At 39.8% G+C, this 71,337-nt stretch overlaps 5 protein-coding genes across 10 annotated transcripts in view; 1 reads left to right on the plus strand and 4 right to left on the minus strand.

The window, feature by feature from the left end:
* Positions 1-3,654: 3,654 nt before the first annotated feature.
* Positions 3,655-7,974, minus strand: ppib (peptidylprolyl isomerase B (cyclophilin B)). The gene is made up of 5 exons (XM_034149212.1): positions 7,697-7,974; positions 6,522-6,635; positions 6,085-6,178; positions 5,386-5,570; positions 3,655-4,077 (listed from the first exon to the last, which is right to left on the minus strand). The coding sequence occupies exons 1-5, from the start codon at positions 7,829-7,831 to the stop codon at positions 3,955-3,957; spliced, it is 651 nt and encodes a 216-aa protein (XP_034005103.1). The 5' UTR covers positions 7,832-7,974; the 3' UTR covers positions 3,655-3,954.
* Positions 7,975-9,762: 1,788 nt separating this feature from the next.
* adpgk (ADP-dependent glucokinase) lies at positions 9,763-19,094 on the minus strand. 3 transcript variants are annotated; one of them, XM_034149203.1, is made up of 8 exons: positions 18,894-19,094; positions 17,452-17,679; positions 15,524-15,749; positions 15,379-15,441; positions 14,938-15,058; positions 14,658-14,854; positions 12,174-12,272; positions 9,763-11,828 (listed from the first exon to the last, which is right to left on the minus strand). In XM_034149203.1, the coding sequence occupies exons 2-8, from the start codon at positions 17,667-17,669 to the stop codon at positions 11,265-11,267; spliced, it is 1,488 nt and encodes a 495-aa protein (XP_034005094.1). In that variant the 5' UTR covers positions 17,670-17,679; positions 18,894-19,094; the 3' UTR covers positions 9,763-11,264. The 3 variants fall into 3 exon arrangements, with proteins under 3 accessions (XP_034005094.1, XP_034005095.1, XP_034005092.1); XM_034149204.1 differs by having other exon boundaries at positions 9,763-11,825; positions 17,452-17,682; positions 18,894-19,060; XM_034149201.1 differs by having other exon boundaries at positions 17,452-17,682; positions 18,894-19,060.
* Positions 19,095-23,295: 4,201 nt separating this feature from the next.
* On the minus strand, positions 23,296-33,207 carry snx22 (sorting nexin 22). The gene is made up of 7 exons (XM_034149065.1): positions 32,957-33,207; positions 30,452-30,535; positions 29,332-29,436; positions 27,843-27,937; positions 26,076-26,108; positions 24,241-24,308; positions 23,296-24,135 (listed from the first exon to the last, which is right to left on the minus strand). Exons 1-7 carry the CDS (start codon positions 33,041-33,043, stop codon positions 24,017-24,019), a joined length of 591 nt encoding a protein of 196 aa, XP_034004956.1. The 5' UTR covers positions 33,044-33,207; the 3' UTR covers positions 23,296-24,016.
* Positions 33,208-41,508: 8,301 nt separating this feature from the next.
* On the minus strand, positions 41,509-49,798 carry wdr78 (WD repeat domain 78). Its single transcript, XM_034149236.1, has 17 exons — positions 49,713-49,798; positions 49,387-49,564; positions 48,957-49,120; positions 48,648-48,754; positions 47,805-47,961; positions 47,581-47,720; positions 47,356-47,511; positions 47,019-47,204; positions 46,730-46,884; positions 46,207-46,293; positions 45,649-45,800; positions 45,392-45,552; positions 43,825-43,940; positions 43,607-43,705; positions 42,519-42,745; positions 42,262-42,409; positions 41,509-41,863 (listed from the first exon to the last, which is right to left on the minus strand). The coding sequence occupies exons 1-17, from the start codon at positions 49,748-49,750 to the stop codon at positions 41,819-41,821; spliced, it is 2,316 nt and encodes a 771-aa protein (XP_034005127.1). The 5' UTR covers positions 49,751-49,798; the 3' UTR covers positions 41,509-41,818.
* Positions 49,799-51,655: 1,857 nt separating this feature from the next.
* LOC117497201 (AP-3 complex subunit beta-2) overlaps positions 51,656-71,337 on the plus strand; it is a 45,523-nt gene continuing 25,841 nt past the window's right edge. For 3 of the 4 annotated variants that reach the window (XM_034149069.1, XM_034149070.1, XM_034149071.1), the window contains exons 1-6: positions 51,656-51,830; positions 68,999-69,074; positions 69,501-69,575; positions 69,819-69,914; positions 70,779-70,939; positions 71,330-71,337. The exon at positions 71,330-71,337 is cut by the window's right edge and continues 59 nt beyond it. In XM_034149069.1, coding sequence (XP_034004960.1) covers positions 51,718-51,830; positions 68,999-69,074; positions 69,501-69,575; positions 69,819-69,914; positions 70,779-70,939; positions 71,330-71,337 — 529 coding nt within the window. In that variant the 5' untranslated portion in view covers positions 51,656-51,717. Of the gene's footprint in view, positions 51,831-60,921; positions 61,313-68,998; positions 69,075-69,500; positions 69,576-69,818; positions 69,915-70,778; positions 70,940-71,329 lie in introns of those variants that run through there. The other variant, XM_034149068.1, reaches the window with a different exon arrangement.

The raw sequence follows: 71,337 nt of genomic DNA on the forward strand, positions 1-71,337 counted from the left end.
AAGGCCGATTCTTGACCGTGCAAGAATGCATCTTCTCATCCAATACAACATTATATTCTAAGGGGGTATTCCAGATATTAAATCAAAGCAGATGCGCCTGTTATTTATCATCTATATTCAGACTTTCAGAGAAAATATGGGTGCGTTGGTCCCTGGCAGGAGGGCAGGATGTGGACATTCAGTCCTCCAGTGTGACAGAAAACCTCCACGCTTGGTGTTGTGATTCTCTCCAGTGTTCTTTTAATCTCGGTCACAAAGCCTCTTGCAGGAAGCTATGCCAGATATGTCCGGCTTTTCAAGCAAAGCCAGTAACTGAAGAATAACACTGTTTCACCGGACAATCCCCAATCGCCACAAACAAGGCCAAACCGAACAACAGAGGGTTTAAGCAAGACCACGGTTGTGCCTACTCCAGGGAATTCTTTCCATATTTTCTTTCTGTTGAGTCACGGGACGCCTGAGTGAATCTGGGCAAAACAAGGACACCCGGGCAAAAACACAATTTCTGTATCTCGTCAAAAAAACGTATTTTTTTCTTGGCTGGATCAATAGGCATTTCCCCCTCAATTAATCAGTTTAAACTTCCATTACAAACTATTGTATTGAGGAATTTAAAGTTGTAAACCCTTTGAGGCTCAATAACAAGCTACATCACTCATCAGAGCCAACGTCGGTCATATAATTTAAGATCATGGTGGGATAATCTTTCCAAATGATGCTCTGATTATACTGTTCACACACTCCTCTTTAATTATGCAACTACATCTTAAAATAAAGATGGACTTTCCCAGGGTGTGTACCTGCAGTATTAAAGGATCTTAGCTTGTCAACAATCTTTATTCATTTGTGAGTCTGTTTTAGTTTCTGATTTCTGAGGCTGATTGTAATCTGGAGCATAATAATCATCTCCACCATACAGAGAAAGTATTTGTTGTATCACACATTTTCCGTTATCTAATGTTTTTTTTCTGTATGGAAGTCATTTTAAGGTGAATGATGTAACATCTTCATATACATGTGCATTTCACATTCAAATTGTTCAGAGCAACATGTGCTCCTAAAAAGAAAAAAGTGCTGAGGAGGGATTCACTTCGAGAAATGAAACTAGACTTCAGTCATGTCTCGGAATGCTGATCTGGGACCTGCTGTTCCCATGGCCTCTGGCTCTGACACTGCTTCTAAAAATGGCTTCATGAGAAGACATTACTTCATATGGCATTAATATGAATCATTGTTTGGGGCATACAAGAAGGAGGCTGTAACACATTGTAAATATTATTGGTGAGAGAGCCCCAAATGTACGTCTATTTTTATAATGTATTCCCACAGGACTCCACTCAAAGGCACTTAATGTTTTGTCATACAAAAATGAACTCATATACACTTTACTCTGGTAGTAATATGTCCTTGTATTATTGCAAAACAGGTGAATGCGCACTATAATCAATAATCTGCCGCCAATTGTGACTCATAAACAACATGCAGTGACGCAGAACATACCTTACAGATGTGTTTCTTCTGAAGCTCCAGATGGGAGTGGTTTTCCCACGAGCATCAGAAAGATTGGACAATAACAGGTAGGTGTTTAACTTCTATTTTTCTTTACACTGTCCTGGTGCAGTGAAACGGAACAATTGTCACAAAATCAAAAGCAGAAGCAAATACAGATGCCGACTTACATCCACAAACATGTTGATTGTACCACAGAAATGCACAATTCCTCATTTTTGCAGTACAATCTTGTGTGAAACCACAAAGACAGACTGCCTCTGTCCTGCAGCGAGCTGGGGTCTCCTGTGTGAGGGAGCCCTCTGCAGGTCACACAGACACACTTTAAAGTCATCTGTAAAAGTGAAGCTGAGTGCAGAGGTGCCACTGGTGTGTGAGAGAGTCACTCTGCAAAATAAGAATGAAATTAACATATTTAAATCATGAAGTTTATAGATGAATGTTTTAGTTTTAAGCAGTGATGAAAGAAGTACTCAACTCAACGGCTGTACACTTTTGAGGTACTTTTACTTGAGTACACTACATTTCAGAAGCAAATATTGCACTTTCTACTACCCTTAAATATAGTTTGTAACATAACGTAGTGTAATATATTCCACCAGCAGCAATATTAAAATGCTACTCACCTCTAAAGCATTATAGTATTCTGATAATATACATTCCTGCAAACCTAGTAACTTAACACAAAAAGTAATGACATTAGTGTTTGGTAGATGATTTCTATGTTGTAACAATACTTCTTGGCAATACATCGTATACCGTTGGAAAGCCTGTTTACTTACCTTTCCAACGGTTCCACATTTGTGAGGAACAAGCATTTGTGGGATGAGCAGCAGAGCTGAGTATGAGGGTTGCGCCCATGAAAAATGTGACAAATCTCCTCTGCCAATGCCAAACAGCAGCTCCGGTATCTTACGGCTTCCATGAGGCCTGCCATGACTGCCCTTCACTGTCAGGCCAACTTGCACTGGAACCTCAACATGTGGAGGAACATTATGTTCAGCGATGAGTCCAGTTTCTGCCTACGGCACATGGATCGTAGGGTCACAGTGTGGAGGAGACGCAGAGAACGCTTTGCTGATTGCTGCACCGATAGAGTAGGAGTGGAGAGGATGGCCTGCCTGCAGTCCTGACCTCAACCCCATTGAACCCCATTTTGGGATCAGCTTGGCCCTGCTGTCAGTGACCAACACAACCACGTTGGCTGACTTGGGAGACATGCTGGTTGAAGAATGGGATGCCATCCCACAACAGAGTGTGAGCAGGCTGGTGACAGCATGAGGAGGAGAGGCTTTTGTGGCTGTGTTTGGTTCCACACGCTACTGAGGCTGCTTGTTAAATTAATACATTGTTCATAAATAAATTGTTGCCAATATGTCTTTATTCATCAGACTTTAATCATCCAATCCACCAAACACCAAACTTGAGTCAGCAGCAAAAAAAGCTGTTTGGCATTGGCAGAGATTTGTCACATTTTTCATGGGCGCACCCCTCATACTCAGCTGCTCATCCCACAAAGGCTTGTTCTTCACAAATGTGGTACCATTGGAAAGGTAAGAAAACAGGCTTTCCAACGGTATAAGATGTATTGCCAAAAAGCATGGTTACAACATCTACCAAACACAAACGTCCTTACTTTTTGTGTTAAGTTAATAGGTTTGCTGGAATGTATATTATCAGAATAGTTTATAACAATATTACTTTATGAAAGGGAAAATTCTGCCCAATAAGAGCTTTAATACATTTGACTGATATACTTTAAACCTAACAAAGTCTTGGTTGAAGAACTGTTCTTACAGAAAAGTATTTTAACATCAAAATGAATAGAGTAAAAGATAATTGGCAATTTTTAATAAATGCCCTAAATGACTTTGCTTGTAGAGATGTATGCTGAAAGATGATGTATGTTTAATCAAAGCATATGATAATACATCCGAGTAAACAGCGCCCCCTAGGGTTCATAACAAGAATTGCCATAAAGTGTGTATGGATGTAAACAATGTGTGATTTGAGAATTTAAGGTGCACAATCCATATTTTCTGTTTAAACACAGCAAGGTATAACAGCAGTAATAACACATGTTCACAAGTACAGCCAAATGTGAATCTGCTGGTGATACCTGGAGGAGTAAAAAAATCCACTCTGCATTTTTAACAAAAATTGAAACCTTTATTTTAGATTTCATTTTTTTACAAAAACAACAACGAACAGTTGGTTGCACCTTGGAATGCTCGTTGGTAGATGGACCCAAAGTGGCGTCATGATTGTTCGATGCTCCTCCGGTGTTTTAAGACAGCAGCCACTGAAACAGAATCTCCCAGAATCCCCTTCTGCAGGACCACAGGGCTGTTGTGGTAATAAAACATGGTGGCCCGCACAATTTCCAATCTCCCCCCCCAAACCCCAAACCCCACCCCCCCAGTCCTGTTCTCCCTCAGTAGTGCTCTACTCCTTGGCAATAGCGAAGGGCTTCTCCACCTCAATAACGCCACAATCGTGGATCATGACATCTTTAAGAGGCTTATCCCGGCCGTCTGTCTTTGTGGCCTCGATCTTCTTCACCACATCCTGGAGGAATTAAACAAATACAAATTATTAGATTGATTCAGCACAGTCAAAACAGTTCATAAAATAGACAAAAGTTGACATCAGGGAACCATAAAGTAGCATTGTGATAATTCTTGGTAGCTTTTCCTTAGAATAAACATGTGTACAGTAATATCAGTTTATATACAATAGTTTAATTGTTGATTAGCTTGTAATGGCTGGCTCTAGTATCCAAAGCACCCTTAGTTAATCTCAGTGTTATGGAATACATTTTCAAGTTAGTAAAATGTACGTAATCAAAAACATTTCATTCTGCAGAAGGGTCCCATTCAGTGCTATATTGTTATACATTGGTTGTGTTGGTTTATTATCACTGCAGCATTTGTGCACACGCATAATTAGTATCTTGTAGCATGATGGATCTTATGTAACTTTGTTTTACTATGGGGGCAATTTAATCTGTTACATTTAGTTATATTTACTGTGCAACCATCAGGTTTTTATGTTAATTTGCACAGTATAAAAGGAGAATAACACATTTAAATACCACAGCACAAGTACCTCAAAGATATATTATTTTAGTAAATGAACGTTGTTGCTTTTCACCAGTTGGTTTTCTGATATCTATATTGAGATATTTAAAAAAAGCCACATCATGTGTGACCCAAACTTTACATTCCTGCTTGCCTTTCCCCTTCAGTTTGAATATTTACAAGACATTTATGTTCTCAATTCAAGTCTGAGCAACAGGTATATCAAAGCCTTTAAGTATAGGAGGAGACATTGGAGATTTTCCAGACAGATTGTGCAGTTATTTTGTTAAAAATAAACAAATGACCAAAAGCCAAAACAGGAACAGTAAACCCTGACATCTGGGAATGTTCAGGACCAAATTGATGCAGATTACAGTCTCCGATTTAGATGACACGATCATTTCTACTCATTTCGATGCAATTCTGTGTCACTTTGCACCATCTGCTACAGCATGAGTATATGAATATGCAATTATAAAAGTGGTCCAGATTCTTAAATAAAACATTTAAAGTGTTATTATAAGTGCAACTGCAAAATATAAAGTTTACAGAATCCCTTTACTCCCAGCAATGATTACAAAAAGTTACCTTAAAAATTCCTCTCTTGTAAATGGGTTAGCCAACTAAGCAAACTTCCCAAACCTCTTGAACTACAGCCATGCAAGCCTTCTAAGCTTAATACAAGTTGATTGGCTCCAAACCAGTTGATGAAAACTCAGCTAATTCCCATTGCTTTTCTGTAACCTTTCAAAGTTTGCTCAACAACTGACAGCTTGTTTTCTTCACTGACACTCACCATGCCCTCCAGGATTTTTCCAAAGACGACGTGTTTGCCGTCCAGCCACGGGGTCATGATGGTGGTGATGAAGAACTGAGAGCCGTTGGTGTCTTTGCCGGCGTTGGCCATGCTGAGCCAGCCGGCGGCGTAGTGCTTCAGCTTGAAGTTCTCATCGGGGAAACGGTCTCCATAGATACTCTTTCCTAGAATTACATTATTTTTTTAGCAACTTGTCGTTCTGCAAACATTCCCTCTCTGTACACATATTCACATCTCATTTGAATTGCTGCCAAAGGTTCATCTCTACTTTATCTGATGACATTTTATTACTCACAACACTGGGTCATTCTGAACAAGAGCATCTGCCAAAATGTCAAATAACCCCGACTCATGTGGTCACAATGGGCAAAGACAAATTGTGAAATACCTCTTGGCACAACGAGCTTTTTAAGTTTTAAATAATAAAATGCATTTCCCAATTAATAGTAAATGAATAAAACTCAGGATTTCATAGAAACAAAAAAGTTGCTAGAAAGTGCTCCTTTTCCTGAGTTTGCCACGTGGAATGTCTTTTTTCTAAAAGGTCATGAGACACCAAGAAAAATGTGTAAAATGCCTCGAGTCCTAAATGTTCAGGACAGCATATTTGACGAGTGGGATCTTGTAGAGACAACATCTAAATCCTGACCTAAATGCCAGTGTCGGTGGCCATCTTACCTCCAGTGCCGTCTCCTTTGGTGAAGTCTCCACCCTGGATCATAAACTCCTTGATGACTCGATGGAATTTGCTGCCTTTGTAACCGAATCCTTTCTGTTTAATTAGAACAAACACAATGTTAAGTTAAACAAAACTTACAAAAAGGGCTACCTGCTGCCAGTATTTGACATGAATGAGTGAAATTATTTGTTCAAAGTGTTTCTCCAGGACATGGGGGTTTACGGTTTGGGAAAGTAAAGAAGGATGTTGACTTAGAGGGAAACAAGTAAACATTGCAAATTATACCCCAAGACCCTTTCTGTGTCACACTACTGTGTAAAAAGAAGAAGGATGACTGCTTGAATTGTTCCCCCATTTAATTTGCAGTCAGTAGTGAAACTGGGGAGTCCAAGAGTGTCACACTTCGGGAACACATAACAAACTTAGATGCTCTCACCTCTCCTGTTGCCAAAGCGATGAAGTTGTCGGCTGTTTTGGGAACAGTTTTGCCAAAAACTCCGATGACAATTCTTCCAACTTCTTCATCTCCAACTTTCATGTCAAAGAACACCTAGAAAGTAAGTCAAAACATAAAGTTATTTTACACCCCATGGTCACATGTTAATGAGATTGACTCCATGCGATTCTATTCATGACCACTGCAATCGAGTTTTCCTTTGTTGGGGAGTCTGCCTGCAGCCAAACATAGTGATGGAATTATTGATAACAGCCAAAAGTGTTTTAAAGAGATATTCATTGTTTAAGGCAAGTTTCTCCGGGATATGGCACGGTTATAATGTGCCATTAAGATCAACGAAACGATTGTGTTTTTCACTTCAGTTCCGTTTTCCCCCCATCATAAATCAACATGCAAAAAAACACTAGTTTTGAATTAAAGTTTCAGAAAACCTACTTTATCTTGCAGAAGTAATCATTAGTTGTATTCTGACTCACTAACTCTTCACCTGAAGTTCAGAAAACAAGCACGGCAGCTTTTAAGAGGTATGCATTAATAAAGAAAATGTAATTTAGGCTTGTCAGTCTTTCTCTACAATAGTAGTTTGCATGTGAAGATGGGTCATTGTTAGTTTTGCACTGATGTAAATGTCAAACAAAATAGTGTGGACATTGCAAAGCGTCCTTATAACTGCAGACGTGGACAAACCTGCTGCACCCAGACACAATAGCATCTCTCTGAGACACAGAGGGCTAGCTACAGGGGAATAATCAATAGGTACAGCCTGAAACGGCAACTGCCTAAATGGCTGTAGGACATTAATATTGGTGCATTTGGAAAAACCAACAGTTAGGCCAAAATGCTAGCTACGACGGCTAGCTCCATTTAGATTAGCCAGGACTAAAGGAATGTCCTTTTCCACTCATTTGCTGTCTGCTAACCTGGTTTTATGCCATTGTATACGATTGTAAATTAGGTTGTGCATTACAATTAGCCTCATATTAGCCGCCTGTTAGTTAAACAAGACAAGGAGAAGCCGTTGGAGGCTAACTTTTCTGTGACGTGGCTTAACAGAATGCAGCTAGCTGTTAGCATGAAATGGTGAAGAACAGCTTTGATTTCTCTACATTATCGGGCTAGCAGTCGAGCTAACGGGCTAACAGGCTAACACCTACCTTCGCTGTTACTTTGGGGCCTTTCTTCTTCTCGTCCGCAGATGAGCCATTAGGGAAAGCGAGGAAAATCAGGGATCCCACAATGATCGTAATGGCCACAAGGAACTTCATCCTTCTCTCGCAGAGTCTAACCATCAACGAGAAAAAAAGCAGCCCGAGGACGGCCCTGTAAGTATTGCTACCTTTATATGAGTCGGGGTAAGGAGAGCGGTATCCGGGGTGGAGACTCTGCCAGGCGGCCGCTGCTGCTCCAGCTGCGCTTCCTCCACGACCACAGCGGGGGCGGGACTTCAGACACAGCAAGCCGACGCACAGGCCTCTGATTGGTTCATGTATCTGGCGTTTGAGCCAATCAGATGCATACGCGTTACAGCGCTCGGAGAGATTTCCCAGCATTCCTCAGCATCGAATTCAAATATAAAATATAAAACTTTGTAAAGTACACACTTTATTTTTCTTTCAATCTATCTAAAATCTGTCATTATTAAAGGCTACTTCTATATTTTTACATGATCACTTAAAAAAAAAAAATACTGCTACTTAGTTTTTTGTTATCATGGTGTACTTATCTGTTATTTGTTTTGACCTATTGTGTTTTTTATTATTAATAATATGTGCCTACTTTTTAATTTAATATGTAAGTGTATTCTTTTTACTTTATCTGCACTATTTTTATGCTGAAATAATACCTAAATGTCCCCACTTCGGGACAAATAAAGGAATCCTGATTCTAATAACTGAATTGTAATGATATTTAAAGCTAAAAAGTGATTAACTACAATAATATCAAATAAAACCAGATCAATTGTATTCTTCTGTAATCATACAAATTGTTTTATCACTTTTTTTGTATTTAAAGGTTTAAGAATTTGACTATGTTCTTTAATATACTCACATAAACTCAATCAAATCGGGTTAACTTTTGTTGTTTAACATTGATTTATACACATCTACTTCCGACCCATGGGACCTTATTTCGGAAAGATTATGTATTGAAGTCAATGGCGAGAGAAAACTTATCTTTCGATCCCGTTTGAATTGTGCCACGAATTACACATATGATGTTTGTCAATCTTAAAAAATTATTTCCATGTCAAAAAAGTCACAGTTTGTCGTAAAACTAGAAAGACTACAAATCCCAGAATCCCGGTCCTGCATGCTGGCTCTTACGGAACCGACTAACTCCCCTTGTGTGTATGTACAGCTCTCAACATGCCCAGACTTGTAGTGTTTTTCACCTCTTTTAATACTTTTCGCCTCATTCTGAAAGAAAGAAGTGAAATGTGACGGCCGTCTTGGTGTGTGGTGCGAGACGGGAGATGTAGTTCATTGAGCGGTTTCACACACAAAAAAGTGTTACTTCACAGTTTTACGACACATTTTTATTTTTTTGACTTGCAAAATTATAATTTAAATTGACAAACATCATATGTGTAATTCGTGGCACAATTCAAACGGGATCGAAAGATAATCTTTCTCTCCCCATCGACTGAAATAAGGTCCCATGGAGCTCCCCCGGAAAGGGAGGGACTTCGCCTCTCTACAATGCAGTGTATGCATTATGCTTTTTATATGCATTTATTTTTGCATTGGTGAGTACATGACATTTTTACATTTGAATGATTTTTCTGTCAAAAAGAAATTATGAAACATTTCTTAGCGATGAACATTTTAAAGAAGTTTGATTAAAACGAGACCGTTATGGGGTTAGGGTTAGAGTTAGGTGGTAATCTCAGGGACATGATAACCCTAGTTGAGGCCCTGGTGGAAAAACAAGAAGCAGCTGGCCCAACAGAACAATATTACTTTTCATTGTATATGTATCCTGTCACCTTAAGTTAACTTTATTAAACAATATGCACAGTAAAACCCTCTAGTGTCTATACAGAACCCAGTCTCACCACATTTCCAGATTAGCACATTTTTATCTTTTTTGTAGACGTTTTTATTTATTTAAAAACGATTGAACTTGCATGACATCCATGTAAGACTTTAACCAATAATAAGCACTAATGTGAAGTTCATCTTGGCATTGACTTGCACAGTAACCTACATCACCACAAAGAGGCCTCTCCATATATATTTTAATGACAAACTACATGGAAATGAAACATGATGACAGTTACAATTGTTAAAACATGAGACACAAATTATGAAATTAGTTAAGATGAAAAGATTGTACTTGCTAAAAATAAAGGGGCTGGGGTTCAGAGTACAGGTTACATTCACCTCTGCAAGCACTCCTGCCCCTTCGTACTAGTGCAAATAATCAACTCTGTTCAACAAAAAACCGCCCTTCTTCTTGTTGCTGTACGTTTGCATTAAGACTCCATTATTGCATGCCTTCAGCGGCCATGTGAGGTATACAAATACATTGTTCTTACGGCTATGCAATGTATACTAACATGAAGCAGGCGCTCCCAAGTAAGCTAAAAAAAACAACCAAACAACCCATGAAACAGCATAATGTACCGATAGGCCAGAAGCTCTTCTTGCTGTATGTAACAGTAAGATTTTCCAGCCAATCGTGTTACAGTTACATTTTACAAGTGAGAGAAGGTAACAACTGACAGAATGACCATGTACAAAAAAAACAGTAAAAAAATATACAAAGAAGTACAGTAACCAGGATAACATAATGGTGTACAGCTCATTTTGGAATTTAATTTCACCATCATCTGTGTTTTATCGCCATCAGAACCTTTTCAATTAATCATCCGGTGCATCTCATTGTAAACTGAGCTTTACTGCATAAAGAAGGATCCCCTTCAAAACCACACTTGCATTTTATAGTGTAGAATCTCCTTATTTGATCATATACAGACAATGCATCAGGAGTGTTAAAGCAACAGAGATTATAATAACTGTTACTATGCAGAGTTGAGAAACTTTAACATCTTAAACAACTGAGAAGACTAGTATTTATCTTTTAGTGACAAATAACAAAAAGGTCAAGTATGTCTTAACAGTCTAAACATTAATTACACGTAAGTAAGTCACCCATTGAGTTGAAGAAACACAGAACATCAAGATTTCCACCTAGATTCTACAATATACTAAGACGCTCATCAGTTTCCAGTCAAACAGAATTATTTATATGTGTGAGTTATAATATGTCAGCTGATGTGATGCTAAGTATGAAGTGGCTCTGAAATATGAATACGGTATTATTAGAACTTCTTAAACTCATATTTTTCTAAAGGCACAGCATACCTAAGATATGCAGGTCAGAGTAAATTAGGTGAGCCAACAGAACTCTTTGGAGTTTGTGAACATGGCTTTGAGTCGCGGCCGATGCATAGAGTCAGGTCGCCTCGCAGCCCAGACACTTCTGTGAAGCGCCGCCTCACTTTCTGTGTCTGCAGGAGGATTGGAGGAGGAGGAACAGAGGAGAGCTGGCTGGAGGAGTCATCAGGCAGGATTGAAATCTATCACCATCGATCACATCCTTAAACTCAGTGGAGATCCAGAGGGGAAGACACTGGTTCAGGAAACAGAAGCCTGAACAACCTTAGAAACTCCGACCTAACAATCTCAGACTTCAAGGAGTGTCAGATTGAAGCAAACCTCAGAAGGGCTGCTGGGCCTCGAACTCGGAGTAAACGAGTCCCTCTGCTGAGATGGCGTCCCCGAGCCCGACTGTCCTCAGAGGCTGTCGGCACACCAGCACGGCCGTCAGGTGGAAGGTGACGTTCCCTCTCCGCCACACGGTGACCGGCTGCTCTGGGATCAGGGACAGCTGCTCTCGGGGCTCAGCGTGTGAGCTGTAAAACTCCAGCGGGGCTTTCAGCTCCACCTTGCTGGGGTCCACAGCCTGGAGGCCACACGCCTGACTGCTGGCGACCCGCGCTCCGGCCATCACCGCGGACGCCTGGTTCCCCCAGTACCCGTCCACCGTGGCCAGGATGTGGTAGGCCAGCGTGTGGAAGTGAACGCGAGTCAGGTCCGCCTCGGAGGATGGTTCGATGCGGCCGTGCTGCTCCAGGATCCACAGGAGGATGTCGCTGACCCGTCCCACGTCTGGGATCCCTTTCCAGGCTACCATCTCAGCATGAGGCCCCTCTCCAGCCTGAGAGAGGAAGAGCAGCTCCTGCTCGTTCAGCCCGATGGAGCTGACAATGGGCATAACCTGCTAACGGGAAACACAGAAAAACATGAATTAAAAATACAGAACTTTCATCATAATGGTTCAGGTATTGTGTGATAATTTTGTTGATGAGGGGGAGTGATAATGTCTGTAATATGTTGATAATGGTTGCCCAATATGAACATCGATAGCATCAAGAAATGGTATGTCCTTTTGGTGTCCAAGGACGGCATGAATGATTAACCCTGATGTAGAACAGGTGCCGTTATGTAAGCATGTATGTCCTATTTATGTTATGTCTGTGAAAAAAATACAGCACTTGGATTATGAACCCACTTATCCTCTCGGGGAAGTTCACTACATGCAACATGACAGTTTCCGGACATGTACCTCCTGCATGATGCTGTTCATGTAGTCTTTGTCCGTCATGCTGGCCAGCTCCAGGTGGATGGGAATATCTCTGGGGATCTCAGATATGGCTAACACAGCCTGTGAAGAGAAAACAAGTAGAAGATCAGAAGAAGAACTAAAACAAAAGCGGGAACATTTAAAAAAGGCATGTTTGTGTATGATGCATGTTAACTTTGAAATGCCTTCAGCGCATTACAGCAAATCATAGCTTTTCAGTTAATTAATGTTTTATTTGTCATTTCTTTTTCACTTGTATAAGCTAAGAGTAAAATATGGGTAATCCGTAACCTCTATGTAATAACCAGACATCAACAGAAGCAGACATGGCGAATACAGTCGCTGGTTTATTTATGTCTGTAGGCCGTTGATATGAGTGTGGAATGAGCATATACAACGTTAGCTTAGCCTGGTCGACCCGATCTTCATTCAGAAAACAAGCATTTTAAAAGGTTTTTCGCCTGCCGTCTTGTCTGCAGACGTGTCAAGCATTAATTCATGGTTTTTACTAAGCGGTATCAGTATGTTGTTACTTCGGCATCATTTAGAAACGTGTATTACAATTTAATCACTGTAAAATATGTTCATTTTGTTGTAGTTGTAGCTCCCGAGCCAGCGCGTCTTGTTTCAGGGTTCTTACACCTTTTCCAAAGTCAAATTCAAGCACTTTTCAAGCATTTTCAAGGTGCATTTTCAAGCTTTTCAAGCATCTTACAGCTGTTGTAAATTACATATTTATATACACATACTTATACTCAAATGATTATTTCCCTACCTCACATTAAATCAGATGTTCTTTATGCTATAAACAACCAAATGTGTGTTTCATAATAGCATTCTACACGAGGATGAAAAATTAAAAATGTTAGAAAAGAAAACTATGTTTAATATTTCAAAATGAGTGACCCATCTGTACGTAGACTGGGCATCCCATATAACCTGGCTGAGCCAATATAAAACAATCAGCCAAATAACTTTTCAATATATTATTGATTACTATTTTTGAGGTACTTTTAGGTTGGCAGTAAACACAAGTCAGAGGTAAATGATGTACTTTGACTCCACTACATGTATTTAATACCTTTAGTTACTTTACAGATGTGGATGAATGATGTGAAATATAATCAAGTGTTAAATCAGACTTTAGTTCCACCTGGAGTAAATTCACAAGCTACTCTGCAGTATACAAAGTCATTCAAACTAGCTGCAACTTTACCAGCTTTGATAACACTTTAATGATCAATCATTATAAAACATATCATATACAATTATTAGGGATGCTCCGATCGCCAATTTTGGAGCCGATCGCCGGAATCAGTATCGGCCGATACCGATACCGCTCTCTTTTCCTCTCTCCCCCTCTCTCTCTCTCCTGACAGCCCGTCAGTATCTCCTGCAGCTCACTGATCCAGTAATGAGCGACCCGACAGTGAAGAATAAATATATTTATAACTAGTTTAGCTAGTTCCAGAGGTAGATAAAATAGCTAAGTGTGTTAGGTCTAACTCTTAATGTGTGTTCTGCTCCGCTCACCGGTCCGTCACAGCGGGTGGAGCTGCAGGATTTCTGCTTCACACACACGTTGCATACCGCTATTTTATTGTCATTTTCAGACACTTAAAATACTGCCAGACTAGTGAAGCCATTTTGGCGAGCTTGTTTTGCCGCGCACAGAGAAAAGTGTCATGTATTTTACATGCAACGATAGCCTAATCTAAAATGCTCTACTATGGCGTACCTTTCGTGTGGTGTGTGGCTCGTCAGCGCAGACTCTCGCATCGTTATTGTTGCACACTTTGCAGGAGGCTACTCTTGGGCTTCGCTTGACCCTCGTCTTAGCCATGGCTTGTATTTGTCTTCTGCTAGCCAACGCTCGTTGAAACGGCAACCTCCTGGCATACTGTCATCTATCACTCTCATCAGAATGCCCAGGTCACACGTAACAAAAACACTTGCCGGTCACGCGCATTGCGCGGGAAGGCCGGAGCGGAGCTGTTTTATGTAAAAGCGAAGCAATTAAGCGCGCTCCGACTTCTTTATTTTCTTTTAATCTAAAAAGCGAAGTAAAGCATTTACAATTTCAAGCACTTTATCCCAAATTCAAGCACCATTCCCAAAATTCAAGCACTTTTCAAACCTTGAAAACACCTCGTACAATTTCAAGCATTTTCAAGGATTTCCAGCACCCGTACGCACCCTGTTGTTTGAATGATGCGAGTAAACACAGCTGGCAGCCGCGGTGAAACTCGAGCGTTTAGAGCGATGCGATAGGAGCGATTAGAGCGAAGCGAATATTCGCATCGCGTCCGTTGTGAACGCAGCATAAGATTTATACAGCACATTGTGACTGGAAAGCATAACAAAACATGAATTTAGTAAATAGGAATCAGGACAATTGTAGAAACTTGCAAAAAAACACCAGCTCTGTTGATTGATAACAGTTAAGGACAGTTTTCGGCCACTGACCTCCTTCAGTCTATCCTCCCACAGCTCCCGGCCCTGCCCCTCCATCATGTGCAGCCCCGACAGCACCACCAGCTCCGGATCAAACTCCTCCAGACTCTCCACGAACGTCTCCAGGGAGCTCATCTCCCCGTTGGACACATCGTGAGAGAAGATGAAGCGGTTGGCTTGAGGTGCCTGTGTCGAACCCCACTGTTCACCTTGAGACAGAAAATCACTTTTATATTAACACATCTTAACAGACTTAAGGACTACTGTAGCTGCAGCTTGCTCTTCTCTTCACCTGCTTTATACTCCAGGATGAGGTGATACTCATCCGTCTCCTGTATGGAACCCGGGGGAACCATTATCTGCTCGTCCAGCATCTCGTGAAGTTTAGGACCAATCGGCCCACATAACAAAACCTGTCAAATACAAATATGAACAGTCATTTTAAGGTGGGGTTTTATTTACACTACAATACAACGTGACTCCCTGATTAAATAAAGTACTTATTTGGTCAAACTTGCTCGGACTTATGTGGTATTATGTTTTTGTAGTTTGTAGGATTGATATACTGAACCAAAAAAGCCAAGATAATGTCAAAGATATTTTTTAATTCCTGAAATTGATTTCAAAGACCAGCTTAAATATCCCATATTTTTTTTAACAGGGTTATATAATAGCTCATTAATGAAGCGAAAGAATAAGAGTTTACAACAGAAGTATGAACATGGTACTGTACCACGAGGTCAGGGTATGTGGCGAGCTTCTGAGCAATGAGGGCAGCGTTCCCTCCCACGTACAGCTGCAGGAAGACAAAAGGTTAACAGAAGATCATTTCAAACTTTATACAACAACAAGGAGTTAGCAGAGTAAATGATCCTTGCCTTGGCCCCGGGGTACTCTGCCGCTGCTCGTGCGATCCTCTGAAACACCTCGCTGTCGCTGAAGAAGCGCTCGGCTGCAGCTCCGCGCTCCATGTAATGGATGAAGGCTTCCTTCAGGTCCTCTTTGGAGTGCAACACCTCGTGATTCAGGCCGGAGCCGGGGTCCACAGCCAGAGCCTGCAGCAGCCCCACGCCGGAGACCACCACATCCACACAGGCATTCACCCTAACAACAGGAGAGAACCACATACAACAAGTTATTTGATAGTTAAACTTTTTAATGGTGTGTTTGAAGAGTAATCGGACTATATCACCAACATTGGAGGATTGAGCAGCTGTTTGAGGCCTAGAATAAAGTTGGTCTGGTGTCTGTATGTGTGTCAAAGTGTTTGTGCATAAATAGACAAACCCTTTAAAATCTAAAGAGGCCAAGGAATTTTAAAGACACAGGGAAATTATAACATGAAAAACCATTTCCTATGGTCTTACACTGAATCCCTGTGCGGTGTGTGTTTGAAATGAAACACTTTTTTATCCATTTCAAATTGTATTTAAATCCCTCATGTAATGATCTCCATCGACTAAGGCTGGGCAATGTAAAATATCACAATATCTTTTTGAGAATATACACCATACCAATGATGTCACAATATTGTTGGGTTGGCCATTAGTGCTTTCACAAAGTATTCACAGCTACACATATTTACAACTTTTACACTCATTTCAGAAGTTGCAGACAACATTTTGTTAGTGGTTCTAAAAAAGGGTTCAGAGACCTTTCACTAAACTTAGTTTCAGAATCTTGTTTTAATCATATGTTGACAATTAGCGGCATAATATAGTGAACCGTAGACGGACCACTTTTGGACAAAATGTACTTTCCATTAAAAGGCAGCTCATTGTGGAATAGCCTCCCAACTGAGATACGGGATTGTCCCACTCTCAATAGTTTCAAAGGTCAACTCAAAGAATGGTTGAGAAACAACCAGACGTGCAATCACCGCTAAATGCACTTTAACACAGGGGTATCTCCTCTCGCATTTTATGCATCTCTTGTATCATCTCTTGCACTTAATATGTCGTTGCTGCTATAGTGTACTGCATGTGGTAAATACTTGTGTGTGCTGCTCTTGCTCTTTTGCATATCATGTATTTATTTTTTGCTATGTTTACAAATGTCATGTTCTTATATGTTGTCTGTCAGGGACTACGGATGGAAATGAGCTCAAAGCTAAAATCCGGCATATTTACACTTGAAGCATTATTTGTCTAAAGTGTTCATTAATGTGCATTGTCCCTATTCAAATAAACAATTAAATTAAATGAAATAAATCGGAATTATGTTGGCCAGCATAATCGTGTCACAAAATGTTCATTTTCTAACTATTGTGATGCTATGAACTATTTATTGTGTAAATTGGAATGATCCACATGCAGGCTCCCGGGTCTATCTGTGTGCTTTCTTCCTGTATGTACCTGCCTGTGTACATGACATAAGCTGCTCATAACCAATTGCCCCTTGCGGGATTAATAAAGTTGTTAATTGATTGATTAATTTCAAGATTCAAGGCTTTTATTGTCATGTGTACATAGCTACAGTGTAGTTATGACAATGAAAATCTTAGGCCACAGGCTCCTCCAACAGTGCAACACAATAAAACAGATAATAGTGCAATCAATAAAATGAAATATCATATAATAGAAATAGTGCAGAAAAGTCTATATACAAGTAATTCGAATATTGATATAAGTTACAGCCAGATGAATGTTATGGGTGTTCTTTCAAAAGTTCAGGTGTTTAACAGTCTTATGGCCTGTGGGATGAAACTGTCCCTGAGTCTGGTGGTTTTAGTCCTGATTGATTGATTGATTGATTGATTGATTGATTGATTGATTGATATCACCCACAGTTCCCCCCTGTGACTCACCCTACAGCCACTCTGCTCCACTGCCGGGTGGGCAGAGTGATCAGCGTCTCCCAGGCGGAGGAGACCACCTGCTCCAGGCTCTTCTGGCTCTCCGGGGGGGTCTGGAAGTTCGGCAGGCCGATGTACTGCAGGATCTGCTCCGGCAGCTCCGAGCCGCCGTGGTAGAAATACCCGACAGCCAACGCCAGCAGGGCGGCCGCTGAAGCCTTCCTCCACATGATGCTCACGCTGCTGCAACACAACACAACCTGTCACCAACTATTAGGGATCAGAATGACTGATTTGATTCAAGATTCAAAGGTTTTATTGTCATATGCACAAAGCTACAGTGTAGAAATGGCAATGAAATTATTCTGACCTGAGCTCCTCTAACAATGCAACATATATAATAAAATACAAAATAAAAAGTAGTGCAAAAAGTCTATATACTATATTTGTTCTTGTGTGATGGAAATTTAGAGCTACTAATGGATGTAATTATATAGTCTTTTATTACAGCTTGCTTGAAACAATAATAAAGATAGAAAACAGAAATGTATAGATCACATTTAGATATGACTAAGTAAAAGTACTTATTGGAGTACAAGTACAAAAGCATTGGCAACAAAATCTTCCCATTTTGGAATCGTACCTACTATACTTCTGGATTATAATGAATGATGCTTTATTTTGCTACAAGAGTTGTAGCTGGTAAGGTTGAGCTTAATTATTTATAGATTATACATTATATATGGTATGTATACTTTACATATTGCTGCTGGGTGGCTCAGTCGTCGTGATAATGCATTATAATGTATAGTTCAAAAGATATTCTTAATCTGCAAGTACATTGAGTTCAAATAAATGAATAAAGTGAAGTACAATGGAGTAAACGTAGAAAGATGCAATGGATGTATTGTGAAGTATCTACAAAATAACACTACTTGAGTACTTATCTACTTTTCACAACTGCTTGCATGTATTTATTCGTTTAGGATAGACTAATATAAAATATTCTATATTTACATGACATAATGAAAGGAGCAATTCTGCAAGTACTTTCACTATTTAAAAGGATGTTAGTACTTCTTCCACCAGCAGCTACCCAGAAGGAGTGCCTTAACCACCCTAATGCTAATGATATGCATTGAGTGGTACTGCCCTTTAAAATACAAGTTAACTATGCAAGAATGTACTTTATGGTACTACAGCCTGCAGGGGTAAAGTTACTGCTAACGTGTACACAATATTTGTTAGCTCACATGCTAGCAGCAGCAACACAGTGAGTCTTTAGCTTCACTTAATCAAAGCTAATCTGTCAGTAGCAATTAGCCTAAAGCTAGGCTTAGCATGCAATCTAATTTAGAGTCGAGACAAGATACTTTTCTCTGCACACACTCAGCTTTAATAAGAGCCTTTTAGTTAAAAATAGAAGTAGCTTTGCAGTTGTTAGCAGCACGTACCGATAATATTGTGTAGGCTTCAAGTTCAGTTGCACGGGAAGAGGATACTGTGTCCTGGTGAGTCACATTAACAGGGTTTAATGTGCAGATTCCGCCGGTGCAGCGACAGAAACTGAAGAGGTCCAACGGTACGTGAAGGAGGAATGACTGACAACAGCTTCCGCCTCACGCTCTGCGCATGCGCATCAGCAGGGTACATCCACAGAACAGAGTGTGAAGAACACAGATGGTGAAGGAAAGAACAAACTTAAAAAAAAAAAAACGTTTTGAATTGTGCATGATAGAAATATCAGCCCATGAAATGTGACTCCAGTGGCTCTCATGTTTTCCTTGATTCATTATAATGCCCAAATATGTTCTGTTTTACCCAGCCAGCAGTGTATAGTGAAGAAACACACACATAAAGTCATGTATTATATATGATTTATTGGACACTTTGCATGATGAGTACTTTAAGTAGATGTTGATATTGATACTTAAAGTTTAAGCAAAACAACTTGGAAGGGTTGCACGATTTAAAGGGTATTTCACATTTTTTACAATCAATTTTGAAAATGTGCTTAATAATTGGTGGATGGAAACGCAGGAAAAAGTTCAGGCGTAAATCATGATTATTGATGGCTGGATTTTATTTATCTACTGTGTTACGCCCAGGTCTAGGGGAACCTAGGCGCAGCACAACATTTGGCATTTGGACAGCCAATCAGCTACCAGGCACCACCTGCTTACTCACACGCAGCCACAGACACAGGAGGAGGAAGAAATATCTGCACACAAATGACATAACGACCCAGGGTCGTAACAACTGTCATACATATGGCCTACTGAGTCTTACTTTCCCCAGTCAGTCACTTTTCTTTGGTATTTTTATATATATATTTGGTTACCTTATACATACTTGTGGGATATTTGCCATGCAAGGATGGTCTAATAAAATATGCTATTGGGTTGCATTTTGGGAAATGTAGAATGCAGTGTTTTAAGAGATTGACCCATCGAAAAGTTAGCATATCTTGGCCTCTGCTGCACCGTGAACGTTTCTTTGAAGAAAAATATGTCTCTCACAAGTCTCCTAAATGTATAAAAGTGCTGTGTGAAGAAGACGCCTTCATCACAGTTGGCATAGGGGCATGGTAAAAGGCACACTGAGGGAAACACATTAATAACTTTGCTGGACATTGGTCAAATAAAACCCAAGTCATTATTTGTTCAAGACAGCTTTATTTGAAGTCATACAATGCTGTGCCAAAGTAACCTGCTTACCCTCTCGTTCAAGGTTGTGAAGTCCAAACATTGTAACATGCTGGAGTACTCCCTTAAGTCTGGTGCATAATTCAGCCGAGCATTACCCTCCATTGCACTTGTTGAATTTGAATACATTTTAACATTTTACTTGTTACTAGCACCAGACATACTAATACTTGTAGTATAGACAATGACTCAGAATCAAGAATACACGAGTACGTTTTCACTCTAATCCTTTTATACATCCAGAGTGAACAAGTCCAACCAGATCTTAAATCTCACCAAACAGGAGGCATGGCAAAGCACCACTAAACCAAAACTAACTAACATAATGAAAGGCTTAAGCTCCTTTCTTCGTGCCTCGGGCAGATATTCGTTATTGTTCTGCTGCGTGTTGCTGCTTGTGAACTATTTCCCTCCAGGTTGAGGTGAGGCAGCTGAAAACTGACACCTTCTACACCAGCGCACTGCAATACATCTAAAACATCACAAACTTAAATCATCATTCACTATAAAAATAGTTTTAGGAAGATGCTTTCAGAAACCAAACCATTTCCCTATATTCTTAAGAGTTCTATGTCACTAAAAAGACACATGTTGGGGTTCTCAAGCAAAAATAACTTGAATTTTACTACACATTCAATATCTTTTTGTCTTCTTTTGCATTAAACTGATGTCTTGAAGGATGATTATAAATTACTTACACTTATACTTAAAGTGCACCTATCATGCTATTTTTAGGAAATAGCATAGGTCTCAGATATATAAAAAATAAATAAAAAACATGTCTATGATTATTTTCTAAGTTTTATGGAATTATTTACTTGTTTGTTTTTTGAGGTAATGAGTGGGGATGCAATATTATGTGATTATATGTTTATCAACTGCTTGTTTTATTTAATTGATGTATTATGCTTTTTATTTTAATGTAAAGAATAACGTATTTGTATTATTTATTAGTTTTGTTGTTTGGAAAAAATGAAACTTTGTAACATGTTGAAATGCTTAAAGGTCACCTATCATGCTATTTTTAGGCAATAGCATAGGTCTCAGATATATACAAATATATACAAAACATGTCTATGAAGTGTTTTGCTCAAAATACCAAACAGATCACCCATTCTAGCCATGCCTCATATCCCTCTATTTCACTTCCTGTTTCAAAAGTGCTGATTTGGGGTATAAAGCTTTAAAAAAAAAAATGATAATAAAAAGGAGGGGGCTGAGCTCATGCGGGACCCGGCAGCTACTGTCTAAACTAAATACTGCCGTGATGAAACGCCATATCATGGATTATCAAGGATTATTTCTGAAACAGTATGGAGCTCAAAGGCTTTCTCTCTTGCCGGTTATACCACAAGGTGAGTTCCTTTTTATTTCCTGCTTCTTCACACACATGCTCTGTACAGTACAGGTTAGCTCTGAGTGTTAGCGACGCTAATATAAACACAGACCATATTACGTCCAAAACAGTCGGACATTGTTTCTGATAGCAACTTTCTGATAGTGCCGTGGGTCCACATTTCCGATATTGCATCAGATCTTTGCAACAAGGTCAAACAGTTTTGGCTTTTTAACATGAGAGATTCCCGTTGCAATGCTTTTAGTCTCTTACTGGTATTAACTTGCAAAAGGCTCTGGGCAATCTTTTTCTCTGATTGTTGCTTATTTAATCATTCATATGTAATTCCATAGGGAAATACTTTAGTAAAGCATGACCTGGGGCCTCATTTATAAAGGGATATACGCTCAAAAAATGGCGTACGCCAGTTTCTACGCAATGTTTGCGATTTATAAAATACTAACTTGACGGGAAAATGTGCTGTCCTCCACGCAAACTCTAACCCATGCGTACGCACTAAGCACACAAACGGGAGAGACGAGAAACTGCGACACCGTTGGCAGAAGGAAGAATGGAGAGAAATATGTGGAAATAATACCATAAATAAAATGTTACCTCTCATTTATTAAATATGAAGAATTCATTTTCAAACATTGATTAAAGCCAATCTTTAAATGATTAAACAAACGCCAGTTTGAGACTCCTCAGTGCACACAAAAACATAACTTGGAGAAATAAATAAATACGGATATGTTATTTAAAACCACCTCGAATATGTTGTGTTAATGTTATGAAATGTTTTCTCATAAATTATGCGGTAAGCAGGAGGACAGAATTACGTCTAAACTGACGCCGTTTTGCATTTCTATAGGTTGTAGATACGAGCATGGTTTTATATACTATCACGTTTAATCGTGTTTTATGCCGTTTGCCAAGACTTGATAAGTCGCTCGTAAAACACAGGAGGTATGGAAACTAAGAACACCATATGTGGTAAATTGTACAGCTAATATAACACAATCCATTAGTTGTATTTCCTTTAACTGGTGGATTATGGATATATAGTTGCTGATCGACAGCTGGAACACAAACCACCAAATACAACAAAAATAATTCAGATCCAGTCGTCATGACTCCACTCCGGAGGGATTCCCCGATCATTTCTTACAGTTTCTCATCAAGGGGGTGTCTCCTGTCCCCGGGACAAACACACTGCCTGAGGAAGGTTATGTGTATTTTTTTTGTCATTAACTTTTTTCGGACCACTTATTTATTTATTTTGGTGACGATCCGACCTCCATGCTGCTACTCTGGTTCAAACTGCATCCACCAAACAATATGATTTATCTCGACCTCCCCACAATAACCAAAATCTGACACGGTGTGAGATGTCTTTTTTAGCTGTTCTATCGTAATTTCCTGCGATCTTCTTCATGCAGTCAGTCAAAATGAATGAATGAATGGGCGTTTCTTTGACTATGTATAGGCAAATATGGGCGTTACGAGCAAGTTACGAGTCGATTGTGATTTATAAAGGGAAACAGGCGTAGGGAGTGCCGTACGCACTTCCCTCGCCGGTACGCAATGTTTTGTGAATCGGAAAATGGCGGAAAATGTATGTACCTATTTTTGTGCTTTGTACTACGTAAGCAACCTTCCTACGTCAATCCTACGCAAGGCGTTATAAATGAGGCCCCTGGTTGCCTCACTAGTGTCCCCAAACTAAATAAATGTGTTTTGACGGATTCAAAGTCAAAACAGGAGTGTGTCCACATGTCTCGTGCCAGTTTTTCAAAATGAACAATATTCTACAGCTCAGGTTGAAATACAGAGACACAGGATGAGACGTGTCTGATTTTTTATTATAAATGTCAATTCAAACAACCTCATACAAAAGTACAAATAACTCCCCAACATTGTTTCAGTATCAAAGGCTCATTGTGATTGACCTAACACTAGAAAATAAAACTACGTTCAACGAATTCAAGTTACTACAAATGTACATGAATGTTAGGGACTTCTATACTCAAGTATCAACTGTGACAAAACAATATATAAAAAAAGACCTCTACTGTATCTCACGCCTGGATTTCAAGTAATTTCTACATTTCCACATTGCTCCTCTACTCTAAAATTAAACTAAGCTACAGTATGGCTTGAAAGAATAAAAGACACGTTTGCCTGTGGTCTCCTTTCACTCCCACATCTTCATACAAATATATTTGTGTGCTTATTTAACTGAATAAAAACATACTTAGTGACTCATTTTCAAGATGAATTTGGGATTTGGCTTCACTTTAGTGATATCAAAAGGCTAAGAAAAGGTTGAACAATACTACAGATAACGTAACGGAAATACAAAGCCTGAGTTTTGGGTTTAAATCCTACTGGATTTCAGACAAAATGATCCTCCATGTGACCCATTTCCCCTGTATCATGCACCAATGGCTTTTTAGTTGTCCTTCTTGCTAGTTGTGTGTATTTAACTGTATTGTCATCTACTCTGAAACATTAAACCTAACATTTAGCTATAGTTTCAGGCGTCTAAAGAAGCACTGGGGTCGGGCTCCGTGAGGACGGGGGCGGTGAAGCTGACTCGGACATCCCGAGGATATAAACCCTGCAGAACTCCGTCCACAACAACATCCGGAAGATCTGAAAACACAAGACAGAGCTCAGAGTTTATCCTGTGGAAAGATAGTTACAGAGGCTTTTAAACGCCAACAACAAAACACACTCTTCTTTAAACGTATTTCTTACCTGATGTGCGTTCAGAGAGATAAGGATCCTTATAGAATCCCAACACTCGCTGATTTGGTAACGGATAACTGAGGACACACAAGTTAAATATGATTGATTAGTCATTTGAAATGAGTCACAGAAAAAAGTTATTTAAAAATCAACATGTGTACACAAATAAAAACCTTTATCATGTGTATGTTAGAGCAGTGGTTCTCAACTGGTGGGTCGCAACCCAAAAGTGGGTCGCGGACCCGTTTCGAGTGGGTCGCAGATGTGTGAGTGAAGAAAAAAATAATTGAAAATAAATATATAGCCTATATATATAACTTTTATTTTGAAGGCCCGATGTTCCAAAGCTGTGCATGCAGTAGTAGGCGTTGGACTGGAAGTACCGGAGACCATAAACGGTTTTGAAAACTTCTGTCACGTAGTGATCATCTTCTCAATAAAACATCTTTGCTGATTTTTTTTCGAGTCTTCTGGCCAATCAGAATCAAGATTGTTGCCGGAAGTCCCCACGGAGAATAACTCTGCGGTAGAACTATTCTTTATACATCCATGGGTACAACTTCAGATACAAATGAACACATAATGAAATATGACCCCCGGTTTGATGATTGACAGGTTACAGAAAAATGGGGGCTATCTACCCTACCCACAATTCACACAGACTATCTCCTCTTTGCTCTTCTCACTGTGAGGAGCAGCAAATATTATTAATATGTTGGGTAGTAATAGATTTATTTATTTTCTTCTCAGAGTACCAGAATTTGTAGTTTACATGTTAGTATTTCTAAAAATCTCCTGGGGGAGACCCCCCTTCTGGGGTTGGGTTTTCAGCATGTCTGCCTTTTTATGTTATACAGTTCAGCTTTGATTCCATCATCTCATTAAACCTTTTTTTAAAGCATTCTTTAGTTCTGTGAAGGGGTATATGTACTGTACTTCACTTTAATTCATATTGTATGCTGAAAAGCGTATATATTACAGCACGATTTTTTGTTGAATAGATTTGAGTGGTTCAAATTTTGGGTCGCGATTTATTGACAAAGGAAAAAGTGGGTCCCGAGGCCTGACCAGTTGAGAGCACCATTTTTTATTTTTGGAATGTACCTGAAGTAGGTTGTTTGCTGATTGTTATAAAAAACACAACCAATAAAAAACACGTATTAATGCGTATATGCAGATTTTCTTTTACCATGGCCACTAGACAAATATGTCTCAGGTTTTTTTTCTCTTGTTTCGCATTCAACTTCGCATGTGCCAAATAACAGGGTTAATAAAAGGGTAAACAAGATGCAGTAGTTATTTCTGTTTTGCATCTCTCACTTGTCCCGATTGTGTTGATTTGGGGGGCAGTGAGTGGGTGTTTCTCAATGTCGAGGAAGGCTGCTCCAGAGCCACTATTTCAAGCATACTACGTCATCGAGTGCCGCCGACGGACTGTTCCTATGTCCAGCATACTTGGAATTCTACCGAGCCCGGGGTACTCCGTAGCGAGAAATTTCGAGGCTGCACATGAGTAGACTCCGCGGTCTTAAAATCCCCACAATGCTTTGCGCACGGACCAATTTGGACAAAAATCTGTGGCTGAAAATGTAAGGCGGGGCCTCTCATATGACGCACACCTGCACACTTGCTCGCCTGTTCCACTCTTTGTTTTCCGAATGCCAGGAAAGATTCTTGCCTCGCTTCTGAAGCAAGTGACTCGGAAGACATGTGCTACCAAGCAAGCGTACTCGACATTGAGAAACACCCAGTGTGTCATTACCCACCTAAAGTGGAGGCGGACCTGAGGATTCACCTACGCTCTGACACAGGATATAGAGGAAATACTAAAAAAGTAATCTTACCTGTAATCCTGACTGTCCAATTCGTCAAGTGATCTGAAATCAGAGCACATCATTTACAGATTTACTGCAAGGACACTCTCAAAATACAGGTTATTATACAACTCTAAAGAGTACTTTATCATACAGAGAATATTTGTTTTATAAAGAGAATCATTTTAATGTTTTTAGACTGTAAGTGTAAATATGCACATTGACATTTAATTTGATCTCGTTGCACTGTCATCGCTACTACCTCTGCTTTTACCACTCTTATTTATTTGGTTATTTGTGTCTATTTTTGACTGCAGTGAGAGAAAGACATTTCGTTGTACTTTGACACACACTCCCATTTACAGTCTGTATTGTTCTACATAATTAGTAGTTATGTTTTATACACTTATAAGTGCAGTGAAAACTAAAACTCAATCTCAGGATTTTAACTAGTGTACTGTAATATTTCTACTTATTTCTTCTTCCTTGATCAGATGATATTAAAGAGTCATTGATGCTCTCTACACCACAGTGAAATCTCTATAAAGTTGTTTTATGTTGCTGCATTGCCCCAATCCAAAAACAGAGGAGCTAAATAAAGAGACGTGTCATCCATCTTGCAGTGAGGGGACAGAGGACAAGGGACAGGGGACTCAGGACAGAGGATAGAGGGCAGAGGACAGAGGGCAGAGGACACAGGATAGAGGGCAGAGAACACAGGACAGAGGAGAGAGGGCAGAGGAGAGAGGGCAGAGGACAGGAAAGAGGGCAGAGGGCAGAGGACAGAGGAGAGAGGGCAGAGGACAGGGCAGAGGGCAGAGGGCAGAGGACAGAGGACACAGGACAGAGGATAGAGGGCAGAGGACACAGGACAGAGGAGAGAGGGCAGAGGAGAGAGGGCAGAGGGCAGAGGACAGAGGGCAGAGGACAGAGGAGAGAGGGCAGAGGACAGAGGGCAGAGGGCAGAGGACAGAGGGCAGAGGGCAGAGGACAGAGGACAGAGGACAGAGGGCAGAGGGCAGAGGGCAGAGGGCAGAGGAGAGAGGGCAGAGGGCAGAGGACAGAGGGCAGAGGACAGAGGAGAGAGGGCAGAGGACAGAGGGCAGAGGGCAGAGGACAGAGGGCAGAGGGCAGAGGACAGAGGACAGAGGACAGAGGGCAGAGGGCAGAGGGCAGAGGGCAGAGGAGAGAGGGCAGAGGGCAGAGGAGAGAGGGCAGAGGAGAGAGGGCAGAGGGCAGAGGACAGAGGAGAGAGGGCAGAGGACAGGGCAGAGGGCAGAGGGCAGGAAAGAGGGCAAAGGGCAGAGGACAGAGGAGAGAGGGCAGGAAAGAGGGCAGAGGGCAGAGGACAGAGGAGAGAGGGCAGAGGGCAGAGGGCAGAGGGCAGAGGAGAGAGGGCAGAGGAGAGAGGGCAGAGGAGAGAGGGCAGAGGACAGGAAAGAGGGCAGAGGGCAGAGGACAGAGGAGAGAGGGCAGAGGACAGGGCAGAGGGCAGAGGACAGAGGACAGAGGACACAGGACAGAGGATAGAGGGCAGAGGACACAGGACAGAGGAGAGAGGGCAGAGGAGAGAGGGCAGAGGACAGGAAAGAGGGCAGAGGACAGAGGAGAGAGGGCAAAGGGCAGAGGACAGAGGGCAGAGGGCAGAGGAGAGAGGGCAGAGGGCAGAGGGCAGAGGACAGGACAGAGAACAGGACAGAGGGCTGAGGACAGAGAACAGAGGTTGGATGACAGAGGACAGAGGACAGGGCAGAGGACACAGGACACAGGACAGAGGACAGAGGACAGAGGACTTACTCCATGCTGCTGACCTTCATCCCGGTGTGGAAGTGTTTCAGATGCAGGAAGTCCAGCAGCACCTGCGGCACGTCGTCGTTCTGATAGATGATGTCCTGCAGCAACGGAGAACAATACGACTTTTGAATATGAAATAGTAAATGTTGGTTTTCTGCAGCTACACTTTGGCACATTGCCTTGGCAGAGTGACATGGCATAATATAAACAGCAAGATGATGAATTCATCAGGTGGCACATGAGAATATTCGGAGATGCTCTAGTACATTTCTCGTTTGATCTCAATGTTGAAAATCTCTGGTTTAAGTCAATCAGATAAAAAAAGGCTTGAACTAGAACAACATGTAGATCACACATTACACCCCTTTGTATTCATTTCAGGAGGAGTTGAATACATCTACCTCTGACTACTGAGAATCAGACACATTCATTTGACTCATGTACAGTTACATTTAGCAGGCTTCTCGCTATGCAGTTTAAAGGGGACCTATCATGCAAAATGCACTTGTGTACGTCTTTTATACATGAATATGTGTCCCCGGTGTTCCAGGGAACTCACCAAGTGTCAGAAAACACAACCCTCTCTATTTTCCTCCATACCCAAATCTCTAAAAAAGGGGCTGCAACGGATCTGATAAAAACTGATCCAGATTTGAACACTGTCCTGACGTCAGGACGGTGGCGCTACGGCTATTGGGCCAACTCCACCAATCAGGAGGAGACAGCCACGGCCATTGCCGTTCGAAAGCACTGGAGACGTTGTAGTACATATGCCAGGCCTGTAGATGGTGCTGTTCTCACTGAATCAGCCCTTGCAAAAACAGAGCTAACATTTTTCAAAATGAGGCATGGCTAAAATGCATGATCTGTTTGGTATTTTGAAAAAAAAAAAAGTATAAATATGCCTTATATAGGTATGGTCCTACACTATATTATTCAAATATAGCATGATAGGTCCACTTTAAGATATTAACAAATAAATAAAACTAGTTATGAAAACAGTAATAAAAACAGTAATAGCCATAAAGCAAATACAACAATAAAAGGCACTAGTTACATTTAAAGTCAGTTTAAAGGCTAAAAGCTCAAATCGAAAAAGTTGATCGTACTTTTACTGCTGTCGCTCCTCAACTCTTAAAGAGCCAATTCGAAGACTCAAGTCTCAGAAAGTCAAATCTTTAAATTCTTACAGAAGCATCTATTATTTTCTCTTTGTGGTTATTCACTTATTTCACCTGGTTTGTATAATGTTTCATCTGGTTACAGTTATCTCCTTTTTTCGTGTTCCTTTGAAGCAACTTCTGTTTTGAAAGGGGCTATACAATCTACATTAAATTCAGTTTTGTCAATTGCTTCAAAGTTCCCCGTCAGTTACACAGTATTACTTATTAAAAAATATATTCTTGCACAAGAGCAGTACACAGACTTGCTCTTAAATGACATTGTCGGCGCATTTCTACATACGAGTTGCTGCAGAAGTCCCTCTTGTTACCTGGATGTAATCCTCCAGCTCGTGCCTCCTCTGCTCCAGAGGCTTGGTCCTCAGATGGGGGTTCCTCTTGCTCGGGAGGTCTGGAGTGTGGATGATCTTCCTGAGCTGCAGGACACACAACATACAACTTAAACTTTCAAATAAACTGTGATCAACAGCACATGATGGCTGGAATTAATAGGTACTAATGTTAAGGTTTAAATAACAACCTTTTTTACAACAAGAAGCACTTTATTGAATGGTTCCCCTCTTTTGCACGTGTAAGTGTGTGAGCAGGATTCTTATCTTGGCGTTTGTTTCACACTATTCAACTGATGTTAAGCTGGCTATCAAAACACTTAGAAATGAACCAATAAGGTATGAAGCATCTATATGAAGCTCACCGCAAGTTCTTTCAGGAATACTGGGTTTATATATACATTCACTCCGCAGCTGCATATAATCAGCTCATCACGGGCGTTGTCTATAACCTATTACATTCACCTCATTCTCAGCAGCCAATCACTGTGCTGCAGCCAAACTTTAAAATGGTTCTCCTCTCTCCTGCAGTCAGCTGTGATTTCAGGTTTTCATGCTGCCGCCCGCCTCCTCCCCATCCACCTCCTTTCATCATATCCAGTGCCAGGAGAGCTAATCCAAAGACCTCATCACACCTCCTCTTCATCCCATCTCCTCATCAAATCCAGATCTTCAGCATCATCACCAGTGTCTAGACCCCGGGGGGGTTCCCTATATGCTCACGGCTGCATTTCCCCTTTAGATATACGATTTCAGGATCGGGGTCTAATCGCCAAAGACTTAACATTTATCATATGACATGTGTCAATAAATGTTCTTTAAACAAAATGAAGTCTCTCCTGATTGAACTAAAACGATTACAATAATACAACAATTTCAACACATTTAGAGAGCTGTCATCTTCTTGTCCAACTCATGTGGTTTTAAACAACAATACACATCTTTTTAGAAAGGCAAGAGACCACCAGTGAAGCCTCCTTACCCTCCTATTATCGGTCACAAATAACATATCATCAATTAGCATAACACGCAGTGCCTACTATAGGAAACAGTAATTCAGTAACATTATATTAATTAGGACTGCGGCTATAAAGCGACATACCTTTCTGTGGAGAGTCTGGAATTCGCTGCTTCTTCTGAGCACATAATGTTTCCTCCCATTGAACAACACTTCGACTCGGAAAAGCTGTAAACAGAAGACACAAGGAGACACGTAAAGGATTTATTCACAATCTTTCATTTAGTAAATGTAATGTTTGGAGACGGGAACTATGTCAAAAATGATCAACCCAATATATGTTTTGCTTCTTCATCAACATCAAATTCATTCAAGTGTGCATCACAATACACCATCATCACTTCTCCACCAGGAGGAGGCACAGAGCTTCAATTACATTTCTCTTCCACCATTAATACAACACTTAAATACATGTCATGTACACTGTAGGCCAAGATGTAAACTACTATTAATCATGTCTATCTGTAAACAAATACATTCCTTTATGAACTTTTAAATACAAAGACCTGAGTGACACATTTAGTTAAAAAACTGTTCTGCAAACATACCAAAGAAATACACAGTATGAAAACACATAATCTGTACACTGTATCTGAAATATTTAGACAATTCTTTAAAGAAAACTCTCTTGATTAATATCTGAATGTTGACATTCATCTTAACTGTCCTTGCAGTAGACACTGGGTGTAAACTGTAAACCACAGGAGTAACTTACGCTGTCTTCTCTTACAGATGAATACATTAGAGGGCAACCAAACATCAGCAAATAAGAAATAATAATAAGAGCATTGTGCAGCTGGAGAGAAATTGAATGCTTAAAGATGTGTGTTGAACAAACTGCAGGACGACCTTTGTGGAGTTAGTACTTACTTTTTCAGTAATGTAAACAAACAGAAACAAAGTCTGACGTCTTGAGTCTGAGATGATCAAACTGAGCAGAGGTCAGTTCAGCACACTGCAGTACATTCCCCAGGCTAGTGTCAATGTTTGCCCACTATTTTAAAATGTATGTGTGAATGCAATTTATTACACATTCATATCGTGGTGTCAGATGTGTGTGTGTGTGTGTGTGTGTGTGTATGTGGCACAGTGGGTTGTGCATATGGGTTGTGCACAGGTTCAAACCCCACTGCAGTCAGCATGTCGTTGTGTCCCTGGGCAAGACACTTCACCCCAAATTGCTTCTGTGGGGATTGTCCACAGTATTGAGTATGTAAGTTGCTTTGGATAAAAGCTTCTAACAAGTAACATGTAATGTGTGTGTGTGTGTGTGTGTGTGTGTGTGTGTGTGTAGCAGTATAATGTCACCAAAGTTTTACAGCTGTCTGCACTGTTTGAAAAAGGAACCAAATAACTTCTACTTTTAAGTAGAAAAGTACTGTTCTAGTTTTCTCACGTAATGTTTTACGTACAAAATATTTCAGAGGAACATATTGTACTTTTTAGCTCTGTTTTAAGATCACATTTATAATGTCACACAAAACAAATGGTGACATTATAAAATAGGAGGGTTTGTTATAAATTCCCCTACCAAAGCTTTATATAAAAGTTCAAATGATCAACAAACCGCAGCTTACTTACTGCTATGTTGACGCATCGATAATAAGATCCATATAAGAGCAACACAGACCATTGTGCATAGTGAGTGCTTTTACTTTTATTTAAAGTATATATTTTGATGCCAATGCACAATGTGTATAGTGTAGTATTTTATTGTAACACAGTAAAGGATGGTGAGGTGGAAAAAGCACTCAGATCTTTTTAAATTGAGTGTTTACACACTTTACATTATTAAGTAATTCAGTATTCTTATAAACATGGGCTCAAAGCACCAACAATAAAATCATTCTTATGCAGAATAATGTATAATATGGATTATAAGTATTGACCCATTCTTGTTAATTAATTGTAATTAACCAAGTTGAAACCATCTTTATACTAATACAACATCTTTTAGCAGTTCATTTGTAGTTTGCAGTCACTTTAAGTAACCAAGTCACAGTGGAATATCAAGTACAATATCTTCCTTAGAATTAAAGTAGAAGATTTTAAATGCTTATGTGCACGTAGACCAAAACTGTACTTACAGTAAGTACAGTGATTGAGAAAATATATACTTACCTTTTTCACCACCTTCTTTTAAGGCATATTCAAATGCACAACTCGATCACTTGGTTTTATTTAGTGTTTTTACTATGGATGTGTACTTTTAGATTTGTACTTTTATTAACGTGCCTCTTTCTTTAATATGTTATATTTTTTAAATGTATTTTTTCCTTTTATCTGCTATCCTCTTGGCTGTAACGATGTAAATGTCCTGATTTCGGATTAATACATTATTTCTGATTCTAACTTTGATTATTTAAGCAGTTAGTGTGTTTCCCCTCTGGGAGAAATGGGAGGAAACGTGACGTCACTCTCACTCTTCCTCTTCCTGCAACACCTGGCTCACCTGGCGTCGCACTTCACCTTTAATACACAACTACAAAGCCAAAATAGCACCGCAACAAAGTGATAATGGTGGATAACAACGTGTTTGACGCTGCTGAAAAGAGCGAAATCAAGGTAAAAGTCAAGCTGCGTGCTCACCTTTCTGGATTTCCCCGCCTCATCCACTTCCCTCTCCATGGAGGGGATCGATACTTCAATCATCGGGAATTCCTCCTGCCAAACCATCGGAATGATCAGCTGTTTGCGGGTCACTTCCTGCAACTGAAAGGTAACTCCACTCGGTTTTTCCGCGACAGGAACAGAACAAATAAACTCTCAGCCTGTCTGTCTGCCTGCCTGCCTGTGTGTGTGGTGTGTCTCTCCAGTGTTCTTCCTGTGCTCCACCTCCACACTAATTGGACACACACAACCAGAGGGTGCGTTCAGGGACGTTAAAGGTGCAGTCCGACATTTAGGAACAGAGTCCCTGCTGCTGTCTGAAATAAAAAAAGGGAAGTTTACATGGACAACACAGGACTGGAGTTTACTGTGACGTTCAGTGGGGGCAAGCAGTGGGCAAATTCAACTTGTAGTCAGTGGTATCATTTCATACATTTGTACAAGCTTGCTGTAGTTATACCTTACCTGAGTATTTTAACTTACACTACTTTATACTTCAAATAGACTACATTTTAGAAGCAAATATTGTGAAAAAGGAACAAACTAACTTTATACTTTCTTCTTCTTCTTTATACATCCAACTACAGAAAAACCTCTCAGAAATAAATAAACATATTTAGCAACAAACACAAATAATGCTTTATGTATTAGAAAAGTACTGTAAGTACAGTTTTTCTTATACTCCACCTTAGCTGAGTATTTTAACTTTATGCTACGATATACTTCTTATCGAATACCTTTTGGAAGCCAATATTGTACTTTTTATTCTGCTGCATTTATTTCAAAGCTTTAGTTACCTTACAGATTCACATTATTCACTAACACAACTTATAAATGAACATTTACCTCCCGGCAAGACCAAGTGCTACCGAGGTGTCCCTGAGCAAGGCACGGTCCGTTCCCTACACTGCTCCCCGGGCGCCGTTCATAATGGCAGCCCACTGCTCCTAACACTATGGGTCAAATGCAGAGAAACCATTTCGTTACATAGTTTTTTAATTGTATTTAACCTTTATTTAACCAGATAAAAAGCATTGAGATAAGATCTCATTTTCAATGCTGACCTGGCCAAGAAGGCAGCAACGTTACACATAACACATAACACAAACATGTAAAATACAGAGAACACAACTATGAAAACAAAAAAACAAAACGAAAAGCAGCCACTACATTGTGCACATTTAGGACAGTAAGAAAGGTACACTACTTATTACTGCAAGAGCAGCTGGTGGTGAGGACCTCAGACAACTTCAAATTAAAACAGGCTATAGGGACAAGTGCCGTCAGTTTGAGGCGTGATTGAAGGTCATTCCAAGACCAAGGACCATAATAAAAAAGACTCCTTTTTCCAGCCTCAGTCCGCACAGCAGGTACCTGGAACCGTATCCAGGCGCTGGATCTGAGGTTGTAAGAGTCACAAACTGGGGCAAATCTGGCACAGATGTACAGTGGAAGCTTACCTAAAATGGCTTTATACATTAATAAAAACCAATGCTGCATCCTACGCATAGTAAGTGAGGACCATCCAGTTAGGCTATATTTGCAATGATGAGTCCTATAGGGTGCATTTGATATATATCGCAGTGCAGCATGGTAGAGTGGGTCAAGTTTGGCCAAAACAGTGGGACAGGCAAATCTATAAATGGTATCACCGTAGTCCAGCTGGGACAGGAATAAGCCAGAGACCAACCTTTTACGGGAAGAAATTGAAAAACAACATTTAAGTCTGAAAAGGAAGCCAAGAGTGAATTTCAATTTCTTAGTTAGAACTTCAATGTGATCAATGTTCAGTACTATGTAATGACAATAAAAGTGCAAAACAAACTAAACATATTGACATACATATACAGTAGGTACAATTCCCAGCGGCAGTTTATAAAGTAGAATTAGCTCCACCTTTACCAGCTGTGATGAACACATTATTGCATTAATAATCATAATGCAGTAGTTTTTTATTTATATTCTAAAATGGGCCATAAGGGATGACAAGTATTATTACTTTTGGTACTAGTATATAAAGTGTGTTTGATATTGTTTTATACTGCCAATAGTTTTGTACTTTACTTGAGGTAAGATCTTAAATGCTGGACTTTTATATTATAGTAGTATATTTACAATTGACTATTGCTACGTAAAATATCTGGGTACTTATTCCACCACAGATTTGAATAAAGTATGTAGTTGCAGATTTATAGCAGACAGAATACAGTTGACAAAGAACCACCAACGGAGAATCCCATTTGAAAGCTTGAATAAATGTAGTAATTTACTGTCTTTCCCTTTAGTGATTCAAATGTAAATGATTATTTTGATACCATTGATTGATTGATTGATTGATTGATTGATACATTTTATTTTCGAACAAGTAAAATAAATAATTACAAAAAACAAAGAAATGTTGCAGTGCATAGTCATGTAAAAGAAAACAAAACAAAGTGACATTTACAACAACAACAACAACAGCATTAGCAACATAAACAGTCCCACATCTAGTGTTCGAAAAGGAGTGAGAAGAAGTATAACTTATTTAATCTCACCCCCTTGCCCCTAAATTATTTATTTATAATCTATAATCTATAATCTATAAATAATAATAATTATCATTATTAATCTGCTTTACTTGTTTATTGACATATACACATATATATACACACGCACACGCACACGCACACACACACACACACACACACACACACACACACACACACACACACACACACACACACACACACACACACACACACACACACACACACACACACACACACACACACACACACACACACACACACACACACACATATACACATATACACATATACACACATATATACACATACGCATATACATAGATACATACAGTCAGACACCCTCCCCATCCCTGTACCTGGAGAAAATAATTTCTCTGTATTTCCTCTTGACCTGGTTAATGTCTGGACATCGCTTTAGCTCCACATTCACACTGTTCCAATGTCTCACTCCACAGGCTGAGATACAAAATGTTCTTCTGGTTGTACGGACCCTATGAATTTCGAATTTAAATGGTCTCCTTGAACTATATCCCCCCACTTGTTGAGTGAATACTTTTTGGATGTTTCCTGGTAAAACGTCATTTTTTGCCTTAAACATGATTTGTGCCGTTTTGGAATTCTACCAGGTCTTTACATTTCAACAATTTTGACTGCAGGAATAATGCGTTAGTGTGATCAAGATATTTGGCATTGTGAATGATTCGTATGGCTTTTTTTTGTAAAATAGATACTGAATGTATTGAACTTTTGTAGTTATTGCCCCAGGTTTCAGCACAGTAAGTCAGACATGGTAAGACTAGTGAACCATTTGGCCACTTTAGCATAGAGAGCCGAAGTCCCTCCCTTTCCGGGGGAGCTCCATGGGACCTTATTTCGGAAAAAGTATGTATTGAAGTCAATGGGGAGAGAAAGATTATCTTTCGATCCCGTTTGAATTGTGCCACGAATTACACATATGATGTTTGTCAATTTAAAAGATAATTTTGCAAGTCAAAAAAATACAAATGTGTCGTAAAAATGTGAAGTAACACTTTTTTTTGTGTGAAACCGCTCAATGAACTACATCTCCCGTCTCGCACCACACACCAAGACGGCTGTCACGTTGGCACATTTCACTTCTTTCTTTCAGAATGAGGCGAAAAGTATTAAAAGAGGTGAAAATCACTCCAAGTCTGGGCATGTTGAGAGCTGTGCATACACACAAGGGGAGTTAGTCGGGTCCGTAAGAGCCAGCATGCAGGACCGGGATTCTGGGATTTGTAGTCTTTCTAGTTGCATATTTTTCATAGTCTTATATTTCAACAGTTTTACGACAAACTGTGACTTTTTTGACATGGAAATAATTTTTTAAGATTGACAAACATCATATGTGTAATTCCTCGTGGCACAATTCAAACGGGATCGAAAGATAATCTTTCTCTCCCCATTGACTTCAATACATAATTTTTCCGAAATAAGGTCCCATGGGTTGGAAGTAGATGGGCGGGACTTCGCCTCTCTATAGAGTAGTGAACATGAAAAAAGCAAATGTATTTTCATCATCTGATCTCTGACATTGTGTACAGTGGAAGTTTGTGAAGAGAATTTAAAGAGGAAACACCTGATCCCAGGTCAGGAGACAATCCTTATTTTAAGAGAGTTCCTGCAGAAAAAAACAGCTACACAATCAAAAATACAAATGCACATGCCTGCCGATGATCTATCTTACTTATCTACTGATACAGAAATGGATAACAAAGCAAGTGAACTAGTAAATAGACATCATTTTCTCAGAAAACTGTAAAAAAAAATAACGTGCGCAGATCGTTTTTGGGTCATTTTGAGGAAAGACTTTCTGTCATTCGCAATTTCTATTTGGTGCCATTTATATAACACTATTAACAGCGGTATCAGAGGTGTGTCAACTGTATTTTTAGACAAAGCTCAAGGCAATTGGGGTTAAAACGTACAGCCTTCAGAGAGCAACCATGTCATATTTCACTTTCAAATCCAGGTTCACTTCCCACTGAGTGAGAGAGCTCATTGGATATAAAAAGGGATGTAAACCCAGACCACACAACACAAGACTTCAGACATAATACTCACATCCTCTAAGGCCCACTGCTCGAAATCCAAACTTTATTTTGATAGGAAATAAGGCAAGACTTTTTAATATTTAATCAGGAACGGTAATAGCAACTGCAGATAACAACAACTGCTTTTTAACTATAGTTTTAAAGTCTAAGCCAAAATATCTGTAATGTAATTTTGCTTAGTAGCAATTCTATTTAAAGATATCTACATTTCCTTTCTTACAATTCAAACAAATTATTGATATTAAAAACTCAGACTAATGGAAATGTTAATTGTATATATCTGTAGTTTAATTACAAGTTCCTACTTTAACTTAATTACAGATATCTTTAATTGGGTTCAGTCCAAGTTGACATATCCGTTCACAATTGCTATGTTCCCTCTTTAAATAGCATGTGCAGCTCATTTTCCACGTGCTGATCTAAACCAGAATCACATGCTGTCTGTGACCGTCATCACGGGATTGATATCTTCCTATCCGTGTTGTTGCTCACTGTTTTAATTATAAACAGACGGAAGAGCTTACTTCAGCAGCTCTACGTGAGGATAAGTGACCTTTTAGTCATACATCACACTGCCTGCTGGGTACAAATATAACAGAGATTTCGTCATCAGCGTGTTTTACTACGACTCATGAGAATCCTTGGTGAACACGCATTGTGACAAATCCTCAGTCAGCAGATACAGGAGGTACACATTAACAAAAAGGAAGTTAGTCGGTTTTGTAGCTGTGAGATACACTTTAACCTTGAGCATAACTTTTGAACATAATGTGATTTGTTTTAAGAATGTTTCCCTTTCACTTTGAATCAAAGACACTGGCCCAGTCAAAAATAATCCAGTGTTATTGGGTAAACCTGCGTTAAGCGTTTTCAATCATAGGGCATGTATTAGTTGATTAAAGGAGACTTTGAAGTTGTTTTTTTACACGCTATAAAAGATTTTTGATGTGAGGTTGCCACAAACTTTATCTAGAGCAGGGGTCTCAAACTCAAGGCCCGGGGGCCAAATCCGGCCCGCTACTTCATTTTATGTGGCCCCGCAAGAGCTTGCAAAAAATATAATACGTTTATTATACGGTTACATGCCACTTTACAGAAGCAGGTTGTCCATAAACTACATGTCCCACAATGCATCTCGTTTTGTGACATGCGCACTGAAGAGACTTGCAATTATTTGCCCTGGACTTCTGCTTTCAGACGTAGTTAATTACTAAGTTATTATCCTATCCGATAATAATCCAATTCAAAGGCAATAATGTAATATAATACATTATTTTATATATATATATTATATATTTATATAGTTACAACCGGCCCTTTGAGTGCAACCTTTATGCGGATGTGGCCCGCAATGAAATTGAGTTTGACACCCCTGATCTAGAGTATCGTGTGCCTTGTGTAGAAATGTATTGTGGTCATATTGGCTTAGTAAGGTTAGAAACATCTTCATTCAAAGGAATAATTCAACAATGTTTAGGAATGCATTCAATCATTTCCCAGCTGAGAGAGTAGGAGATTGATGCCACCCTCACATCGATCTGTTCATTAAATGTTACCCTACAGCCAGGAGATGATTAGCTTAGCTTAGCATACAGATACAGTTGTAACACATAACTTTTACACTTTACTTATAAACAAAACAATATATAATATGATAATCAATGAGCTTAAAGATGATGCAAGGTATGTGTCTATTACATGTGGACAAAGCCAAGGCTAGCCATTTCCCCCTGACTTTAACTCTCACCGTCAGTCTCCCCCTTAACTGCAGTCATCTGGGACATTTTGTCAAACTAGAAAAACCACAGGTGCAAACAATGGTTGAGTCATTTTCAAGTGTCTGTGAGAGAGCAGAGCAGTGAGGCAGAACGACAATACCTACACAAAGCAAACAGGGTAAAGTCTGAATCTTGTTAATCATTTTGCAACCAAATGTATCCCGTGACAGTCAGTAAGAGCGAGTGATAGACTTATATAATAAAAGGTAATATAATAAAGTTTCCATTTCTCACATTCAGAAAAATGTAATAGTTTTAAAAACTATATGTAAGATGTTAAAGGTCCCATGTCTTGGCCATTTCTACTGATCATAATTCCATTGTTGAGTTATACTAAAATAAATGTATATTGTGCAATTTTCCAAACTCACATTGGTTTCTCATACAGCATCTCTGTATAGTATGTGTATTCACTCTCTGTCCTAAACGGCTTGTTGGAGCTCCTTCCCCCCCCCTCCCTGTGAGCCCAGTGGCCATCTGCGAGACAGCGAAACCCAGCCCGAAACACACACACACTCGCAGCCTGGCTGGGAGTTTGTGTGTGTGCCCAGGCTGAGTTTCGCGGTGTCTCGCTGTCTCGCCGACCCCACACCAGTGAGCCAGCTCACACTGTCCCGCTCCTCACAGCAGTGAGCTTCGCAACGTCCCGCCGAGTGTGTGTGTGTGTGTGTGTGTGTGTGTGTGTGTGTGTGTGTGTGTGTGTGTGTGTGTGTGTGTGTGTGTGTGAGGAAGTCCGCGGATTGGTCCAAACTTAACGACTCCGCGTTACGTTACGTCACTATACCCAAGAAGTACACAATGGAAAAATGGAGAAATGTCCAACGAGGCGTTCTGGGGCAGCAGAGACAGGTCTTTTCTGTGTTAGGGTTTTACTCGCTACAGGGTGTACTTTGAGGGTTTGTGACTCTGCAGACCGTTTACATGCATAAAAAGCTACATAACACACAAGGGGACGGGTAATAACCAGAAAAGCATGACATGGGACCTTTAAGTTTTGGGAAAGTCTATAACTTAATCTTGTTAACAACATGGACACATTTACTGCAATTGTCTTTATGTTTGGCTGATCTCAACATGATTTGAAATGAGTTAATCTTGTGCAACTTCAGTGTGTAAATCAGATAACTTGAAATGACAAGGACAAAAGTTTACTATTACACATTGTGTTTTGGTATTTGTATCCCCCCTCCTGAAACTCACGTTGAGGCAAGTCGGCACAACTTCCCGCGCTGCAGTTTGTCATTTATAGAAATACCAGCCGGTCTGGGGAGCGTGATGCAATGTGTCCGAGCCAGTGAGCAAATGAAAGAGAGCACTGTGATCCAGAATAATTGCATTAGTGGACGCATTCTTGAGTACTGCTACTGCATGTCAACTGTGTTGTTTACTGATAAAAAAATGACTTGTAGTAGTTCCTGCAAATATAAAACTCCTCATGCAGAACAATTCAATAAAAAAACATTGTAAATAATGGATAAATATTAGTTTCTGGTCACCTAAAATATAACGTTTTTCCCCTGGATCGCATTCCTGATGTTCAACTCCATATTCTTGGTTTATGATTTCCTAAAGCTTAAAAATCACGTATAATCAAGTTTAAATTATGTTTTTATTTGCTTTTCATACATTTTAGAATTGTTATTTTAAGATATGTACTGAATCAATTACAATATGTTTGGTGAGTGAGTGTGAGAGTGTTAAACAAAAGGCATCTATGTCCAGAGGTGCCATTACTGTAGCATCAAATAGAAGAGTATGATGCACACAACTCTCACTGACGCAATGCATTTCAGATTAAAATATATCTTGCTTTTCAAATCCATAAGAGTGATCTGCCACTAGGGGTCTCTCTAGATCTTCAAATAAGGTCCCGAAGTATTTCATCATCACAAATCGTAAATATCAAGTGTTCAGATCTCAAGTGAGCCTAAAGCCATTTTTTTTGTGGTGTAGAACAAAACAAAAATATATTTTTTACATTATTCCATCTAAATTCAACTTTTTTTCACTCCGTAAATAAGTTTTGCACCTTTTATATGACCATGACTTGGTCTCTAAGGTAACCAACTTTACTACCATGATACATTATGCAAGGTTTATATTTCACTTCAATTTATTAATTTCAAAATAATATTTGAGGACCACTTTAAGAATCCCTAAAATATGTCTCTACAGATCTTTTTCAAAAACATTTGTATTTTATTTTCCATCAGCTGAAATGGCATTTTATAGATTGTTATCCTTTGCATTTGTTTTGTTGATAAAGATATGACAATGTATAGATATTGAATTAAACATGTATTTTATACCTTTCTAGACTTTCCTTCAATTTACAAAATATATTATAAATAAACTAACAAAATAGCATTAAATAGTATAACACAAATGTTCTGCTAGTGTTACAATTATACTGTTTGATAATATAAATATGGCAGTTTAAGAGCCCACTTTCTAAAGCTACCTGGAAACCACAAAGCTAATGGTGTCTTCCAAACTTTCCACCTGAAAGAAAAAGCACAACAGATATTTGTAACTGTTAACAGTGTATTAAATGGTGTACACACTATTGTGATTTTATAAGCAGTAATCCTCTCATCACTCATATATATATATTTGTATACATGTGGTAGAAAATGGATCTTGAATCTGATCTTTGTCACTCTAATGGCAAACCCAAAGCCTATTTATCAGACGAAATAACATTTTTTAAATAAAATGTTAGCACTCATCTAAGTCATCTAAAAATGATTTTTGTTTGACTTTCTCAGTAATTGTCCCACATCCTCATGTGACCACCTTGTGTTAAAAAGCTTTAATGTCATCCTCATAAAAAGAAGATTAATGAATAAACTCATGTGGTCTGCATAGGCTACATGTAGACCAGTCAACCTCAGATGTACCTGCTTGTCTCTTCCCACACCGAGGTTCTTTAGCTGGTAGACGGTCACTTCCCCCTCAGTGTCCCCCACCAACACGCAGTCTGTCCCTGAGGCGAACAGCAGGGACGTCACAGCCACGGCAGCACGGTGCACGACGGTTGGGAGCATGCTGAAAAGAAATGCTCGTATTTAGTGGACACAGGATTATGTCTGGCTCATGTTTCAAATCAGAAACATAAGAGTAAAGAGCTCTCAGATTATCGGTCAGTCTGACTCACATGTTCAAATTCAAGTCCCAGATCTCCACCATCTCGCCGTTAATGGCTGCAAATACGGTGGAGGAGTTTGGGGACCACCTGACGGTGGACACGGCCCTCTGGGTGGATTTGAAGCTCATCACCGGGTCGGAGCAGTCCTGCTTCCACAGCTGGATGGTCCAATCAGAGGAGCAGCTGAGGAACACATCAGGACTGAAAGGAGACCACTCAACATGGTTCACAGGGCACTGAGGGAGAGACACAAGATATAATGAGTGAATAAACTGAAATAACCAGTTTATATAGATAGCAATTTTTCAATTAAACTATTAAATTAAATTGAAGTAAATGTGTAGCAGACAGAATTACTGAAGTCTAACAAGGTATGGAATGTTTGTTGTTATTGTTACTACAAATAATTCAGGGTTTTGTGAAGTTTCTAACAGCAAAGGATTATTTTTGGTAACTAAAATATGACTTTAGATAGAATTGTAAAACTCTCTCTCTCCGATACAAAACATTTATTTTATTTTGACTTGCTTAAAAACATATAGAATATCCATACAGTGATATTACTTGTTGTGAGTCCAGACCATAATGAGTAGGTGCTGGACAGCAGCACATATCAAAGATGGAACAACAATTATGAACACCAGATCGTCATGTTACTACATCTATATATTTATACAATATTAGAGTAGGGTTGTGCGATTATGGCAAAAATCATAATCACGATTATTCTGGTCAATAATTGATATCACGATTATTCAAAACGATTATCCATTTACTTTGAAAACATCCATTTATTTAAAAAAAAAATTGATTACCCTGAACTTTAAGTATAATTCAACTGAAAAACCAATAAAAATAAATAAAAATAATTACATTTAAAAAAATAATTAAAAAATATAATCATTTTATTTTGATTACGTTGTTTTCGTAATCGTTGCAAGCCAAAATCGTAATCGGGATTAAAATACGATTAATTGCACAGCCCTATGTTAGAGTATACATTATTTATTTATAGTTATTAAATATAACTTATATGTACGTAATTGTATTATTCCTGCTTTTGCATCGTTATGTCTCTTGCACTACTTTAGACTTACAAAGTGTTTTTTGTAAGTGTGGAGGACGTTCTGACTGTTGGAGACGGAGCACTTGTGGATGAGGCACTCCGATGTGCCGGCCAGGTAGATACTGGAGTCCTGCAGGACAACAGCAAACCAGGAGAAATGTGTGATGTTTTGAATGCAGAAAATCAGAACCAGAACAAGAGATAGTCTTGAATTGACTGTGTGTAATCGTGAAGACAGGACCAACTCACTTTGGGATGGAAGTCCACGCAGAAACCAGGAGTCATGGCTGAAATAATGCGTTCTGTCTTCTTCTTGTTTTCCGCAGCTTTCTTCAACTTCTGACTCTTCTTTAGCTTCATCAGGTCTTAGAACACAGGTTTTTTTTTAAATATAAATATATTTACATGTTGTTGGTGTGATTTATTTTAAGATAATCTATACCAAACAAGGATTTTTTGTATGTAGAATATTGTTTGTAGGCCGAAACTTCTCCGCAGCACCATAATAATAATAATAACTTTAATTTATATAGAGAGGCGAAGTCCCTCCCTTTCCGGTGGACCTCCCTGGGACCTTATTTCGGAAAAATTATGTATTGAAGTCAGTGGCGAGAGAAAGATTATCTTTCGATCCCGTTTGAATTGTGCCACGAATTACACATATGATGTTTGTCAATTTAAAAGATAATTTTGCAAGTCAAAAAAATAAAAATGTGTTGTAAAACTGTGAAGTAACACTTTTTTTGTGTGAAACCGCTCAATGAACTACATCTCCCGTCTCGCACCACACACCAAGATGGCCGTCACGTTGGCACATTTCACTTCTTTCTTTCAGAATGAGGCGAAAAGTATTAAAAGAGGTGAAAATCACTCCAAGTCTGGGCATGTTGAGAGCTGTACATACACACAAGGGGAGTTAGTCGGTTCCGTAAGAGCCAGCATGCGGGACCGGGATTCTGGGATTTGTAGTCTTTCTAGTTGCGTATTTTTCATAGTCTTATATTTCAACAGTTTTACGACAAACTGTGACTTTTTTAAGATTGACAAACATCATATGTGTAATTCGTGGCACAATTCAAACGGGATCGAAAGATAATCTTTCTCTCCCCATTGACTTCAATACATACTTTTTCCGAAATAAGGTCCCATGGGTCGGAAGTAGATGGGCGGGACTTCGCCTCTCTATACCGCCTTTCATTAACCCAAGGTTGCTTAACAAGAAACATATAAGGACAAGACATAAAACAGGGGGCAGAAATGGTTACATTGCAAGTGGGGGAAAACGTGAGTTATTGTTGGAAGGCTTTGTTGAACAGATGATTTTTCAGGGTAATGGATAAGGCTTCACTTCTTAGACATTTTCATATACTGTATGTTGCCTTGGGATATTGCACAGGGGATCACATTTCAATGAACTGTGCAGCCCTAATAAGCACCACTTCAGAACAACAACTTTGACCTGTAAACTATTACAATGAGATCATTCTCACAGCATATTGTGTGTATAATAACTGTCATAAAACTAAATATAGTGATATTTGGTCTTTCCAACTGCTTTGAAGTTCTGAAATGGTAAATTAATTTGCCAACATTCCCTTAACACTTGTTGGATGGGATATAATATACAATAAAGTAAGGTCAACTGATATAATGCATACTGAGCTTAGTTGTTTTTCTGCTTTTCAACCTTAAAGCTAAAGTGTGCATGTTTGCCAATCGGCTATGTCAGCATTTACCTCTGAATCTACAATGTTTACTCTTCGATGTTATCAGCATACGTGTTTTTAAACCATTTCCCTGCTGCAGACTACAGTACCTATGCAGTCGAGACCATTGCTGGAGAGGAGCCACTTGGTGACCCTGCCATCTGCCGACACAGCAACCAGAGCCTCCACCCTGTCCTCGCCTGAGAGCGCCATCTCCTGTTTGGACCAGCGGACCTGCCACACTGGGTGCAGGTGCTTTTTGTGACATTCACTATAGAACAGAAATATAAAGCAAGCTAAAAAGAAAAGGGCTTTGGTCCAATATAATGTATTTCCAAACACACCAACGTGTCCAGACATTTCTCACCTGCTGTCGGTGATACATGTGACGTTCCTCCTCTGGACATTGTAGATGGCTAAAGTGCCGTCTAACATCCCCACAGCCAGCTGGCCGGGGTTATTGGCAGAGAAATCCAGAGACGTCACACAACACTTACACTGGAAGACTCGCTCCGGCCACTGCACAGGAGACACATTCAGTTATACAGCTCATTGTGTTGGGCGTATTATGCACTCTTTGCACTCATTTTGAGTCTCTTTGTGATTGTTTTGTCCCCTTTTATAGTCACTGTGAGTCTCTTTGTGGTTGTTTTGAGTCTCTTTGTGGTTGTTTTGTCCCCTTTTATAGTCACTGTGAGTCTCTTTGTGGTTGTTTTGTCCCCTTTTATAGTCACTGTGAGTCTCTTTGTGGTTGTTTTGTCCCCTTTTATAGTCACTGTGAGTCTCTTTGTGTGTTTTTTTTGTGCCTGGTAGGCCCGTTCAGTAATCCATCAATGTTAAAAATATATGATGTAAGTTGAACTACAGGTTGAGATAAGGCTCTGAAAAATGTTGAGTGAAAGGGCAAAATAAATGATAACCATACCGTGGGGTTTTTGAGGGACCAGCAGCAGATCAGACCTGGCGTCTGGGCCTCGGGGTCACAGTCACCGTATCCCACTGCCAGAATATCCTGACGCAGAGCACAAACACAGATTTGAGTAAATAAACTTTACTGGCACAAAAAAAAAGTCATCCAACAAAGACATGAACACTCTCCTAGAAGTGTTAGTTGCACATATATTATAAATATGTTCTATTTAGTGTCTGGGCACCTATTGTAAAGCTTTTGATCGTTTGTTGGGGTGTCCCATTTCACATATCTCCATTACGTTTTATAATTCTACCTGTACTTTTAAACTGTTTGTGAACAAAAATGAATATATTTTGGTAATCATTCATTGGGCTTTAAACTTACCAGAAATGTCTTCACAGTTTAGACTGCAGATATATTATATTACTATTATTAAAACGTGTCTTAATTGTTGACTGTGCAGAGTGAATGCAGAGTGAAGCTAAGACACAGAAAGAAAGTGAACCCAGAACGACATGGTCTCTGTTGTGTGAACCTGGTTGTCCTTGTTCCAGGCCATGCAGGTGATGTTGTGTCCTCTGGTGAGTTCACAGCTGAAAGCCCAGAGACGCTCAAGAGTTGGAGATGAAGAGCTCCCCTCACCCCCGTCGCTCTGTTCCTCTATCCCAGGCTTCACTGTGCTGTCAGGGTCTAACACAACAAACAGTGCATACAGTATTTATTCAAATACACTCACAAGAAACAGAAAGGACAAAGGACCAGATGTGAAGTACTGCACTTGAATGCACCAACAGTTTGTGAAAGCATTGATAACCTGAGTTTACCTTCTAGTATGGGCAGCTGTCTGTAAGCAGCCAGCCTGGGTTGAAAGACGTTTGTCAAGACGATCCTCTCCATCACTAATAAGCTTTTTTCAAACGTCTCTGACAACAGGATCAGCTGTGAGTTAGCCTCCGTGTTTGAACTGTTCTCGCTCATTTCCAATTCTAACGCTGAGCTAACTGTGCTGCCTGAGGAAATGAAATAGGGGGAAGTTATTGTTATTCCAAAACTAGTCTAAATAAACATTTCGAATGTATTCATTATTCGACTTGTCGGTCCCAAGCCTTTGCTGGAACAAAATACAACAAAAATTGTCAACGTTCTCCGAGGCATTGTTACCTGTGCAGACTGTGCTGCTGCTGCTCTTCTCTGATCTCTTCTCTTGACCTTTGATGGTGTTCACAGCTGTTTCTGTGTTGTCTGCCTTTTCGTTTTTTTGGGTTTCATTTTGGACGCAGAAAGAGTCATAGATGTCCCAGATAGAAGCCATCGTGCCTGTGGACATAAGAGATTATTAAGTAGCTGACTTTTTGAGCTGATTTTTTAAGGATAACTCAGTCTTACCTTCATCTATCATCTCAATCTTGTCAGTCTGGATCCGTATCTTTTTTGTTGTCCCATTGGATGTCTGCATCGATCGTTCCACATACTTATCGTTACCCATTCTGTTCCTGCAGAGCTCAGCATATTGGGTGTTTTTTTCTCTGTAAAAACAAGGAGAAAATCAGCAGCTTGTTACAACTAAAGAAGAGTAGTTAAAGACATGAAGGGCCACATACTGCACTCACTTCATAGCTTCTGCATCATCAGCGTCCTCTGACATGAAGGTGCAGGGGATTTCCAGCAGTGAAATGATTTCTGTCTCAGAGAGGCAGACGTAAACTTCCTCATCCAACATCTCCTCGGTCACAACGTGTTTGACATTGTCTCCTTTCCTAGGCACATCTGGCAGGGAAAGATAGAAAAAAGAAGATAAAAAATGATGAATAAATAATGAAAATACATGTATAACATACCACAAGAGATTATTTGCTGGACAAATATAATTCCATCTCTATATGTTGAAAGTTTAGTTTACAGTATAACATTTTACTTCTGTGTTGTGAAGAAATGCTTATACTACACATGTTAAAGATAATGCGTGTGGTGCAGTGGGTTGTGCGTTGGTGTTCGGATCAGGGGGTCACAGGTTCAAACCCCACTGCAGTCAGCATGTCGTTGTGTCCCTGGGCAAGACACTTCACCCCAAATTGCTCCTGTGGGGTATGTAAGTCGCTTTGGATAAAAGTGTCTAACAAGTGACATGTAATGTAATGCAAATAATGGTGAATATACAAATCACCATGGGGATGATAACTAACAAAATGACAGCATATACTGTATTTTAAAGGTGTTTTATGCAGCTTTCCCCCCCCCAAAAAAAACACATGTAAAAATAATCCAGTACCGCAGGGTAATGCAGAGGTGTAGGTGTGTTTAATTTTGTGAAACGATGACAACAAAAATATTATTTCTCTGATTCACCGCTTTTTTCTTGTAAGCATCACTCCCTCCACTTTGAATTTGGTGTGTTTACAAACAGAAACCAGCAATGCTATCCATCTACAATACCTTGAAAAGAGAATACTCACCGCTTGTAGCGGGAGGGTTTATTGGTATGTCCCGTTTATAATAACAATCCTCAGTCAGTGACGCTGAGGTAGACTGGCTAGAAGGAAGGGTGCTACTCCAAATTGAGCTGCAAAACAATGTAATTAATTAGAACATTTCTATAGATTGAGTGCAATAACAAGCTCAACAAGAAAAACGCCATCACTTTCCCCTTTATCAATACATCTGTTTACAAAAGACTTTTGAGAAGTTAACAGAGTTGTGCCATAAACAAATAGGTTGCACAGCCTCCACTCTTCCACTCTCACTCAACTTCCCACACATGGTACCTGAAAGCATGCACACTGAAGCTTGAAGTGGATTTAAAATGGTCCGATCCTGAGCTGGAAAAGATTTCGTCCAGGATGATTCTGTCTGGTTTGGCCTTCATGTCTCCTGGCTCTGCTTCATTCACTTGCTGAGGAGCGACGTCATGGCCATGATCGTCCAACACCTGCAAAGGAACCACAGCCAGAATCTGTTATGGTTTACTCTATTATCGAAAACCCTCAACAAGTGGTTTTTTGGAAAGATATACAGAAATGTATTTTCAGGAAAATTGGGCATTATGTAACAATTGCTGGGAAATACATTATAACTACAACTGAATGTGTTAATATTTTACAAATTTAAAAAAAGGAGGTCCCTACCAAATTATATTTTACCATTGAGACAGGAAGTCATAATTTAAGCAATACATCTGTCCTGTTTAAATCTCACCTTTACTCTCCTGGGGGCTTCCTCGGTGGTCTTCTCCAGGGTCCTGTGTCTCCTGTTGCTGCCACCGGCCATGATGGAACTTCTTCGGCTGTGTGAACCAGTGAAGCTCAACATGTGTCTTGAGCCTTGGCTGACAGGATGAAGTCCTGAGACTAACTTATGCATTGCTCGAGAAGATCTGGGAGAAAGTTAACACATCAACATAACAGGTTAGCATAGCCACCACCACTAGCTTAGTACATGTAGCTAAAAGCTAAGTGTTTAACCTGAGTTTAAACTAGCTAGCTTACACTGTGTGTTAAAAAAAACACCACCTGTGAACTTACGCGTTGGGCAACAGACTACTTTTCTTTTTTGTTTCCATAGTGCTTCTTTTAGTTTGTGTGAAAAACAAGTCTGCCTCTTTTATTAACTTAAAGGCTAGCTAACCGCGTATATTTTCGACCAATCTGTTAGCTCAAGCTTCCTTTGCTTTATGTTGCTATGGAAACATGACGACACTGCTGCCTGCACTGTCAGTTGGTCAGTAAGATTGAGGTTGGCTTCACATAGGTTGTTTTTATCATGTATATCCGTTTTTCACTCAACAGCAATGTTTTTTAATGTGAAACTGGCTGAGTTTGAGTTATACATACTGCTGTATACAGACAATCAGGAACTTTTGGAGCGTTGAAATATGCACATTTGTTTATTAAAGTTATCACAACTTCCGCACACATGCTCACTTCAGCGTTAATGAAGCGCTACTTTGTACATTTCAACACCTAAGATACTTTTACTAAAGTGCTGTATTTCTACATTCAGAATTGAAGTTCTTGAACATATTTGATAGCTGTAGCTAAACTTTACCAACGGTGACGTTACAGTAATATAGGATCTACTTGAATGCGTCACTAATTATAATCCAGCAAAGTATTGTGATTCCTAAATGGACAATTCTGCATAATGATAACTCAAAGTGAGCCTTATTTTGATTATAATGTTTAGAACAAGTCCTGATTGAGTTCTTGTAACAAAGTATTTCTAAACTACTTTATAGCATTGCTATGTTTGAAATACCTGAATTCCATCACTATGTGAGCATTAAATCACTTACATGCACTTTAAATACTGTATACAAATATTGTGAGGAACTGGCCTTCCAATTGAAATGTACTATTAGTATAAGATTCTTGTTAATGCATGGTAAAGCAGATTAAGGAATATCGCATGAAGCCCATTGTCCACTAGGTGGCATTAAAAGAGTGAGATACAGCTATAAGGACCACTGCAGTTTACCTGTACTACTATTGCAGTTATATTGCTACATCTGCAACAGCTTCTGCTGCCTGTGTTTCAGATATTTGACTAACTTGCCACAACTGAAACTAGTTATCAGTAACTTTAATCTTTAAACAAACTAGTAAAAGGTAAAACAGTTCCCTCTTAAATTGAATGAAGTAGAAGTATAAAGAAGCTAAACATGAACATTCTTACAGTACTTTAAAAAAGAATATTATTTGGGTCGCTATTATTCTCCACAAAGTGGTACATGTAGTCTTTCTCACGTCCACACCAAAAATAACAATCAAATCAATGCAATTTTTTTAATAGGCAACACAAAAATGTTGACTTGTATTATTCATTTAATTAATTGGGACACTACTATACAGATTCAAGGCTTTTATTGTCATTCGTACATAGCTACAGTGTCGATATGTCAATGAAAATCTTAGGTCACAGGCTCCTCCAACGGTGCAACATAATAAAACAGACAAAAATAGTTAAAATAGTGCAAGTAATACAAATGAAATAGAATAGAAATAGTGCAAGGTGAGTCTACAAGTAATTGGAATATGATATATAAGATAAATCATTTGTAAGTTGCGGACAGATGAATGTTATGGATGTCCTTTCAAAAGTTTACCATGTAATTTGCTCATAGGGTCTCAAAATACCATAATATTAGATGAAATGTTATTGTGTTAGATGTACATTAGTGTAATATTATGAACAGTGTAGTTTTTTTCTCATTTAATTTATACTGAAATCTATATTGTATATTGTTCAATGTTTTAGTTTATAATACTAAGTCTCTTTTATATTTTTTTGAAAAATGCATAGTCAATACACCTAGATATTCTGAATTAAAAAAAAGGTCAAACACTTCCGGGTTTAAGGACTACAATACTGTAATAAATCACGTGATCTGTGCATCAATTCTCCCCCTCCTCTTTCCCCCATCATCCCCCTCTGCAGCGAGCATCTCCCGGATCCCGGCCGAGTGTCAGTGCGCCTTTAAGAGCCCTATATCCCACTGTCCTCTGCACTAAACCTCCATCAGAGAGAAAAATGTCGGCCAGCTCCGCTTTCAACGATGAGAAGGGAGGCTCGTCCAGCGTCGGGGAGCCGGAATATGGACACGACCCGGCGAGCGGAGGGATCTTCTCCTCCGACTACAAAAGGTACAGAGCCACCTGGTGCAGCTTGACGCGGATTTAATTTTGTCGTGTTGTTGGGGGGGGGGGTACCGGTGCAGCTAATCGCGGGGGAGGTGCAGGGTGTGGGTGGTGTCCTGTACGTTAAAATGCATTTTTTATTGCAATATAAAACCCTCTCCAAGTGAACTTTGTTTGCTATTAGGCCCGTGATTTAAAATCGGTGTTTTTTTTCTGGTTAGTGAAGCTCTCACCGTGATTTCTTCGCCAGAGCAGAAGCGTCAAATGACAACCCAGCTCTGGTGTTGACTTTCAATACATGTGCATTCACTGGTGTGTCTTTAAAAGCGTTTACAGGTTTAGAGTTTGTATTTATTTGATGTTTTGTGAGGTGATATCTTATGAAAGGCCTGTCAGACTGGGTGCCAGGCCTCAGATCAGCACCACCCCTGCTGGACAGCGCGCAGAGCGGCAGCACAGCGTCACATTATACACATACACCCTATAGTAAATATAAAGACATACACCTCGTTTATTATGACCTGGAATAGGTTTTTAGTATCAGTCATGAGTAAGCAATAACATATAAGACCTTATTTAGTAATGATTCTATAAATAAATAAACATATGCATATACATGTGTTTGTGTGAGGATGGAGGAAATAATGGGGCTTGTGTCCTTGTTGTTATGCAGTTTTTCTGCCATGAGTACAAGCATACAAATACTAATATATATAATATGAATAATAATATTAAGTGTGTAAACTAAGGATTATGGTCATTATTCAATTAATATGCAGAATTGTTTAATTGTTTGGCCTATAGATGTCACAACATTTAAAAGTTCCCAAAGCCAAAGATTAGGCATACACTTTTATTGGTTTGTTTAGTCCAAAAAAAATAAGAATACTTTTGAACGCTCATATAGTGATCAATACTTAGGAGTTTAACACATACAGTATGATATTTCCACAATAAGATGGTATTCTCCTTGTTGATTTGTTGTTCTTTTCTTAACCCAAAGACGTTCAGTTTACTACCAAACAAGAAGGGAAAGTGTCCCTCGGTTTATCCATTTAGAAAACTTTAATCTCAATAAAAATGATAATCCAGTGATAAGACTGAAGTAAGTTTATTATAACATCAAACAGGAAGCCTGGTTATTCTCTCTCAATCTGAAACCCTCTTTTTGAAACTGTTAAACCTTCAAAATATGTCTTAAAATTCACCAAAACACTCTAACATCCATCAATGGCGAACCATATGAAACAAACAAGAAACATTAGTCCGTTTTAAGATAATCCTCACTGGCCAGAATACTGTTTCAGATTCATTTGTTTCTGAGGACATGACTGTATACCATGGGACCTTCGAGCATAAGCAAAAGAAGACAGTAAGATGCACTGATTAAAAATCACTATCATTTATCTGACCAATAATCCATGTTCAACATAAACCTGCTAAACCTAAACAAAATGCATCGACAGAATCGTCATCCTGCAGGAGAACTTGTCCTCACTCGTCCTGCTCGGGAACATATTGTTCTTTCCGATACATTTCTCTTTTTTTGGGGGGAAGGAGGATGGTACTCGATCTGAACAAGAGACAGTGCAAGAACTTATTTTCATATTCATACAACATCATACCTACAGTGACCAGCAGGAAGGTGGTCCTGGACATATTAATACTACTATGATTGATTAAGTTAATGAGGACGTCATGTTCTGCATTTAAAAGTAGAGTATGAAAGAGTCACTTGGTGTAAGTGGGGCTCTGCTGTGGCAGTAGTTATGGAAAATAATGGTATTTGATTAGATAATAAATGCCATGTATAATTTATGGGCTCCGTTGAGCACCCTATTCCCAGTAGAGTTTATTTCTGTCTTCTCTACAGCTAGCACAGACTACAGGATGTAAATATGGGTAGCGTCTTAGAAAGAATACATCTATATCAACTGGGTTCTCTTCAGTTATATTTGCCCTTTATTACCATGTGATGATATTAGGGATAACATCTGAGACATCAATTGGGCTGAGTATTAAAGTCCTTCCAGCCACCCAAAGTTAGACCTATTTAATGTATACATAGAGAGGCTGCTTCTCTGTGCATCTGTAGGCCTACTTTAAAGGTCCCCTATTATACTGTTTTTCATCAATATATTATAGTTCTCAGATATATACAAAACATGTCTCTGAAGTGTTTGGCTCCAAACACCAAACAGATCATTGCAGCATTACCCATAATCCCCTCTGTTTCAGCCCTGTTTCAAAAGTGCTGATTCTCTGTCTGTTACTTCAGATGAAAATAAGGAGCCCCTCCCCACGCCCCTCTGAGAGAGATTTGGTTACAAAGAACACAATGGAGCTCTAGGAGGAGATTCAGGTGATAAGGGGGGGGGGGGGGGGGGTTACCTTGGTTGCTGATTGGTTAATGGTTACACAAGCCAAAACATCGTATGACATCATAAAGTGGCCAAAATCTGATCAGCTCATTTTCAGACAGGTTTTTATATAAATGGATCAGGACAAAAAGAGAGAGAATCTTTGTTCCTGAAACTTTCAAAATCTTTTTACACAGAGGGGACACATGTTGATGTAGAAGAGACATGAAAAAGTGGATTTTGCATAATAGGTGAACTTTAAAGCTAATATTTTGACTTGACTTGTCAATTAAGCCATCGTATTTATTATTTACATCAGTGCTTTCCTTGTGAGACATGTCAAACTGTCTATTTTTAAATGGCTCGTTCATGGTACACTGGACCCCTATCTTCGAAAAAAGAAACAGCAGTACATTGTTCAAAACATTATGAATGAATCATGAGCACAAGCTTTTTCATGTTCTTTATAAGCCAAAATGTTCTTTTACTCTGTTTCAAGAGCGTCTCGGACAGCCATACAGCCACAGTCGGGCTTTTTGTTGTCGGCCTATGATGCTCACACACAGGTGAAACTAAGTTCATAAATGAAGTCTCAGGCTCGTTGTGTGTCCCTGCAGCGAGACAGCATGTACGACACAAAGCCCCGGAGCTCGCTCTCCTAAATGTCATGCAGTCATTATTAATGTCTGTTTTCCTGCAATGACATGCCAACATGTCTGCTGTGAAAAAGGCCTTGTTGGTAAAGTGCTGCGGGGAATTATGTACTAATAGGAATCAAAATGTCCGTCTGTTGTTTTGATTTTACTGCGTCTGCCCCTCGGTCACTTCTCACTTTATTCAGCAGACATTTTGACTTGTCATAGCCGGAAAAGCAACACTGTAACACTAACGAATGGCTCTGTTTTATGTGAGAAAGCAGAACCTGAAATCAAAGAATTTAAATTGAATTTAGCCATCGTATATTTTGGTGTGAAACTAGATTACTGCAGTCCTCACTAATTTGACTAACAACACCTTTGCCTTTCCTAATGTCAAATGTCTTCTGTAAAAAAGGAACATTTGTCAACATGAACATCCGCTCGGCCAACGTTGAACTAAGGTGAACTCTAAATTGTGATTCTGCAGGAGCAGGCTGGAGATTGTCCTGAAACAGGAAGGTTCAAGGTTCAAGGTTCTTTATTGTCAAACTAACATAGCTACAGAGTAATTATGTCGTTGAAAATCTTAGGTCACAGGCTTCTCCAACAATGCAACATAATAATACAGATAGTAAAAGTAATTAAAAAAGAAAAATAGTTCTAAAATAAAGTGGAATAGTGCAGTACGAGTCTATATACAAGTTATTGGAATGATATATATTAGATAGTAGATATATATTACTAAGTAGCAGATGAATGTTATGAAATTGTTTCAGTAGTAAGTGTGCATTAGCATTTAAAAACATTCTTTATCATTTAAATCGTACTGTCTTTAGTAGAAGTGAGAAACTAAGTGGAAATGTCCAGTAATGCGACCATACAGTACAATAACTTAACAAGTGCAACAACGTTTACAGAGTGAAACAGAAATGTATGTTCAGTACAGACTGTACTCACCCACAAAATCCTGAGAGGAGTTTTCAAGTAGCAACAAAAGTGAAAAAAGCCTGGCTTCTATGTCGTTTTTAATGAATATCTCTTGACCTAAATGGACAGAAACACAAGGTCAAGAAAAGATGTGAAGCATAATTAATAATTAGCCAGTAAAAAAAACACATCAGTGGTGCTGAAACACTCTAAACTTAAAGGGGACCTATCATGCAAAATGCACTTTTGTACGTCTTTTATACATGAATATGTGTCCCCGGTGTTCCAGGGAACTCACCAAGTGTCAGAAAACACAACCCTCTCTATTTTCCTCCATACCCAAATTTCTAAAAAAGGGGCTGCAACGGATCTGATAAAAACTGATCCAGATTTGAACACTGTCCTGACGTCAGGACGGTGGCGCTACGGCTATTGGGCCAACTCCACCAATCAGGAGGAGACAGCTACGGCCATTGCCGTTCGAAAGCGCTGGAGACGCTGTAGTACATATGCCAGGCCAGTAGATGGTGCTGTTCTCACTGAATCTGCCCAGAGCTAGAAATTGTCAAATTGAGCAAAATGAGGCATGGCTAAAATGCATGATCTGTTTGGTATTTTGAAAAAAAAAAAGTATAAATATGCCTTATATAGGTATGGTCCTACACTATATTATTCAAATATAGCATGATAGGTCCACTTTAATCTAATTAATGCGTAAAATATGTGATGGTGGATGTTATTGACGTGCATTGGCTTTTAATGTTGTAGCTGCAAGGAATTGTGGGACCTTACGTTATGCTAAAGGAGAAAAGAAAAGAAAGCGCTGAAACACCTTCACTTACATTAGGAGAATGGACCAGCTCTTATCACGGCACTGAGATACTTCAGGGTCACTCACAAACCTTCTTAAAAAATACACCGCAGACCATAACGGTTCACTTTTGGTGTGTTGGGCTTAAATGCAGCAGTTTGATTCCTATTATAGTCAAATCCTGCTTCCAGCTACTGTGTGCTGACTAATACTAAATGCATCCATATGACTCATCGGTGCCCAAGAGTTATCATGCAGTCACCCTCTGTTGGAGATACACTACATGCATCTCAGCTTTATACTACTATGAAGAGATAGATATTCTCTTGAAATGTATTGTATTACAAAAGTTACCATAAATCATTCACATAAGCAACATGTGAAATGCACTTCATAGTAGACATGGCTTCCCTTTACCAAGTCAAAACAGACTGGAACCACTGGTGTTAAAGCCATAAAGAAAAGTGAGTAGTTAAAGGAATATTTATAATCATACTAATCAAAATATATTTTCTGTATGCAGCTTTTTTATGTTTCATAAAGATCCATCGTTTCTCTGTAGGCATCGATATCATAAGACATGTTTTTGAACCCTGTGTTATGAATAAGACCTTTGGAATCGCTGCTTTACCCTTGAATTATTTTAGTTAATAAGTGTTGGATTACATAAACCCTTTTTTTCCCAAGGCAAGCTTTCATTTAGGTATTAGTTCTGTATTAGTAGTGTTTGTTACATTGTAGAATATGGCTATGAGTGTCATTTTGAGACCACTTTTGTCATGTTCTTTTGTGTAGTTGTTTGGTTTTTATCTCGCTTATTTTTGTTGTATACTATTTTCTCTGCATGTATCTCAGTTTGGGAACGTGTGTAATAGCATTGCATTGCTGTTTATTGCTCCACCAATAACAGCCCTGCTTCACCAGCAGATGGAGCTCTTTGTTTATAGTAGGGATGGGAATTTGAAAGCAAATGTATATTCGAATATTCGACCCCCAAAAAAACGGTTAACCGATTAACCAAAATGTACATATCCTATAAAAAAAAAAAATGTGGGAAAAAATGTTACAAAAAAAAATTAAAAAAATGTAATTTTGAAAAATAAATAAATAGAATACATGTTCAAATAAGTATAGAAACCAAGTCGAATTGGTCAAATGTATTGAACTGGTGATCCCAGTTTGAACAGTTGACAGCTATAGGCCTACAGCTTTCATGCTTAAAAGATAACTTGTTTTTTAAATGAAAGAGGGATCATACACGAACAACATAACGGGTTAGGGTAACGTAACCCTATCACAACAGAGATCAACAACCTATAACAGGGCCTATGCACAGAATGCAGCTATTCAATACTCATTCTTGTTTAAGAATATGAGCATGTCTACTCAGGGGAGAGGCGGGTGCGGAGACGATTCACAATCAGGCCAGCTGTAGAGAAGACCCTCTCAGCTGGAATTTGGGCATAAGATGAGGTTTGAGTCTGCGTGATCTGCGTGTAGGGAGGGGCAGCAGCCATATCATTATCTAGAACTAGCTAGACCTGATGGATTTGGACATAAACGCGAGTGAAGTATAACCAGAGAGAGAGAGAGATCAGCACCTGCAGCTCTGCCCGCTGTGAGGGACCGGTGAGCGGAGCAAAACACACCTTGAGACCTAACACACTTAGCTATGGCACTGTCGTATACATTGAATTATTCCATTTGATAATATGTAATCGACTTAGGCACCCCTCCCAAAAAATAAATAATAATAATTACAATAAAAATATTCATAACTCATATTCTCATATTCGAATACCTGAATAATTTCGAATATTCGATGAATCGTTCCCTAGTTTATAGAGGTCTGATGTCATTTGTGAACTGTGACCTGGATCTGGAGGAGGAGATGGAGCTTGGGGGCTGTTTGGCAAATGTTTGTCGTTAGTATTAAACTACTGACGGTTAATTCCTGCCGTCATTGATTGATTGAAATGTGGGCTGGGCGTTGCTCCGGTGTTTGCAGAAGTCAGAGTCTCCTCAGTGGAGGTAGATTAACAGGTTTGTCTGTAAACACAACACAGTGAAAGCGCTCACTCGACCTTCACTGCCGTCTCCTTGGAAACACGGCAGATGTGAGATGTAGCTCCAGTTGTCAAATCATGTCAGTCTGTGTTATCATCATTCTGAGCATCACCTTTCCTCTTTACGAAGAAATGTACTCGTGTGAACGGACTACAGAGATGTTTCTGCTTTGTTCTGTTTCGTTGTGGCTCTGCACCACATTGTCACAAATATAGTACTGAAGTATAATTTAGTATTGACTTGTTATGGTAGCCCTTCTTCTTGTCTGACGGCTTTTGATTGGCTGTTTAATTAAGTAAGAGCCGGGCTAGCTTCCCCCCCTGGGTTTTCTGTCTTTAATCTTATTTAGTATGTAGATGTCAATCCTCACATCTGTCAGCTTTAGAGCAAAATGGTGCGTTTCTTCAAAATGTCAGAAATGTCAGAGCGATAAACAATATAACAATAAAAGGCCTTTTCCATTACGGTGCCACTTGGGGAAGAATATGAATTATCCAGCTTCAGGTCTTGCATAATTGGAGTTTATTTATTCATGAAAGCCTTCATACATCACTTGTACTGTTAGCCGCCTTCATTCAGAGGATATGATATGGCTGCACTGCTCCCAAAAAAAGATCTAAAAGTTTGCAGGAGAAATCTTTTTGGGATGGAATTATAAGATATTTACAGAGATGTTTTAAAGGGACCCTGTTGTGCTAAATGTTTCTTTCCTATTTGTATGTAGTGTCTCTACTGGGACATGTCTCCATGCTTTAATGTTCAAAAAGCTCTTTATTTTTCTCATGCTGCCTGTGCTGCAGCCCCTCTTTTCACCCTCTGTCTGAAACCAGAGCCCAGTCTGCTCTGATTGGTTAGCTGGCCGGCTCTGTTGTGATTGGTCAACCAATTAGAGATGTCCCGCCCCTTAGCCTATCAATGTGTTGGAGCGCTAGCCAATAGAAGTGTGAGTGTTACGTAGTGATGTCACTTTGTTACAGAGGTAAACAAAGGAGTCCAATGGAGACATTTCAGGCAGGGGAGGGCAGTGTGTGGGAGAGAAACTCCCTCTGGAGGGAACACAGGGAATTTTGCCTTTGCAGACCATTTACATGCACTAAAACCTACCAACTCTGTGTATTATATTCAAATAGATTTTTTTTTCTCCAGTGTTGTCAGTGTGATTCTCCGGGGAGTATCTCATGGGGACATCACAGGTTAAAAATGGTATTACTCTCCAGAAAATGTCAGCAAATCCTGAATGAGCTGTGAGATCACAGGAGCAGCATGGGAATTGTGCTCTGAGGCGGTTATTTTTGTTGGAGTGAAAGTGAGTGAAAGTGAGTGAGTGAGAGAGAGAGTGTGAGAGAGAGAGAGTGAGAGAGAGAGAGAGAGAGAGAGAGTGAGAGTGAGAGTGAGAGTGAGAGTGAGAGTGAGAGTGAGTGAGAGAGAGAGAGAGAGTGAAAGTGAGAGAGTGAAAGTGAGAGAGAGAGAGAGAGAGAGAGAGAGAGAGAGAGAGAGAGAGAGAGAGAGAGAGAGAGAGAGAGAGAGAGAGAGAGAGAGAGAGAGAGAGAGAGAGAGAGAGAGCGAGAGAACGAGGACCTCATCACGACACTGAATAGACCGCTGAGTCATGTAAGACGAGAGAAAAAAAAAGGCACCTCACAGAATTTAAAATATTAATCAGACAGGGGCATTTTTTGAACATAATGGGCCAGAGTAGTTGGGAATATTTAAAATAATCTGTCGGGGTTTCAGAGCCGTGTTGTTGGCTGTGAGTTTTAGCTGCAGGCTGTTACAGAAAGCTGTGTGAGAGTTAAAACGAGATTTCACGATGTTAATGTGACGAGGCAGAGCGAAGATGACAAGCATGAAGGGGCTGAGTGATAACGTGGCAAAAGATGGGAGAGGCTGTGTCATTGTCAGAGGGATTTAGAAACGCATATGTGGACATAGTGTGTGTGTGTGCACAGGGAGAGAGAGAGAGAGGCTGGTGCAGGAGGAGAGGCGAATAAAACCCCACGCCCCTCTCTGCCGAGCATCCATTTACCGAGCAGCTGATGTCTGCTGCTCCACTGGATGCGTATAGACTCAGCAGTAACAGGAGGAAGGAGAAAACCCTCGCTGCTCTGGGGATCCGGTGGATTTGGATTACACGAGGCAAAGTATTTCAACCGTGGAGGAGAAGAGGAGCTTTTCTGAAGAGCTGTGTTGCATCATTTTTGCAAGAAATGTCCACGTTGGATAAACTTCACCACGGAGGAGTAACACAGAATCTAACTGTGTGAAGGCTGTCTGAGGAGAACCATCCAGTGGATTAACACTGAGGAGTGGCTTTTAGAAAACGGCCATCTCTCCACTTTGTCTACCTGGGATTCTACAGGTTGCTTTCTCTAAAGTTTCCACCATGACGGCCATGCAGAGGCTACTGCTGCAGCTGCCGGTGAGCGCGGTGAACATGGTGAAGACGGTGCAGAGCCAGGTGCAGGGCCAGGAGGAGGACAAGAGCCCCGTGCTGACCCCCGACGGGGTGCACCAGGCCTGGTACAGCGCCCTGCAGCCCGACGAGCTGCGACACCTCCGCTCCGGGGGGTCGGGAGGTGGAGGAAGAGGAGGAGGAGGTGGAGGAGGAGGGGGGGACCATGAGGAACACTCATCACTGGAGGAAGGTGGTGGAGGTGGAAGCATTTTTCAAAGTCAACCTTTGCGGTAGGAAAATCCAGGAGAATCCCTTTGGTACTATGCTTATGTTTAAAGACTGTTTTTATTTTGAGTACATTTCACTCAATTTACCCACTAGTTGTTGGACTATAAATTGTCAGAAATACGTCAAATGCCGATCAGTTTCAAAATGTCCACGGCAACATTTTCAGCCTGAAACCAATAGACATTTAAGTCATAAAATCGTGTAATTTCAGAAGCAGGAAATGTTCAGTATTCTATCTGACAAACACAAACAATTAGTTTCTTATCAAAATATTTGGGCCATATGATTTCTTCAGATCGTTTCAGATCTAGTGTGAAGATAACATAAGACATAAGCGACATGTGAAATCGGTTCACATCAGACATGGCTTCACTTTTACAAGTCAAAAATGACTGGAACCACTTGTGAGCCGTTACAAATGAGTAGACTTGTTAAAGAAAGAGAGAGGACATATTTGCAGTTATACAGTTTACCTTTTCAGAGAAATGATATATACCGTACGTAAGGAAGCTTCATTATGATTCATAACGATCCATATAGGCATCCCTTTCATAAGACAATAAGACATGTTATTAAGCTCTGTTATGAGTCAGACCTTTGAATCATGCCAAGGCTATAGGAGCTGCTGTACCCTTGAATTAATTGGAGCGCAAACCTTTCAAATGAACATCAAAAGTGGAGCTCTACAGAAATAGATTTGCTACTACTTGGATTTTATTCTAATTTGACAGGAAAAGAGCTTTACTGAAGCCCAGTTCTGTTTGGTTTAAGCAGGAATATTTTATACAAGAAAGTCCCTGCTGATAGCGTTTGCATTATGTAAAGCAGTGTACTCTTCCATCTTTTTCTATTTCTTCTGATTCATGCACATACTTCTCTACTCCTGTTTGATGTCGGTGCAGTCGTGCAGAGCTCTGTTCTAGCTCAACTGCGTGTGAAGTTGTTTTATTGAACATTTGGAGGCTCTTCTTCCATGGAGACTTTCCACCCGGAGAGTCCTGCCGATCTCTTGGCTTTAGAGCCAGGTAACCCGACCGCCGTCGTGCTCGTCGTACCACAGAGGGTTCAATAATTCAGAGCTGATTGTAAATTCAGCCGTTGTTCGAGACCAAATCCTGAGAAATGAGAGAACCGGTGTTGGTGTAGAATTACTGTGGGCATGAAGTTTGAACCCAGAGAGTCGTTTTTCCTACCTGTGCTCAGCATGAGGCTTTCTTTCTGAGATAATTCACTGAGGTGGCATTTATAGGTGCTACATACCCAGGGCTGTGTGTCCTGCGGTCCATTCATAACTTTTTCATTCATTGAGCTTTTCAATCTTCTTTCTTTTGGCCACTTTGTCATATGTTTCAGCTTTTAGTGTGACATTTAGTGTGAAAGAGATTCTTTCTTTCATTATATTCATCTACCTCTTACTTAAAGGGGCCCTTCTATGCTTTTGGGGGTTTATCATTTCCTGTAGTGTGATATATAGGTTTCTTTGCATGTAAATGGTCTGCAAAAGCCCCCTCCAGGGCGAGTTTATCTCCCGCACTTCCCCCCCCCCCCCCCCCCCGCTTGAAATACTTCCATTGGATTCCTTTGTTTACTTCCTTAAAGGTGGGGTAGGTAAGTTTGAGAAACCGGCTCGAGATACACTTTTTGTTATATTCCATGGAATGCTCTTAACATCCCGATAGCAATGAATATCTTAAGTGCTTTGACAAAAAATCCATTAAAAATGTCATCTGTGGAAGCCGTAGTACTGTAAAAAGCACGACCAATCATCTGAGCCGGCCCGGCTAAAATAACTGGATGGCCTACCTGCCTGTCAGCCTTCCATCTGTGCACAAACTTATCTCGTGCCCTCATTGGTCATGTGCACGTTCGTGTGTGTTGGAGGAGGGGCTCTGGAAGGAAGTGGCAGATTTTTTCCGGTTGTGTATTTTCAAATTCTAGCGATCTCGAGCTGGTTTCTCAAAGATTAGCTACCCTACCTTTAACATAGTGACATCACTAACACTCGCCCTTCTTTTCAATTGTGTACCATCTCATTATACGTGAGGCTAAGGGGCGAGACATCTCTAATTGGTTGACCAATCACAACAGAGCCGGACAGCTAACCAATCAGAGCAGACTGGGCTCTGGTTTCAGACAGAGGGTGGAAAGAGGTGCTGCAGCACAGGCAGTATGAAAAAATTGCTTTTTGAACATTAAAGCATGGAGACATGTCACAGGAGAGACACTAAATACAATATGAACCTGATTCGAATGCTTTTGCTCTGTTTTTAAGCAACCTTGTGTGCTACTACTACTAACACTACACATTTAAATAATAATGCATGTGTTACTTGTGACTGCGGTTGCTGATAATTCCACTTTCACAGCTTTAACATTTCGCCTGCGCTTTAGCAAATGTAATCAATGTGTTTTGTTGTGGTTTTTTTTAATTAGATTTGTCATCAACACAAGCCACATGGATCCCTTTCAGGTTATTAATTAGCGAGGCTGTTCATGGGGGTAAATTGATATAAGCTGCCAAAGAAATTAAGATTCTGGTTGGTACGTTTCTTCACTCTATGGTGACATTCTGGCAGGTACAATCATTCAAGTTTCATCCACAGCTCTTGGCTTTCAGCTGCACGTTTGACTTGTAGAGAAAGGCAGTGAGAGCTTAGAAAGAACAAGGTCAGAGCAGCATTATGTGGCAGGAGGGTGGTTGAATGAGGTTGTTGTTGATAGAAAATGTGCTTCTTTTACCATTTGATTCTTCCCTGTATGAAGCTCAGACAGCAAATGGTATTGGCGTAGCTCTAATACATTTGAACACTGATGGATGGTGTGTCAGGGCTTTGCTGATCCCATGTTTTTCCTCTAGTGTCACAAAGGTTGACATTTTTAGTGTTTATTTGTAAAGTTTCACAGCAACTATTTGGTTAATTGTCATGAAACTTGGTGTTGCAGGAACATCTTCAGTTAAATATTGTACTTTTTGTGACCAAATGCTCGAACTAACTAATGAAATCAGCGTTAGTGTTACTCATACTCGTGTATGCGCTTCAATGCTTTGGGCAATAATTACACACATTTTGTCAAAGTTAATTTGTTTTGCAATACAGCCACATATTTGTAACCATCGTTGGCTCACCGCTCACGCCTAAAAATAAACCGTCACGAATGAATTTTATAGACACTGTCAGGTTTTAATTCGACAGTCTTTGATGAGTTTAGGTTTTGAAGCGTGTGAAAGAGAGAACCTTGTTCATGCTTCATTGAGGCGAAAACAGAAATCCTTCTTAGCTCACACACACACACACACACACACACACACACACACACACACACACACACACACACACACACACACACACACACACACACACACACACACACACACACACACAGACGCACACACACATTGTGAGTCGTGATAAATCAGCCACCTCCTCACCGTCACACCCAAGCAGATGAAACTCCAACAGCCTCCCCCTCACACAGGATTGATGTAGAACTTCTAAACGCAGTCAGATCAAATAGTTTGGAAAGTCTTTTGAAGTCATGGTTTCAGTGTTTTCAAAAGTACATGTGGCATTCACTGCATGTAGAGCAAAAGCATAGATAGCTCAAAAAGAAAAATACAACGTTGAAATCCAATTCCAATCTGAATGAATTTACATAACTCTGAAGATCCGACAGCACTTAGCGGCTGCAACATATTTTGAATCTGTTATTTAACTCTTAACTCAAATAAATTGTTCAGTTGTTTCACATTTGCATCTGGGATCAGGATGAAGTTGTGTAGGGGGCTCATGAAAGTGCAGATTCTTATGTTATACCCAACATCTGTACAGGACTATAAGTATTTAGAATGATGCCTATCCTAAAGGAAGTCAAACTAACTGTAAAAAAAACAGATGGATATTTAAATAAGGCCATGAACAGTCTGTTTAGTTAAAAATTAAAACTGAATTGAGTAATCCAGAAAAATACTTTGTTATGTCAATGGATTTATTAACACATGTTTACGCTATGCACATCAAAACCAGACTGTTCTTCCCACCACTGCATCAATTATTTTGTATATTGCCTGCTCACAACGTGACCAAAACAAGCCCCTGTTTGCAGATGCAATAACAGTCGTTATATATAATAGCTCCTTATGTCTGTATTGCATTGTTTCCACTGTGTAGCACCTGTTAACATCAGTGTGAGTGCATGAATCAGAGCATACAGTCTCCACAGCTCACAGCACAGATGCAACACAGCTCTGCAGGAAGTCACTTCACTTAAATGTTATTGCATCCTTTGTTGCCTTGGAAACTAGTTGGGGAAATGTGCAGCTCTGCAGCCATTTAATCACGTCTCCCGCCCCCGACTAAACCCCACCCAGGTTTAATGTTTGAATCCTTTAGTTTCTGGTTAAGGTCGTTTTGAGTTTTAAGTGTGAATAGGGTTTTAACTAGAAGATACCAAAAGGAAACTTTCCCAGTTCATAACTGACTTTATAACAGATTCTTTTTAACAAATGATTATGACATATCCAGTAGTTTACTGTTTAAATATTCCGATCAGGATGAACCTTATTGCTTTCCAGAATGAAATGTGACCATTGGATTCAGCCAGGTTCTAAATCACACCTTTGTGCTATCAAAGTGACGGTTTCTGAATTCTCAAAAATGTGATTTCGAGAAAGCAGCCCTTAAACTTATGTTATAAATTCCTCTTCTCTCCAGTGCATACCTCCACCTCTCCTCGACCTGCTCCCTACTTTCCATTCCCTGCAGATCACAATGTCACCCCGAGCATCATGGTCCACGGAGACTCCTGCCTGATCTCATCTGTCAACCTGTCACTCACTACTGCAAACAAAAAAGACCACCTTAAACCCACCCGTCACTCCCACTGCACTCCTCACCACTTTCACTCTTCCCTCATTCATATCCAGCTCCACTCTTAAGATTCAATACAATACGCTATGCTACGCTACACTGTGATACGATACGTTTCACTACACTACGATATGACACTCGATACGATACGCTACAATTACGATGCAACACGACTGGATATGTTAGGATACCATACGTTACGCTACACTACAAATTATGTTAGGTGACAAATATTAAGACAAGAAACAAGAGACATTTAACATATTTGCTGTCCAGATAGTTAATGAATTGGTGGGGTCAGAAACAATGTTGCTGGCCAGCCTCGATATGTTAATATGGTAACACTTTTACCCATAAACGCACCACACTTCCTCAGAGCTAACATCAGATCCGTAGTGCTCTTTGCTGGCATCAAACCGTACTGCTTCACCTCATTTAACAATGTGGTTACATCCCCAAAAAGTACAAGAATCATGCAACTGCACTAACTTCATCAACTGTGCTCTTCTACTTCACGGCACGGCAACTTAATTCATACGGCACATTTTGAACACAAGGCAACTCAAAAGGGCTTTACGAAATAAACATTAAAAGCATTATTAAGACACCTGCATCCAAACACATTTAAAAACAGTCATTAGAATGCCAATATAATAACCCTAAGTGCTGTATTTAGAGACAATAACAGATGACAACACACAATTAGATGTAACAGCAGCAGACAGATCACAATCAAGCAGAGACATGAAAAGTAAATATGTCATCCTAATTCTAGCAGCCTTCATAAAAGTTACCCCCAGAATAATAAAAACACACACAATGCACACAACGTCAATGTGCAAGTGAAATAGATCATGGGTTTAATTAAACATGTATGGGTGTTCTCATACCAACAATTGAACGTGTAATAAAAAAATAGGACATGTTGCATTATCCTAATTATAACTAATTATTTGTAAAGGTTTTCTTGCTCTAGGAAAATGTGAAGTGTTTCCTCCTGTTGTGTTACACATAGTGCAGGGCAGATGTGAAGGGTCAGTGTTTGGACATGTCATTATCTGGCGTCTCTCCAGCTGCTCTGATCGGTCCGCTCTGCTGCTGTTTGCAGGTTCCTCCTGGCAGCTTTTGTGGAAACACTCAATGTTGTTTTTGTGTTTCTGTGTGGCAGCAGGGAGGAGGGTGAGATCCTTAAAATGATCCCTCTGTGAGCTCTGGTCTGATCCCAGTGTCTCTGACAGGGGGGGAGTCGCATGTTAACTGGGTCGCAGAAACTTCTAGTGTATGTGGAATGAAAAGCAGGCTGTTGTCCTAAAAAATATATGTATTTATAATGTAGGAGATATCTTTTTAGATTTTTTTTAATTCATGTTCATTAGGGGGTTGGGGATCATTGCGGTTTTGACATAAAGAAATACTTTTTTCTGATTTCTTACTTTGAGGAAACAGCCCTTTTTAGTAGGGTTGCAACTAATGGAGCGAAGCCTGCGAGCTAGTTCAGGCAGTCAACTCGAGCACCAACGATACATTACCACGTGACGCGCCTCGTCCCTCTTACAACCAACCAAACACATTCTCCTAAACATGCCGCTCTATTTAAGCTGCCAGGTCGTCCTGCCTCTGCCTCGCTCATGCTGCTGCTGCCACTGCTGTGTTCACTTGCTATTGCTACGTTCATGTTCCTGCTGCTGTGTTTCATGTTGCTGCTGCTCGCCTGCCCCACCACCACCCCAGCTCCACCCCAGCTTCCACCTGTAGGCTCGGGGGGGATAGTTATCTAATCATCACTCAATGTTCTTTGTAAATCTGTGGAGTGATGAGGCCCGAGCCTAGACGCCAAACTCAAACTATATGCTGCTTCTAATAAACATATTAAGAAACACGTGAGTTGTCTGACTGAACTGAAATCATTATGTTTTATAGCAGAGCCCGAGGTATCAGGAATGAGTTTTGAATCTGTTTAATTTATCAAAGTATTGAATGATCGACCAACAAGTTTGAAACAACATTTGAATTTCTCAGCATGTACCAGCAGCAGTGATAACTAGATTTGCTCCAGTGTCAGAAAAAATATCATAATCTTTTAGAGACTTCTAATTCTCCACGTACCAAAAGGGTTGGGAAAGCAATTTGTTCAAGATGTAGATTGAGAGACTCTGATAAGACTTGGATGGAGCAGAACCAAAATGTGTGTGTTGGATCTGCTAATGAATGTGATTAATTTAATAACACAATACCACAGGTAGTCGATCAGTGAGAATGACAGATTGGAAATAGTGATAAATGACAATTAAGGTGACTTCTTCCAACTACTTGTTTTGCCCAATGATATTCACAATATTTATATTTAATTAAAAAATCCTCAAATTGAAGGAACAAGAAACTGTTTTACAATCGTGCTTGATTAAAAAAATGTATTGATGGATAGAAAATGTCTTCCCTATTTTCTGATCAGTTCAGCGCTCTGCTCCTGCAGTTGTTGGTTATTGAGTTATATCAACAATAAAGAAGTGAGCTTGTATGATAATATTAGACCTTCTGGTTCATTACAGTTGCACTGGTTCACGTCTTTGATAATCTTTTTGAGAAGTAAACATATTTTAGGGATTGTGTCACTTCACACCCCACTTTTTATGAGCTGCCGTTTCAAAGCTTTTCCATATTTTGCGAGCTGGATTTCACTCTTCAAAGAGAATAATTTCTGGGTCACGCTTGCCGACTTTGAGACATTGTGAGCGTTGAATGGAAACCAAACAGGTCCATGTTTCTTGTTTTGAGGTCACTCAGTTCCCCCTGCAGCTTACAAATGTTTTCTTTCCTCAGACACGACGACCTGAAGGAGATGTTGGACAGCAACAAAGACTCGCTGAAGCTGGAGGCGATGAAGCGCATCGTGGCTGTGAGTATAAATAATGTTTACTTTGGGAATTCTCCACGGCCCGCTAAGTCATGAGAAAACAAACGCCATATGTACGAGTCAACGTGCATCATTTAAAAATCATTCAGACAAACACACAAAGCGTGTTCTCTGTATGTATCAAACTGGATTTGATACATTTGAAGGATAAGAATGCTTTAATAGGATCTGCAGATTAAAATACCGTGGTCAGAGAAGTGCGCAGTCAGCTGTTAAATATTCATAACTCATAATCTGGAGCTCCACACCCATTTCCTCATTCATCATCTCTGCAGGACAGGGACGATAACAAGGGAAGGAAAAGCCTGCAAGAATAAAATATAAAACAGTTGCATTTCTTTTGCAAATTAATAAAAAATGTCACCTTGTAAATCCTCACTGCTGCTTTGTTCTTGCTCTTCTCTGCAGATGATCGCACGTGGAAAAAATGCATCTGATCTCTTCCCTGCTGTGGTGAAAAATGTGGCCTGTAAAAACATTGAGGTTTGTAAAAAAGGCTTTAATGTATTCGTTGTTTTTCTTCGGCTTGTGTTGTTTTGATCTGGTAGAGAAGTTGCTTTCTGCGTTGCTTTTTCTTGCTTGTAATTTAAGAATCGTCTTATCACATTTTTCAAAGCCCTTTGGCTTTATCTCACCTCAACCAAAATTGCAATTTCCATCCTCTCCTTTTTCTGAGGTTTTTATCACTTTATCATTTGGATTAAAACAGTCGGTTTGTTTCTGCAGGTGAAGAAGCTGGTGTATGTTTACTTGGTGCGTTACGCCGAGGAGCAGCAGGACCTCGCTCTGCTCTCCATCTCCACCTTCCAGAGAGGGTTAAAGGTACAGCAGCTTTCATACGAGACAAATACTTCAACACTTCAACACAAAGAAAAATAATTGGGTTGAAATGTTATGATGTAAATCAGAAAGTATAGGTGTCCTGTATGTTTGATTTCTAGCTGTACCGCTTTGGATCAGACTGAAACATCTCAACAAATATACGACATATTGCCATAAAATTGTGTACACACATTCATGTTTTCCAAAATATCAGTCTGAAATGAGTAATCCCTGATTGTTGATGTGCACCACCATGAGGTTGAAATATTATATTTTAAGTGTAATATCTTATTTACAATTCATTGAAATATTTTCACTTGGAAATTTGCAACAGATTTTCAAGATCCTTGAAGGAGCAATTAGAAATAACTGATCCCTTAACTTTTCATTTAGTGCCATCATCAGGATTCACATTTGAACTGGTCAAATATGTTGTTTAATGACCAAATACATTTCTCAAATGTTAGCATGCTAACAGGCTAAACTAAGAAAATGCTGCCTGCTAGTCTTTAGCATGTTAGTGTTGTCACTGTGAGCAGTTTACCCAGGGCCGTCATGAGGCCCCACGCAAAGTTATATGATGAGGCCCTCTGTTTCGCGAGCGACCGTCGACGGGGGGGGGGGTGCTAATTGCGCCGCATAAGCGTATTTTTAGCTCAGTTGAGGCACCCTCCACAAGATGAGGCCCCCTCCGCAAGGTAAGGCCCCACGCAGTCTGCATGATCGGCCTGTAGGGAGGGACGGCCCTGAGTTTAGCTCAAAGCTCATCTGTGCTAAATACAGACTAACTGTGCTGTAGACTCCTAACCAAATGAACCTGGCTTTAATATTGTTTCTGAACTTTTGGCTCTTTTCTTTTTGCAGGATCCGAACCAGCTGATCCGAGCCAGCGCTCTGCGAGTCCTCTCCAGCATCCGAGTCACGATCATCGTCCCCATCATGATGCTGGCCATCAAAGAGGCTGCCTCTGATATGTCTCCGTACGTCAGGAAGACGGCCGCTCACGCAATCCCCAAACTCTACAGGTGACAAAATGAGACTTTTTCAGTACTCAGACCCCCGATCCCCTGTTCTTTACAGTGTGGCGAACTAAGATTATTTCACTTATTAATATTTATTGCATGAGGCCTCTTTAATGACAGATATTACTGCTTGAAAACAGGTTTATATTTAAGATTAAAATAAGCAATTATACATCTTTAAGTTAGAAATCAGTGTTTAAGGCCACAGCATGAGTCATAGTCTTCAGTTTGAGAACCACGAGGCTAAAATGTTATGACTCTGAAAATGAAAGCCTTTCATGGCAGAAAAGCTTACTATTATTTATACTCAACAGTATAATTTCTTTAAGAACAATTCCTCTCTCTCTTGCTTTTCTTGTTTTATGCATTGTTTTTTGTCTTCTCTGTCCACAGTTTGGATC

Source organism: Trematomus bernacchii, unplaced genomic scaffold, assembly GCF_902827165.1.
Source record: "Trematomus bernacchii unplaced genomic scaffold, fTreBer1.1, whole genome shotgun sequence".
Taxonomy (NCBI): Eukaryota; Metazoa; Chordata; class Actinopteri; order Perciformes; family Nototheniidae; genus Trematomus; species Trematomus bernacchii.

Excerpts from the sequence above, each read along its gene's own strand:
- ppib (XM_034149212.1), bottom strand. The coding sequence starts at position 7,831 with ATGGTTAGACTCTGCGAGAGAAGGATGAAGTTCCTTGTGGCCATTACG. Across the intron at positions 6,636-7,696 it reads GCCCCAAAGTAACAGCGAAG|GTGTTCTTTGACATGAAAGT; the intron begins GTAGGTGTTAGC and ends CTTACTTTCTAG. Across the intron at positions 4,078-5,385 it reads GAAAAATCCTGGAGGGCATG|GATGTGGTGAAGAAGATCGA; the intron begins GTGAGTGTCAGT and ends TAATTCCTCCAG.
- adpgk (XM_034149203.1), bottom strand. The coding sequence starts at position 17,669 with ATGTGGAGGAAGGCTTCAGCGGCCGCCCTGCTGGCGTTGGCTGTCGGG. Across the intron at positions 15,059-15,378 it reads CCACATACCCTGACCTCGTG|GTTTTGTTATGTGGGCCGAT; the intron begins GTACAGTACCAT and ends TGTATTTGACAG. Across the intron at positions 12,273-14,657 it reads GGGAGGATAGACTGAAGGAG|GCTGTGTTAGCCATATCTGA; the intron begins GTCAGTGGCCGA and ends TTCTCTTCACAG.
- snx22 (XM_034149065.1), bottom strand. The coding sequence starts at position 33,043 with ATGGTTTGGCAGGAGGAATTCCCGATGATTGAAGTATCGATCCCCTCC. Across the intron at positions 30,536-32,956 it reads AGGCGGGGAAATCCAGAAAG|CTTTTCCGAGTCGAAGTGTT; the intron begins GTGAGCACGCAG and ends TTCTGTTTACAG. Across the intron at positions 24,309-26,075 it reads TTGGACAGTCAGGATTACAG|TTATCCGTTACCAAATCAGC; the intron begins GTAAGATTACTT and ends GTGTGTCCTCAG.
- wdr78 (XM_034149236.1), bottom strand. The coding sequence starts at position 49,750 with ATGGAAACAAAAAAGAAAAGTAGTCTGTTGCCCAACGC. Across the intron at positions 46,885-47,018 it reads ACAGCTGCCCATACTAGAAG|ACCCTGACAGCACAGTGAAG; the intron begins GTAAACTCAGGT and ends TTGTTGTGTTAG. Across the intron at positions 46,294-46,729 it reads CCTGGAACAAGGACAACCAG|GATATTCTGGCAGTGGGATA; the intron begins GTTCACACAACA and ends GCTCTGCGTCAG.